The sequence below is a fragment of the Euphorbia lathyris genome, chromosome 7 (assembly GCF_963576675.1).
Source record: "Euphorbia lathyris chromosome 7, ddEupLath1.1, whole genome shotgun sequence".
Lineage (NCBI taxonomy): Eukaryota > Viridiplantae > Streptophyta > Magnoliopsida > Malpighiales > Euphorbiaceae > Euphorbia > Euphorbia lathyris.
In genome coordinates, this window is record NC_088916.1 from 33,507,992 (window position 1) to 33,580,080 (window position 72,089).

Sequence of the window (72,089 nt, forward strand, 5' to 3'; positions counted from 1 at the left end):
GAGTTAAAACGACTCCTACCGTTTCATCGGCGATGGTGAAGTACAAGTGAATGTCCCGCCCTGGCGCTGGCACCGACAGCAGTGGGGGTGTGGCGAGGAAGATTTTGATGGCGTTGAACGCGGCCTGGCAGTCCGTAAACCACTTAAAGGGATGCTCCTTCTTGATTGCTTTGTAAAAGGGCAAGCACCGCTGTGCCGAGCAAGAGATGAAACGTCCCAAGGCGATGATCCTTCCGTTGAGTCTTTGAACCCCCTGCAAGTCGCGTGGTGGCTCCATTGCCAAGATTGCCTCGATCTTTGCGGGGTTTGGTTCGATGCCTTTCTTTGACACCACGCAACCCAGGAATTTGCCGCTGCGAATTCCGAAGAAACATTTCTCCGGATTCAGCTTAAGGTTGTAGGCTGTACTGTCTTGCCGATGAGATGGGCGAACATCTTATCTACTAACCGCTGGTAAGTGGCCCCCGCATTCTTTAACCCGAAAGGCATGACATTGTAACAATAAGTGCCTTCATGCGTAATAAAGGAGGTTTTCTCGTCGTCGGCTGGGTACAGAGGGATTTGCTGGAATCCAGTGATGGCATCAAACTGAGACAGGATCTTGCGACCAGCAGTTTGGTCAAGGAGCTGATCTATATTAGGCAGCGGGTAAGAATCCTTGGGGCAAGCTTTATTAACATTTGTAAAATCTACACACATGCGGTACTTTCCGCTGGCTAGCTCCTTTCCGGAGAAAGGCTACTAGGCACCCCGACATCGCCCGGTTATGAACCACCGGCCTCCTACTCAACGTGTTAGGTGATAACGGACTAATCGCATATTTCTTTAAGTTTAAAATTCATTTGAAACCTTTTCTTTCTCGTTTTGAGAACCGTTTTGAGCATATATTATTGAAAGCCACTTTGGTAAAGAATCACCCATTTACATTGATGCTAAGTATAAAAGAGAGAGGGGGAGAAGGAAGAAAGTAGTAATACATATAATACCTTTTTATCCTAATTACAACTATGTAAAAATAAGGGAGACTATAAAAACTAAAAATAACATTTAATTTCCAAAATAGTTTTACCCTATGATAGCTAATATAATTCAAATGCCAAAGAAAACTATATATATACATATATACTACTTTATAACATTAAATCCAAACGAATTAAATTTCAACATGAAATAAATAAATATATAGTACATAATAAATAGTTATAGGATTAAAAAATAATTTTTATAAACATATCACACAATAATATACATATATATACAAGTAGAAAGGTCAAAAAGTGGGGAAAGGAGGGTAAAAATGGTGATTTTCGGTTTCCAGCAGATTACCGACGGAAAATCCGTCGCCAATCTGCTGTTAGTGACAGAAAAGGTAGAATTACAGAAGCACTCCAAAACTTTCCAGATTCGTTCAAAAGCTTTAAATTAAATCTAATTCGATCGTTTGGGATCTCCGAACTACCAAAAATGGATCATAGTCTATAACGGAGTTTCCTAAAACGACGTTTTTATTTTAAAACGTTATTCGGAAATATCTTTTCCAAACTTATAATTACAACGTTTTTAATACCCGAACTACCTTTTAATCGGATCACGGTTCGTATTGGGATAATAAAACGAGGTTTTTTATTTTAAAACAAAACCGAATTTTTATTTAACACGGGATAAAAATTAATACGAAGAACTAAATAAAACGTGATAAATAAATGAATAACTAAATAAATAAAATTATAACATAAAAATAAATAAAGAAAATAAAATAAATGAAATAAATAAAACGAGTCTAGTCCTCGGATAATACCTCAAGTTCGGTATTGACGGTTGAAGTCGGTTGATACCACGAATCGTGTTTTTCCGGTGTTTTTATGTTTTTGGTAAAATTTTAACTTTTAGGAAATTTGGAATTTTTAGGAAAAAAAATGTTTTTTCCCAAAAAAAAGATTTTCTCTCTCTAAAAATGTTTAGAGTGAGAAGCTCCTCCTCCAAAAGTCCTCCTCTAAATGCATGGGGATCCGTGCCTTATATAGGCAAATGGATCCCCGGAACTTTAGGCGACGCCCCAGTAAAATTGGGCGTCGCCCAAAGGGGGTTGGGCGATCGCCCCCAACTTTTCTTGGGCGAACGCCCAACAATCGTTGGGCGTACGCCCAACTGATGTTGGGCGTTCGCCCAACCATCGTTGGGCGTCCGCCCAACGTCGTTGGGCGCCTGCCCAGAGGCCGTCGGGCGTCCCACGGACGCCGAGCGCATGCCCTGCGCTGCTGGACATGCGTCCGACTGTCGTCGGACACACGTCGGCTGCCACTAGGCGCTCGCTCTACGTCGCGGAGCGTCCACGAGTCGTTCACTCAACGACCGCGATTCTCGTTGACTCACCGTTTTATTATTATACGTTTTTCTCTTTCAAAATTTTCCCGGAACCAACCGCTTCGACCGCTTTGTTAAAGGTTTTCGTCACAGGTCCTCCGACTCGGTGTCTACGGTTGCCCCTACTTTCCTATTTTGACAGTGATGTGTGTGTTTCGAAAACGTTTTTTGCTAACGCAACACATCCAATGTAAAACATATAAAAGTAAGAGACACGTAAAGAGTAGGAGGAAGAATACCTGACCTTTGCGCTGCGCGTTCCGGCATCGTTCTCGATCCTTTCTGTCCTTGCCTTTGAATCGGCCGCCAGCGGATGTTCTTCTTGTTGAAACACCTTTCCACATAATTTTGATTTGACAAAATTGTTTAAGTATAATATATATACATATTCTAAACACACTAAGTTTAAATGCTTTGATTTAATTCTACTAATGTGTTTGTTCAATGTTGAGTTAAAATACTATAAGACATAAGAATCGAAAGGCCCAAGCCCAATACGGAAGCCAAGGCCCAAGTCAAACAACTCAGTACACTCGGCCCGCGTATGTCAAGACGTTGCCGTTTTTGAATAAAAACGCAACTCAGCAAACGGAAGGATCTAGAAGACCTTCGGGAACAACTTCACAATGAAGCTGCTGAGTCGTCTCGACAAAGCGTACAAGACAGCAGCTGGCAAAGGAAAACTTCCAGACAAAGTGTTTCCTCTTTTGGCAAAGTTCAGACGACACAGTATACTGTCCAGTTGACTTTACCATAAAAGGAGAGACCATCTGCTGAGCTGACCGAGGACAGAAGAAACACGATTGTGATTGGCCGATAGCTCTGAGCAAGTCAGGATGACAACGACACATAGCCGTTTCCCTCCAACGGTTATTTCGAAATTCGAAATGACCGACGCCCAGACATCTCTATAAATAGTGCCATCACAAGCTTCACAAAACATAGAACTTGATCAAGCCATTACGCTGACCAAATCTCTACAAGTTCTGCAAGCAAGAAGCAAAGCAAAAATTCTTACACTACATTTCTCATATATGTGTAAAAGTCTAGAGTGATTGTAAATCGTCTAAAGTGTCTTAGCACATCTTTGTATTAGGACAAAACACTTATCATTTCTAGAGATAGAAAGGAGAGGCTGAGTACTCGGTTTTAAGTACTCAGCGGAGAGATTAGGATTGAGTAGAAGTATAGAGGAAGGTACTCTTGTCATACTCAATTGCTGATATTGTAAAAGGTTTGAGGCTCTACCTTTAAAGAGCTCAGTAGAGTATTTGAAATCTCGGAACGTGTTACGGGGACAGGACGTAGGCTTAGAAGAAGCCGAACCTGGATAAATCTGCTGAGTGAAGTATTTCTTACCTTAACTCCTTATTTATATTGCTTGCTTTAAATAATCAAAACTGACCAAGTAAAGAGGTCAAGTTGAGTTGTGCGCGTTGAACGTCTGAGCTCAGGAATAGACTCTAAGTGCTATCTCCTGACTCAAGCTAAGAAACTGACCTAGTCACCTGTTGACTAAGCCAGTACCTTACTGTTTACTCAGCGCCGCTGTTCAAACCTTTTTTCTTTAGAAAAAGAAGTCTGCCTAAATTGCAAAAAAAGTTTAAATAGTTCCTAACCCCCCCCCTGGAACTATACTTGCAACTAAACAAGGGACCAACAAGTGGTATCAGAGCTTTTAAGCTCACTTTAAAAGGTCTAACAACCTTGAGCTGATCCCTACCATGGGCGAAAACAGCACTCGGTTTCTCCCTGGAAACCAAACAACTCAAATACTGCCTGAGGGGCTGTCCATTACTAGGCCTCCCCTATTCTTCGGGTCAAACTATACCTTCTGGAAGAATAGGATGAAGAACTTCATTCAGGCTACAAACATGAGTGCCTGGCTATCTATAGTCCAAGGCCCGTTTGTACCTGTCGAGGTTGTGGCTGGCCAAACAGTTATAAAAGCTGAGGCCAAATGGACAGAGGATGATCTTAAGAAGCTTCAAAACCATGCTTCGGCTATCAATATGCTTCACTGTGCGCTCGATGCTGCAGAATATAACAAAATCTCAGGTTGCGAGTCGGCACAAGAGATCTGGAAAAAGCTGGAAGTCACCTACGAGGGAACAAATAAAGTGAAAGAATCCAAGGTGAATCAGCAGATGAGACTGTACGAGCTGTTCGAGATGAACAATGATGAGGGCATTTCAGACATGAACGCAAGGTTCACCAACATCATAAATGAGCTCAAGAGACTTGGGAAAATCTTCACTGAGGAAGAACAAGTCAAAAAGATACTCAGGAGTCTTCCGAAGGACTAGCAAGCAAAGAAGACAGCAGTTGAGGAAGCTCAGGATTTAACCACCTACAAATATGACAAACTCATCGGTTCATTGCTGACCCATGAGATATCCATGAAAAACTTTGAGGTGAAGGAAAAATCTGAAGACAAGAAGCAGAAGTCACTTGTCATGAAAGCTGACTCCACTGACAGGAGTTCAACTGATGATAAGGAGATGGCTATGTTCACAAGGAAGATGAAAAGGCTATTCAAGAAGAGTGACAAATACTCTAAAAAGCCTTACAGAAAGTTTGATAAGTATAAGGCTGACTCAAGTGACATCAAATACAGAAAGGACAGCTCAAAGCCCATTACATGCTTTGAGTGCCATCAAACTGGCCACATTAAGTCAAACTGCCCCACGCTGAGGAAAGACAAGAAAAGTGGGAAGAAAGCAATGGTGGCTACTTGGAGCGACAGCAATGAGTCTTCATCCACAGAAACTGAGGCCACCGAGTCAGCGAAGATATGCTTCATGGTTGACGAACTTGCTGAGCCATGCGTCTCTGAGCATGCTGACCCATCCATCGCATCAGATGATGAGGAACAATCAAATGAGGTAATTTCTCTTCCCCAGCTCAGAAACGATATGGTTAATGCCCTGAGTGATCTCTATACACTTGTCAAGAAGTGTAATAAGAAAGTTAGAGCACTCAGCAGGCGCTGTGACGAAGTGGAAGAGGTCAAACTGAGTGACCTCAGATACCTTCTTCAGGACAATTCGACTCTGCATGATAACATGAAGATCATGCATGAGTATGTCTCTGAAGTCCAGACAGTTTCAAAGAAACTGAGGAAGGACGTCACAACCATCCAGAACCAACTAAAGGTTCCAAATAAAAATAACATTCCTATGAGAACTCAGTACCAAGGTACTCGGCAGAGATGGAATCCCCAGTGAAAAGTCCAGTGTGACTTTTGTGGGAAGTTAGGACACACCACTAAGGTGTGCTGGCACGCTCAGCACTGGGGTGCTGACAAGTCAGTAAAAAATCCTAAACAGAAGGTCAGTTGTGACTTCTGTGGAAAGAATGGCCATACTGTCCATGTATGCCGCCATAAAATAAAGTATGATGCTATACCTGTTGCACCTAACAAGTCAGGACCCAAAAAGAATTGGGTACCTAAAAGTAACTAGTTACAATGCAGGTAAGCCTGAGATGTGCCGAGAAGTCAAAGATGTGGTATATTGACAGCGCATGCTCAAGGCATATGACGGGTGATGAAACTCAGTTCATCACGTTTGAACGTAAACGAGGAGGGAGCGTAAGTTTTGGAGACAACAAGAAGGGTAAGATAGTAGGCTCAGGAACCATCGGAGGTAATCCTACTACTGAATCTGTCTCCCTAGTCAGCGGACTCAAATATAACTTACTCAGCGTAGCTCAGCTATGTGACAATGGGAGAAAAGTTATATTTGATGCTACTGGATGTAAAATATACGAGGGTAAAACAAATGAGTTAATTTTAACTGCCCCTCGGATAGATAATGTCTTTATGCTAGACTTAGAGAAAAAGTTTTCAAAAACTGTGTGCTTAGTAACAAAGGAAGAAAATTCCTGGCTATGGCACAGGAGACTTGGTCATGTAAGCATGGACCTCATGGCCAAACTAGCAAGAAAGCAATTGGTTGAGGGACTGCCCGAACTTAAATTTCAAAAAGATCAATTATGCCACGCTTGCCAAGCTGGAAAACAAACCAAACAATCTTTTCACAGTAAAAACATTGTCTCAACTAAACGTCCGTTAGAGTTACTACACTTGGATCTCTTTGGTCCAGTCCAACCGCTGAGTCTGGGTGGAAGAAGATTTTCTTTGGTCATTGTAGATGACTTCTCTCGGTATACGTGGGTCATCTTGCTGACCAGCAAGGATGAGACTTTTGAGACATTTTCAAATTTGGTTAGAAAATTTGAAAATGAAAAAGACCTAAAATTAACTCATATCCGTAGTGATAACGGTGGAGAGTTCAAAAACCAAAAGTTTGTTGAATTCTGTGAAGCCAGCGGCATTGACCACAATTTTTCTGCTCCTAGAACACCTCAGCAAAATGGGGTTGTAGAAAGGAAGAACAGAACTCTGGTTGAAATAGCCAGGACAATGCTGGATGAGTATAGGCTTCCAAAGTATTTTTGGGGAGAGGCTGTTAACACAGCATGCTACATTCTTAATAGGGCTCTAGTTAGACCTATACTCAAGAAAACCCCATATGAACTTTGGAAAGGACGAAAGCCCAATATTGGATACTTTCGTGCCTTTGGCTGTAGATGTTTTATTTTAAATACCAAAGATAGCTTAGCAAAGTTTGATTCAAAAGCTGATGAGGCTATCTTTTTGGGCTACTCAACAAACATCAAAGCATACAGAGTTTTTAATAAGCGAACTCAAGTTTTAGAAGAGTCAATACATGTAGAGTTCGATGAAACTGACCCTGCAGGTAGATACCAGCCGCTGACCGAAGATGATCCAAACTCAGTAACCATCGCTGACCCAGAACCAGCTACTGAGTCATTCACGAAAAGGCTGACCAAGAGTAAGAGTGAACCTAAGATTACTTTTACTGACCCATCTACTTCCGCAGAGATTGTTGAAACAGGAACAGCACAAGACATAAATCTACCCAAAGAAATAAGGATTCCAAGAGGGCACTCTGAAAGTGCAATCCTTGATTCTGCTGGGAATACCTTGATGACGAGGAATCAACTCAGGAAGTACCTCAGCAATGTTGCTTTCGTCTCAGTACAAGAACCGAAGAATTTTGCTGAAGCTGAGTACGATGAATTCTGGATGAACGCAATGCAAGAGGAGCTCGATCAATTTTGAAGAAATGATGTATGGGAGTTAGTGCCTCATCCAAAGAGTCAAAAGACCATCGGAACAAGATGGGTCTTCAGGAACAAGATGGACGAACAAGGAAACGTAGTCAGGAACAAAGCAAGGCTTGTAGCTCAGGGCTACAGTCAGCAAGAAGGTATAGACTACGGTGAGACCTTTGCCCCAGTGGCAAGGCTAGAGGCAATTAGAATATTATGTGCATATGCATCTTACATGAATTTTAAATTATTCCAAATGGATGTCAAAAGTGCATTTCTTAATGGAGTTATAAACGAGGAGGTTTATGTAAATCAACCTCCAGGTTTTGAGGACCCTAAGTTCCCAAACCATGTTTACAAACTCAAAAAGGCTCTGTACGGCCTCAAGCAAGCACCACGTGCTTGGTATGAGAGGCTGACCAGTTTCCTGCTGACTAGAAATTACGTCAGGGGTAAAGCTGATACAACCTTATTCATTAAGAAAAAGGGTAAATATACCCTGCTGACCCAAATTTATGTTGATGATATAATATTTGGTGCAACTAACGAATCAATGTGCAAGGAGTTTAGCAAACAAATGCAGACTGAGTTTGAAATGTCTATGATGGGAAAACTCAACTTCTTCCTTGGTCTTCAAATTAAACAAGGAAAGAATGGCATCTTCATCAGTCAAGCCAAATATGCCAAGGAGATCTTAAAGAAATATGACTTGGAAAATTGCAAGCCAATATCCACTCCTATGGGCACTGACACTGTCCTCTGCGCTGATGAGAATGGTAAGTCAGTAGACAGCAAGTTATATCGAGGTATGATAGGCTCTCTACTTTACTTAACAGCCAGCAGACCGGACATTCAGTTTTCAGTATGCTACTGTGCTAGATATCAATCTAACCCTAAGGAATCTCATTACATTGCTGTAAAAAGAATCCTTAGATATTTGCAAAGCTCAGTGAACGCAGGTTTGTGGTATCCAAATACTCATGATTTTACACTCATCGGATACACTGACGCTGACTATGGACGAGATAAGCTGGAACGAAAAAGCACCTCTGGAGGATGCCACTTCTTAGGAAGCTGTCTTGTATCCTGGTTCAGCAAAAAGCAGGCGTCAGTAGCCTTGTCCACCACTGAAGCTGAGTACATTGCTGCTGGTCATTGTGTTGCTCAAGTCCTATGGATCAAGCAACAACTTGAAGATTATGGTGTTCAAACGAAGACAATTGAAGTCAAATGTGACAACAAAAGTGCAATTGATCTTTCCAATAACCCAATTCAACACAGCAGAATGAAGCATGTCAGCATCAGACATCACTTCATTAGAGACCATGTACTCAAGGGTGAGATCAAGCTGACCTTTGTCCCAACGGACGAACAGCTTGCGGATATCTTCATGAAGCCACTGGCCCTTGAGCAGTTCAGCATACTGAGAGAAGCAATTGGTATGTTTAATCCTCTTCAGTAAATTCCTGTGCTAAATGAATATGAATGCTGAGTGAATTACATGCTGAATGATTTATTGTTTGCTGAGTAACTCATCGAAACTGACTGAATATACAATACTGAGTAAACTTGCACGCTGAGAAACTTAGTTTAGAACTTGAACTTAAAATCATCCTTAAATACTGCACTGACCACTCAGAATATCAAACGCTTGACATTCTAAATACTGAGTGATTAATCCGTTAGCATAAATGCAAAGCACGCGTATAGCCTAGGATGACGTATTCGCCGTAATGTGTCATAAATTCCAGGATCGTTGTCGGTACATGATCCCAAGGCAAAACTGACACATGGATTCGATTAAGATCCACACCGTTCATTTCGTCTATAAATTATGGGTATTTTCCCATCTTTTACTCTTTACGCTTAATCAATTCTTAAGGCAAAGAAATCACTTAGAACTTCTTTTCTCTCAAATTCCTCTAATTCCTCCATCTTCGAAGAATGACTAAGTTATCTTTCAACGTCTCCGGTGCCGGTCACCAAAAGTCCAGCTCCGATGAACCTTCACAAAACCCCTCTACACCGAGCAAGGGTAAAACTGGCCAAACTTCTGGAAAAGGGAAAGCTGTTAAGATCAGAACCTACTCCAAGGTCTTCGAAAATGTCCGCGAATGGAAGGTTGAGCCCTCCAGATGGGTCTCTGAGCATTTCGTACAACATGAACAACCATTTGCCGAATGGATCTCTAAGAACGAATGGACTGGGATGTTCTCGGTCAGAGATGAGACATATCCTGACCTGGTAAGGGAGTTTTACCACAACCTCAAGGTTGCCAGTGACTCCGCCGACTACCTAAGCACTGAAGTAAGAGGAAAAACCATCTTCATCAACCCTCTGTACATAGGAAATATCCTCCAGCTCAAAACTGAGGGAGTAAGGCTGAGGAAGTCAGGAGATCAGGACAAAACCAATTACGTCCATACCTTCTGCAAACCTGGGGGTCACTCAGGAGAGATCTCAGCATCTTCAATGGGACAGCACCAGAAGATGGCTCACTACCTGCTGAGCTATTTTATTTACCCAAAGATCAACTGCACTACATCAGCAACAAACTTTGAACAGTGCTTCATATGGCACATGCTGACGTACACCCCCATCAACATGCCGGTCTTCTTAGTTGCTGGGTTCCTACGCAGCACGGGTACGCTGAGGCTTGGGTCACTCATAACTCGAATTCTTCTTGACCACAAGATTGATCTCGAAGGCGAGGAATCCTTCAAAGGAACTGAGATCACAGCTGCCTCGCTGAGGGCACTGAAATTTGGGCAACCCTTGAAGAAAGGAAAAGTTGCTGCTGCTGCTGCTGGTGGCCAAGCTGGCCAAACTGAGGAAACTGTTGCTGAGCCTAAGAAAGGGAGAAGAACCAAGGCTCCAGCTTCTCGCAAGAGAAAATCTACTGAGTCACCAAATGTTGAGTCTCCTGCAAAGAGGCAGAGGTCAGCTGGAAAGTCAGCTGAAAAGAGAACCAGGCAAGATGAGCCTGCAACTGAGGAAGCTGCTGAACTACCTCAGAAGAAGCAAAAGACTTCAACACTGGTACCTCTGGACGTTATACCAACTGACTTCATTGTACCGGGTGATTCTCATTTCACTCAATGCCAAGGTACTGATGCTACGGAAACTGAGGTCCAGTTAGATGACCACTTCATCTCCCAAGTTGAGGAAGAACTTGATGGAGATAGTTCTGAGGAGGAAGAGGAAGAAGAAGAAACCAACGGTCAGGATGATGCTGAGGATTCAGAAGAAACTGCCAGCGAAATTGAAGCTGAGGATGCTAACACTGGGTTAGCTGATGGAAATGTGCAAACTGACACTGAGTTAGCTGCTGGAGTTGAGCAAGTTGATCAAGCTGACCAGACCCATACTGAGGAAAAGGAACCTACTCCTACTCACTCAGAAGAACCTGCTCATCATACCACTCCACCACGTAGAAGGCGAAAGCTGGTTAAGGCCAGTGAAGTGATGGTCAGTGAACTTCCTGTGCAATCACCATCTATTCCTGAACTTGTCCTCTCTAAGACAACAAAGGACCCTTCTACTGTTCAACTAAAATTTTTCAAACGGCCATCAACTTCCTCTACTACAACGCCATTGGAAAAACAAGCCTCTGTTTCTTCTCAACAGGAACATGCCGACCATACCACTTCAACCACTTCAATAAGTCACGTTGAACCAACCACTGTCCATGCTGTCTCCTCAAGCATGGTGCTGACTCCCCATCTTTCTGCTATCAGCACAGACAGTGTTCGGGTTATGTCTTCCATCAACAACCTCTCTGCTGATCAATCAACAATTCCTTCAACTCAAGTGCAGATTGAGCCAACTCATCCAGTCACTGACCAGGGTACTCCTTTCACTCCACTTTCTTCTGGTCATACTAATATACATCGGGATGCCACTGAGTCCGGTAAAAAGCTCATTAACTCAGTGCAAGCACTCATCCACGATCTTCAACATTCCGCTTCACCTGCTGCTGGATCTTCAATTCCTGAGACAACTCAGCTCTCCCAGGTCACTCTACTTCTCAACGAAGTCAAAGGACTCAAGGATCTGATGAATGTTGTCTTGTCATTCCAAGCCCAGCAAGCTAAGCAGGATTCACTTGCCAAGTTGGCAGAGATATAGCTGTCAACAATTCAACATCTGAACTCTCTCCATCAGCAAGTTCAGAAGTTGTCTGCTGTGAACACTGACTACGCCACTTCCTCAGAACTCAAGATGCTTTTTGCTCAGCTTCATACTGAGCAACTTAAGACAAATGAGCAAATGGTGTCCTATAGTCAGTGCTCAGTCGAGCAAATCGGTGAGGCCATCAGGCTACTTAACCTCAATAAGCAAGAGATGGATACTGACGCTTTGAAGCAGAATGAGTTGCTGTCTCTCGCACAGCAATCCTTCAATCACATTCGTCATAATAATATCCAGCGTCATCATTATGACTCAGCTCTCTTGAAAACTTTCCACCAAGTCTTTGCTGGCCTCTCTAAAGCTCTCATCTGGCAAGCAAAAGCTCAAGCTTTTAGTGTAAATATGCTCAGTGTTGCTGATCTTCGCGTACCAGTCGAAGTATCAGCTGATGGAGTTGCCATCTTTGATGGCGTAAATGAAAGTGCTGACAAACTAAAAGAGCTTTCATAAGAACTTTCTCGTGCTGTCTTAACCGATGCGTTCAAGCTCCTTGAAGTTGACAAAACGGGGGAGAAAGCGCAAGCTGCCAGAGCTCAGCATGAGCGACGTCAGTACGAGCGAAGTCAGTCACAGGGCAAGAAGAAGAAATAGATAGGCTAGCATAACTTAGGCCATATCAGTGTAATCTATTTGTCTAGTTTATTTCTTTTACTATGTACTTGCTGACTTCTTTCAATATATATCATACTTATTTTTCTTATTCCAATACTGAGTTATGATATATGCTATTAAGTACTGAGTTATTATGTATCTTCATTTGTATAATATTTATTGACTAAATGATATGCTGATAGCATGTTTGACATTAACCTATGTACTTATGAAACATTCTGATAAGAACTCATTGAACAACAAATTACTCAGCGCGCTCTATATGTCTAAAACTTCCGCTTAACACTGAGTAAATAGAATATGTGATATAGCTGACCTATACCTAAAAACTGACCTTAGACTTACTCATTTAAATCCTTAAATGTTTTAAGTAAAACTAAGTCAGTAGCTCAACCCTTATGGGGGAGTTTGCTAAAGTATATTAGGTCAACTATCATGGGGGAGCTCAAATTGAGTTCCTTGCTGAATAGTTTTGCCAACATCAAAATGGGGGAGTTTGTTGAAACACCTTTCCACATAATTTTGATTTGAGAAAATTGTTTAAGTATAATATATATACATATTCTAAACACACTAAGTTTAAATGCTTTGATTTAATTCTACTAATGTGTTTGTTCAATGTTGAGTTAAAATACTATAAGAAATAAGAATCGAAAGGCCCAAGCCCAATACGGAAGCCAAGGCCCAAGTCAAACAACTCAGTACACTCGGCCCGCGTATGTCAAGACGTTGCCGTTTTTGAACAAAAACGCAACTCAGCAAACGGAAGGATCTAGAAGACCTTCGGGAACAACTTCACAATGAAGCTGCTGAGTCGTCTCGACAAAGCGTACAAGACAGCAGCTGGCAAAGGAAAACTTCTACATAAAGTGTTTCCTCTTTTGGCAAAGTTCAGACGACATAGTATACTGTCCAGTTGACTTTACCATAAAAGGAGAGACCATCTGCTGAGCTGACCGAGGACAGAAGAAACACGATTATGATTGGCCGATAGCTCTGAGCAAGTCAGGATGACAACGACACATAGCCGTTTCCCTCCAACGGTTATTTCGAAATTCGAAATGACCGACGCCCAGACATCTCTATAAATAGTGCCATCACAAGCTTCACAAAACATAGAACTTGATCAAGCCATTACGCTGACCAAATCTCTACAAGTTCTGCAAGCAAGAAGCAAAGCAAAAATTCTTACACTACATTTCTCATATATGTGTAAAAGTCTAGAGTGATTGTAAATCGTCTAAAGTGTCTTAGCACATCTTTGTATTAGGACAAAACACTTATCATTTCTAGAGATAGAAAGGAGAGGCTGAGTACTCGGTTTTAAGTACTCAGCGGAGAGATTAGGATTGAGTAGAAGTATAGAGGAAGGTACTCTTGTCATACTCAATTGCTGATATTGTAAAAGGTTTGAGGCTCTACCTTTAAAGAGCTCAGTAGAGTATTTGAAATCTCGGAACGTGTTCCGGGGACAGGACGTAGGCTTAGAAGAAGCCGAACCTGGATAAATCTGCTGAGTGAAGTATTTCTTACCTTAACTCCTTATTTATATTGCTTGCTTTAAATAATCAAAACTGACCAAGTAAAGAGGTCAAGTTGAGTTGTGCGCGTTGAACGTCTGAGCTTAGGAATAGACTCTAAGTGCTATCTCCTGACTCAAGCTAAGAAACTGACCTAGTCACCTGTTGACTAAGCCAGTACCCTACTGTTTACTCAGCGCCGCTGTTCAAACCTTTTTTCTTTAGAAAAAGAAGTCTGCCTAAATTGCAAAAAAAGTTTAAATAGTTCCTAATCCCCCCCCCCCCTTGGAACTATACTTGCAACTAAACAAGGGACCAACAAGTGGTATCAGAGCTTTTAAGCTCACTTTAAAAGGTCTAACAACCTTGAGCTGATCCCTACCATGGGCGAAAACAGCACTCGGTTTCTCCCTGGAAACCAAACAACTCAAATACTGCCTGAGGGGCTGTCCATTACTAGGCCTCCCCTATTCTTCGGGTCAAACTATACCTTCTGGAAGAATAGGATGAAGAACTTCATTCAGGCTACAAACATGAGTGCCTGGCCATCTATAGTCCAAGGCCCGTTTGTACATGTCGAGGTTGTGGCTGGCCAAACAGTTATAAAAGCTGAGGCCAAATAGACAGAGGATGATCTTAAGAAGCTTCAAAACCATGCTTCGGCTATCAATATGCTTCACTGTGCGCTCGATGCTGCAGAATATAACAAAATCTCAGGTTGCGAGTCGGCACAAGAGATCTGGAAAAAGCTGGAAGTCACCTACGAGGGAACAAATAAAGTGAAAGAATCCAAGGTGAATCAGCAGATGAGGCTGTACGAGCTGCAAATCGAGGAGCGCAGGCTGAAACGGACTGCAAATCGGAGGTCTGTACACCTGGTAAATGATTATTTACTTTTTACCTTTATGTCACATCGTACCTTTTTCACTATCTACGGAAATGCCATTCCCATTTCCTATATAAGGTGGTGGGGTTTCATTTCAACCCCACACCTTCTCTCTCTTCTCTCTCTCTAACTTTTGATTTGGATTGTTCTCGGGATGGATTTGGACCAATATGATGGCACGAAGGGCATGGAAGCGGGTTTCGTGAACCTTACTACAGTGGACCCTTTTCAGGACCCCGCAACGCATCTGAGCCGGACCCGCTGTAACTAGGTAAGTACTTTCTTACTTCCTCGTCTTTTGACTAAAATTCTAGGCTTTAGTATCCCTATTTAAACATGATTTGCATGCTAACTTCTAGATTGCCTTAGAATACTTTTAGTTAGAAAACATAAATTTCTTCGCTTGCAAGTAACCTTTATTTATCTCTTGTAAGCATGCGAACTATATGCATGTGAATAGTAAAACTACAACCGATGCATGCCAACAGTAAGAACAAACGTGAATAGTGCACGTGAATAGTGAAAACGTGAACAGTACATGTGAATAGTAAAAACGTGAATAGTAAAAACTTGACTAATGTACGTGAATAGTAAAAACTTGACTAATGCACGTGAATAGTGAAACTTAACTAATGCACGTGAATAGTGAACTTGACTAATGCTCGTGAATAGTAAAAACTTGACTAATGCACGTGAATAGTAAAAACTTGACTAATATACGTGAATAGTAAAAACTTGACTAATGTACGCGAATAGGCCAATGAATAAAGAATTAATCAAATCCTATGCAGACAACCCCAAGGTAGAGATTTCACACAATGACGGTCTAAATTGACAAGATGTCTCTAGGTTAGATTTGACCGAAAGAATAGCTAGATTAATGTGCTTTCATCAGATGCAAGCCTAGGAACAACCTTTAAACTTACTTGTTCCGTTCTTTCCAGTTTATCGGTATTTCCGGGACTACAGCGGATATTCACACGTGGTACTCTATGTTAGGCGCCGCGGCGAGAGCCCGTGTGCGAGAGCTGGGCTTTGAGCACTTTATTTTGGCGCTGCCCCGCGCCAACAGGGTGTGCGACCGCTTTGGCCTATGAGCCTTATGCGAGAGATGGGTAGACTCGACCCACACCTTCCACCTTTCCTTCGGGGAGATGACCATCTCGCCCAGAGATTTCTCTTTATTGACTGGGCTGCGGGGGAGTAGCACTCCGGTTCCCCTTTCCTTTGATGCGATGCGCCCGCGAGTTGACCGTGCTAGATTGGCTGCTTTGATTGGGCCGGGAGTTTATCCAGGCGCCAAATCCACCCCGGCGAAGTTCATCACTACATCGGGGCTTTTGAGTCGTAGGGACTTTTGCGGGACCGACGACACCGATTTGGCCGTCCGCAGCTTCCTGATATATGCTTTGAGCGAGACGATCTTCCGCACCAAAAGTGGAACGATTCATGCAGGTCTCATTCAGGCTTTCAGCGATATGGATGCGGTGGCGTCCTATGATTGGGCGGGAGCGGGTCTAGCTTTCCTGTACAAGTTTTTGGATTTGACTTGCCGGAAGCGCAAGGATTTCGGCGGCTACACCTTTGCTCTTCTCGTACGTGGTGCATCCTTGACTTGCCCTTTTTATCTTCTTCGCGCTTTCTGTTCGTAACCTTTTTTTTCACGAGCAGGTTTGGGCCTACGAGAGGCGGATTCTTCCTAGCGAGCATCGGTGCAGGCCACGGGTGCCGAAGCCCCCACTCATGGCTCGATGGAGAGAGTTCGATTTAGGTACCGAGGAGAGGCCGACGGTGGCGCAGCTCCTGGATTGGATTGATTCGCGGACTTTGGGACAGGTAAATATCTTCTAGTCGTGCTAGATTCTTGTTTGATCAGACCTGACTTTTCTTTGTGTTTTTAGTTTAAATTCAGGTGGGACGACCTTGACTTCGGTCCCGATTACGCGTATGTTACCCTGATCCAGGAGCAGCAGAGTGTGCTTACCGGCCCTTGCGTGCGGGCTTGGTATTTGGGTGACCGGGGCATCACCGGGGTGAGGGCCTCGCACTGGTCACCAGGCGAGATCCCTGTCTCTATGTTTGCGGTGCGGACCATGCCCTTGTCGGTCATTCGTCAGGATTTGACCCACCGCTTTGTTGGTAGAGATGTGTGTGTTCATGCCGGGGGCCGTGCTCCTTACCTATCGACCTTGTTGAGTGCGAGGGATGCCCCAGCGGCGGCGATGGAGGTGGACCCTGTGGCAGACGTGTTTTCGTGGGAGGCTGTCACTGCAGTCTTTGGTCGGGAGGAGGTCCCGGTGAGTGGTTCGGCCTATTTATCTTTATTTACGAGATAGTTAGTGGTATTTATTGTGTCTCTATTTACAGGAGGGTTCCTGGAGGAGTGCTCATCTGTCAGACTTCTTCGACGGTGCCCGAGCTCAGATGTCTGCGAGTGAGCCGCCATATTACATGGGCGAGTCCTCCAGCACCGCCCGACCGGAGAGGTCCCCTTTGGGCGTACCCGTCCGGGATTTTGGGAGGGATTTCGCGACTATTTGTTATGACGAGTCCGGGGTGGCCTATGCCGGTGTCGAGATGGCTCCTCCGGTCTTTACATCGAGGGTACTGTTTGACCCCTCAGATGCTTCCCAGACCTCGAGAGAGACTTGCACCGATTATGTGGGGCTGTCTGGTTACCTCCGAGATCGACTCAGCTTGCGCTGCGCTGACCATCTGGTATGTATTATTACTTTATTTTAGTGTAGTGGGATGTATGCATATATGTATGTATGATTTTTATTCTTGCCAGTATTTCTTTTTTTTCATATTTGTTTTTTTTTCTTTTCAGAGTGATATTCACACACATGAGCGGAGACGGAGCGAGTCGGTGCAGGAGTCCGATGCCAGGGTTGGCCAAGTTTATCGGGAGAGGAATGACCACTGGTCAGAGGTGATGCGGAGAGAGACTGCGGGACGCCTTGCTATTGAGGAGAGGGTGCGGGAGGAGACTACCGGATGCCTTGCTGCTGAGGAGAGGGCACGCATTGCCGAGGAGAGACTTCGAGCCGCCGAGGAGGCCCTATCTGCGGAGCGGGCGTCATATCTGAGGGATTTTGAGGCCTACTGGGATGTCCCTCCTTATTAGGCTCATCATGTATAGCTTTGTAGTTTTTATTAGGATTACCCCGATGTATAGCTGATGTATAGGGAGTGGGGTGGATAGTATGTAGGCTTTTTATTGTGAAAAGTAAAGTAGGAAATGTATAACTCATGATTCGTATTGCCATGCATTCAGTAGATTATGATGATTCCAATCATTTTCTTCAAATATATTCATGCCTTTATTTATTTACAAACAACAGAAATACTTAGCCTCTTATACATTATTTTTGTAATTGCTCAAGATATAACTACCGTTACCAGGACCTGCCTTTTTTCGGTTTTCAGATCCCGGCGATTTTTCATCTCTCCTTTTACTATCCCGGAATTTTCAAATGAGTGCCCTTTCGGGTTTTCACCCATTGGGATGTCCCTTATTGTTGCATAGGCCGCCCTTTGCGGGTTTTCGACCTATCGGGAATTTTTCTTGCTTTTTTTTTTACGAAAAGTATTTCTTAAGCCTATCCAGATTGGTAGGTTCGGAGAACTCTATGCCGTCCATAGTAGTTAACTTCACCGCTCCTTTGCTTAGTATCCTCTTCACGAAGAACGGCCCTTCCCAGTTTGGCCTAAACTTGCCCCTCGGGTCGGTGTGTGTCACGCAGATCTGTTTTAGCACCATGTCCCCTTCTTTGATAGGACTGGCCTTGACCTTTTTGTTGAAGGCTCGGGCCATCCTTCACTGATATAACTGCACATGGTAAAGGGCCTCCATCCTTTTCTCGTCCACCAATGCTAACTGTTCATACCGCTTCTTTACTCATTCCGTCTCGGGAATCTCTGCTTCTACTGCGATTCTCAACGATCGTTTTTCAATCTCAATTGGCAGGACTGCTTCTGCCCCATACACTAAGGAGAACGGCGTTGCCCCAGTTGATGTTCTAACCGTCGTGCGATAAGCCCACAAAGCGAGCGGAAGCTGCTCGTGCCAATTCCGATGCGATTCTGCTGTCTTAACGAGAATCCTTTTAAGGTTCTTATTAGCGGCTTCTACTGTGCCATTAGCCTGTGGGCGATACGGAGAAGACCTGTGATGTTCAATACCATATTCTCGGAAGAGACTTCTCACTTCTCCTTGAAACTGGACCCCATTATCTGTGATTATATGATGAGGCACTCCGAATCTGGTGATCAAATGCTTTTCAATGAACTTCCTCATCTGTTTAGACCCCAACTTGCTAAATGATTCTGCCCCTACCCACTTGGTGAAATAATCAATAGCGACTGTAATGAATTTGTGCCCGTTCGAAGCATTAGGCCTCACCTCTCCGATGATATCAATGCCCCAAGCCGCAAACAGCCAAATGGGTGCCAATACGTGCAGTTCCATAGCTGGTAAATGATTATAATCTCCGTGGATTTGACAATCATGGCATTTCTTCGCATATTCGTTACAATCTCTTTCCATGGTGAGCCAATAGAAGCCTTGCCTTATGATTTTCTTTGCCAATACCGCCCCTCCCATATGGGCCCCGCAAATTCCTGAGTGTACTGACTCCATTGCCTCGCGGGCTTCTCCCGCATCCAAGCACCTCAGTTGTAAACCATTGGTGTGCCTTTTGTAAAGCAAGTCGTTGTGGATGACGAACTGCTGAGCTAACCTTCTAATCACAGCTTGATCCCTAAGTTCCGATTCTGCCGGGTATGTTCCGCTCTTCATGAAGTTTACGATATCGAAATACCATGGCTTTTCATCTGCCCCTAATAACATTACATCTTTGTAGCATGGTTTGTGAGACCTCCTCAATACCAAAGGCTTCGAGGCGAGGTTCCGAGGGTTGTCCCAAACTGACACCAAAGTGGCCAAAGCATCCGCTGCCTGGTTCTGTGCTCGAAGAATGTGATAAAAACGACATTCATTGAATCTTTGTGCCAACCCTTCTAGCTGGTCTAGGTATGGACGTAATCTTTCTTCCCTCACTTCCCAGTTTCCTTGTGCCTGCTCGATGATCAGCTTTGAGTCGCCCCAGATTTCCACATACGATGCTCCCAATGTCGTTAACGACTCTAAACCGTAGATGCACGCTTCATATTCGGCCATATTATTGGTGAGAGGGAAGGATAGCTTCTTTGCCATTGGGATCCTTTCTCCTTCTGGTGAGATAAGTAGCACCCCTACTCCGGCTCCATTCGAATTAACTGCTCCATCGAAGAACATTTTCCATGGTATGACTTCTATTGCGTTCAAGTGCTCATCGGGGAAATCATAGTTTATCTCTTCCTCTTCTGCGTTCAGAGGTTGGTTGGCCAGAAATTCTACTACGGCCCTCCCCTTGATAACCTTCTTCGTTACATATTCCATATCAAACTCGGACAAAAGCAATAACCATCGGGCTAACTTCCCCATTAGAGACGGAGTTCGGTACAGATACTTCACGGGATCCATCCGGGAAATAATGATCACTTTATACGATTGAAAATAGTGCCGTAGTTTCTTTGTTAGCCATACTACTGCCACACACGTCTTTTCGATCATGTTATACTTAAGTTCGTACTCCAGGAACTTCTTACTCAGATAATATACCGTGTGCTCCACACCGGTGTCTCCTTCTTGGGCCAACATTGCCCCAATAGATCGCTCCTCGATCGCCACATAGAGGAGAAGCGGTTTTCCCAGTTTAGGCGGTCTCAGAACTGGCGGATTAGACAAATAGTTCCGAACACTCTCTAATGCTTGCTGGCACTTATCATTCCAAACCGTGGGTTGATCTTTCCGTAGCAGCTTAAAGATCGGCTCGCAGATCGCAGTGAGTCATGCTCTGAACCGACTGATATACTAAACCTGTCCCAGAAATCCTCTCACTTCTTTCTCATTCTTTGGTGCCAGCATTTCCCGTATGGCCTTCACTTTGTCGGGATCTACCTCGATTCCCTTGTTACTGATCACATAGCCTAAGATTTTCCCCGATGAAACGCCAAAGAAGCACTTCTTCGGGTTCAGCCTCAGCTTGAATTCGGCAATTCGGGCCAAAAACTTCTCGAGTGCAGCGAAATGCCCCTCTCTTGTCTCCGACTTGACCATCATGTCATCTATATAAACTTCTACTTCCTTGTGTATCATATCATGGAACAGTGCTGTAGCCATTCGCTGGTAAGTTGCCCCGGCATTTTTCAAACCAAACGGCATCACCCTATAGCAGTATGTTCCCCACTCAGTTGTGAACGAGGTTTTCGCTTTGTGTTTCTCAGCCATCTGAACTTGCATGTAGCCCATGAAACCATCCACATTTGTGTGTAAGACGCTTGATGCTGCACTGTCGATCAACACGTCAATATGAGGCAACGCGAATTCATCTTTGGGGCACGCCTTGTTAAGATCTCTATAATCGACGCACATTCTCACTTTGCCGTCCTTCTTTGCGATGGGCACTACATTTGCAACCCAAGGGGGATAGTCGATTACTTTGATGAACCCTGCTTCTAACTGCTTCTTCACTTCCTCTCTGATCTTATCTGCCCATTCCGGTCTCATGCGTCGGAGTTTCTGCTTCACGGGCTTCGCGTCGGGATGTTGGAATACGGTGAGTTACGATTGATTGATCAATTCCTGGCATGTCTTCGTATGTCCAAGCAAACACTATTTCGTATTTTTTTAATTATTCTCTCAAATTCTTTCCTCTCTTCAATAGTTAATTCTTGAGCAATTTGTGTAAGTTTAGGATTTCCATCCGTGCCAAGATTGAAAGTTGACATTTCTATTGCATTGATTTCAAATGTAGGCATGTTATATGAATGAGAATGCATGGAATGATCACGATCAATATCAAACAAGTAAGCAAAATCAGAATTCATTTCATTGACAGTGTTGGCGAGTACATCGTCAGATTCAAATAAAGCAATAATACAATTTTCATCATCGGGGTTCTCGGGTTTCTCATAAGCTTTGGAGGTACTGGGCTCGTCCACCGCTCCCGCAGTTGCTTCAATAGTAACGACCTGCTCCTCGGCATTCAAATCTAACATCATAATCTCCTCGACGAAGCAGCTTGCCTTTCCTTTGCCCCAGTCGGCAACATCATTGAAGATCCCAAAACCCGGTAGAATCTTTCTTTCGGCGCTAACAGCCACTTTCGACTCATCATCAGACTCATCCCAGATGTTGATCGGAACCCTCTGATTGATACTTTCCTCGTCGGAGGAACTTCCCCAAATGTCCACTACCATCAAATCCATTATGTGAGGGACATTCGGATTTATGTAGGAAGGGTCCGACGATCCATACCGAGCCCAGCCTATCAGTTCTTCATAGTCCTTGAGGAACACTCCATTCATTCTTCTAGCCACGAGTGGAATAGCACCCTTCCGGATGCACATGAGTTGCTCCTGATCACTCAAGGTGACCCGACACGAGGCATACTTGAACCTCCATCTTCTAGCATAATCCACGAATGCTTCCTCGGGAAATTGCTTGATCCTTTCTAAATCTTCCAACGACCCAGTCCACGGGATGTACATCTCATATCTCTGCATGAAAGCCTCCATGAGGGACCCACAGTCCCCTTTTGCCTTTGCCGAGAGCATTCGGTGCCACATCAAAGCTTCTCCTACGAGTGTCTTTGGAAAGTGCTGAACCAACTCACTTCGATAGAGTCATGCGTCAAACATGTAGGCACGGAAACAGTTTATGTGGTCGATGGGGTTCTCACCTCCTTTGTACTTAGCCATGGTTAACACCGCCTCAGGTGTCTCCTCATCGGGTGACTCAGGCATTTCCTCTGGATGTCCCCATGCGGTGTATTTCTTGATGAACCTCTTAGTCATTTCTGCCCAATTCACTTTTACATACATCGGAAGAGACATGTACCATACCAGTGACTCTCCTGCCAATGAGTTACAAAACAAGCTCGTAATCTCCTCCTCTTTGAAACCTAGAGGACCCATAGCCGACAGATAAAAATGCAAGTGCTCCATGGGGTCCTTCCCTTCATTATACTTGCTGACAGTCGGAAACGGGCGTTTGATAGGCCCAATTTGCATCGCGCTGTATTCCCCTGCCTGTGTTTTGTCTCTTCGATACTTCATCAAAAACAAGCTTGACATCAGTGACCAATCATGCTTAGTCGAGTCAGGTAGCGATTGAAACCACTTCAAAGGTTCGCCCACCAGCGAAAGATAGAACCATGGAGCGACTTTTTCCACTTTGCATGGCTCCCCAAACATAGCACACACGTATCCATACAAATGAGCTTCGGGGTCTTCTACCCCACTAAACAATTTCAACACAGGCATGATCCTCCGAGATGATACCTCCTCGGTTTCCTCAGTTTTAGTCCTATCGTCCAACACTTCTTCCGTTGGCTCTTCCTCCAAAACAGACACGTATAAACCATTTCCCACATTCCTTTTCTCATCGGAGTCCAACAACTCCTCTTCGCTTGCCCTGAAGGATCCCATCACTAAACTCTCTTCGAGCCCCGGCCCGATCATGCTCACCTTATGATTAAGCAATGGATTACGCCTAGTGGAGGGGTTCGCCGACGAAGGATCAGCTATCTTCTTCTCCTCAATCAAATCTTGGATCTCGTGCTTCAACCTCTCACAGTTCTCAATTGTATGCCCATAACTGCTGTGGAATTCACAGTATCCCCTAGCTTGTATCTGTTGAGAAGGTGGAGCTTTGTTATAAGGAGTAAGAGCTTTCAGCAACCCCTTTTTTTGCAATCGTTCGAAGACTTTTGCGTAGGTCTGATCAAATTTGGCGAACTGCCTCTTTTCGATAGCATTAAGATCAAGCACTTTCACTGCTGTAGATTCTGCACTCGCACTTGGCCCTCCGGCACTATATCCCGACTTCGTCCACTTGGTATACGCCTTTTTCGGTTCTCCATCCCCCTCAACTATCAAGGCGCAGCTATACATCTGATTGAAATCGGTAAAGGGCATATACCGCAGCTCATTCTTAATATATGGCAATGTGTTGCCTACTACCATTCGGATCTGGTCCTATTCAAGCGGCTTCTATTTCATGACCACGGCCTTGGCCCTCCATCTCCTTACAAAATCGGAAAAGGATTCCCCAGTCTGCTGCTTAGTGCTCTCTAGCTCCTTCAAAGTGACCTCAAGCATGGTATTGAAGCTATACTGAGCGATGAATGACTTCGCTAACTCTTTCCAATCCCTCTTCGTCACCATTGGCAATGCATGAAACCATGTGAGGGCAGCCCCCTCCAGATAAGTGTTAAACAGCCCCAGGACTTGGTCCTCAGTCAGGATCGTGTGCTTCATTACAGCAACATACTGATTCATGTGGGCAGTGGGATCTCCAGTTCCATCGAACTTTTTCATGTCAGGGAGCCGGAATTTCAAAGGCAAAGCCGTTGCCGATAAACAATTCTTCAAGTTATAAAAGTCCTGACTCCCCGAACTTCCCCCACGTAGATCCTGTACCTCCTGAGTGATGTGTTGCTTCCACTTCTCCTCCTTAGTTTTCTCTTTCTCCAGCTGCTTTCGGATATAATCCTGATAGTCATCCTCATTCCCAAAGTGAGGACCATCGTTCACCTCATTCTCAGCGTGCTTACTGCCACTTTTGTCATCTTTCATGGCCAACTTAGCTATCTGGGCCACTATCGCGGCTAACTGCTCATTAATGTTGTTCACGGAGTTTTCCAATCCAGCCACCTTTTCGTCGGTCGCAGACATGCTGACGGAAGAATGAGTATACCCGGATGAAGACGAATCAGAAGCCACAATTGCCGATTCAGAACTGTCAATCTGTAGCTGATTAAACTGCCTGACTAGCCGACTGCTCTCTCGGTACCACAACCGCTTAAAGATGACGTCTGCGTGAACGGTATCCATTAGTATGTATGCATGATTTTATATGTATGATTCGTGGTGTGTGCGTTTATTATTTACGGATATATAAGATAAAAAGAACAAACGTTAGTCTAATTACACGTATCACAGCATCTCTCTTCCACCCTTATTCCTCCACCCACTCGATGGTCCAAGTCTCTTCCCTAGGATTTTGGTTTGGGGCTCACATTGCGGTCCAGGGGACGCGTGATGCCGTCGATTATTGCGGAAAAGTAAATCATTCATCAGACAATACAGTTCATTTTAACGTATCAGCATTTGGTGACTAAGATATCGACCAAATGGATTGTCCTGTCGGAATAACCCGTCTTTTGTCATTTTGCGAGACGCATTAGCTCGGGTTTTGACTCCCTTTGAGCGCATCTCGGTTTTTAGACGTGGTACGAGTTATTCTTTTAGTCCAATCGTTCGTTATTGATAATGATTCGTTCCCTTTTATTCGCGTGGGTTCGTGTCTCGATTTTTGGATTACGACGGGATCTTTTGGATCTATCGAGAGACGTAACCGCATGCTTATTCAGTGATGAAAGCACTTTTTATTTTAAGGAACGGACTCATCGCGTAACGTGTTTGTTTCTAGCGTTAAGAACCCGTTTGCTCTTTTTGGCTACGTGAAAAGACGGCGAGTCTTATTTGAGCGCACGGTACTCTTTCGGCTAACAACTCTTTATTCCAATCTACGGGATATATCACCTTAGCGTGGTTATAGAAAATCAACGTTTCGTTGAATCGCATGTCTATTCGGAGCAGGGATATTACCGTCCTTTTCACTTTGGCATGAACTGAACAAACACGCAGGTCGGGCCATATTTCTTGTAGTTTTGGTAATGGTCGAAATGATTGAGACATTAGACAAATCCACAGTCTCGTCCACATGGCGCAATTATGCGGTTTGGTTTAATTCGGCTTTGTGATTTTTAAGCGGCGTATATACCATTTCAAGACATGTATTTAACGACATTGGTTCATTTTCTTTAACTACCCTCGGGATGGATATATATCGTAGATACAGAATGACTTTGGTCGTTTGTCTATCTTTGCTTTTCTTTTATTTTCTTAATCACTTTTGCGGACACGTCCATTTCTCTTAAGAACGACACAAGGTATAACGTAAGAGCTCGTCTTTTATTCAGAAGGGACGGGCCACGTTTGCGAAACTCTTTACGTTACAACGGGGTCATTCGAAACAGAAACGTTCTTTGTTTTCGTTTTGTCATAATCTCGCTTTATCCCAACCTATTTAAAGAATGTGAATAACGGCTACTGTTAATATAATCTTTTGAATCGAGATATAACTATCCTTAATACCAAACCGATTCATACTAATACGTGCTTACGTCATAACGCATTTCCTGAACATGTGCCTTCTTCGGGACACGAAAAGGGACCAGGCGGGTCGCACAAGTTCATTCATACGAGATGACTAAGTCGTCTTTAGTTCAAATCGTTTCGATGTTTTGGGGTAGTTTGTATATCGGTTTAAGAGTATATATTAACGCATCGTTTCTTTTTCTTTGCATATTTTAGGATTAGACACGTATCATGGCAATTTGAAAACACGAACTGATTCATTTATCACCTCAAAAATGGTAACGGGTAATCCTATGGCAACTTCTAAGGCTACTATATGCTGACACGGCTGATCGCGGGACCTCACAGGACCGCACAAATTCGCCCCTAACGAATGGATGGGGACCCTTTGGTGCCTTACTGTAAGGGGGAAGTTACACTAGCCTCTTTCGAGCGACGAATGGACTCTCGCTAGAGGTTTCGCGGAAATTACCCAAAAGGTTTGCAATAATGCACATGAATGCATACGAAAAGAAATAATACGACCCGTCCCCGTTAAGGGCTTAATACACGCCTTCCGGAATCAAATTTCTCGCTTCCCCAGCAGAGTCGCCACTTGTTAGACGAGGTGCCGCGGCCTAATCTCCCGGGCGGACCGGGGGGTGGACACCTCATGGCGACGTATGCGGTGATTGGCGCCGAAAGCAACCAATCGTGGAATCAAGCTGCTCGGCAGGACCGGAGCTCGGAGTATGGAAGAGTCGCCACCCACGAATGGGAAAATGAACACCGATCCCTTGCGGGAGACCGGTGAGGGTTCGGGAAACTTAGGTACGAGCCGAGAAGGCTAGCTCCTTTCCGGAGAAAGGCTACTAGGCACCCCGACATCGCCCGGTTATGAACCACCGGCCTCCTACTCAGCGTGTTAGGTGATAACGGACTAATCGCATATTTCTTTAAGTTTAAAATTCATTTAAAACCTTTTCTTTCTCGTTTTGAGAACCGTTTTGAGCATATATTATTGAAAGCCACTTTGGTAAAGAATCACCCATTTACATTGATGCTAAGTATAAAAGAGAAAGGGGGAGAAGGAAGAAAGTAGTAATACATATAATACCTTTTTATCCTAATTACAACTATGTAAAAATAAGGGAGACTATAAAAACTAAAAATAACATTTAATTTCCAAAATAGTTTTACCCTATGATAGCTAATATAATTCAAATGCCAAAGAAAACTATATATATACATATATACTACTTTATAACATTAAATCCAAACGAATTAAATTTCAACATGAAATAAATAAATATATAGTACATAATAAATAGTTATAGGATTAAAAAATAATTTTTATAAACATATCACACAATAATATACATATATATACAAGTAGAAAGGTCAAAAAGTGGGGAAAGGAGGGTAAAAATGGTGATTTTCGGTTTCCAGCAGATTACCGACGGAAAATCCGTCGCCAATCTGCTGTTAGTGACAGAAAAGGTAGAATTACAGAAGCACTCCAAAACTTTCCAGATTCGTTCAAAAGCTTTAAATTAAATCTAATTCGATCGTTTGGGATCTCCGAACTACCAAAAATGGATCATAGTCTATAACGGAGTTTCCTAAAACGACGTTTTTATTTTAAAACGTTATTCGGAAATATCTTTTCCAAACTTATAATTACAACGTTTTTAATACCCGAACTACCTTTTAATCGGATCACGGTTCGTATTGGGATATTAAAACGAGGTTTTTTATTTTAAAACAAAACCGAATTTTTATTTAACACGGGATAAAAATAAATACGAAGAACTAAATAAAATGTGATAAATAAATGAATAACTAAATAAATAAAATTATAACATAAAAATAAATAAATAAAATGAAATAAATGAAATAAATAAAACGAGTCTAGTCCTCGGATAATACCTCAAGTTCGGTATTGACGGTTGAAGTCGGTTGATTCCACGAATCGTACTTTTCCGGTGTTTTTGCGTTTTTGGTAAAATTTTAACTTTTAGGAAATTTGGAATTTTTAGGAAAAAAAATGTTTTTTCCCAAAAAAAAGATTTTCTCTCTCTAAAATGTTTAGAGTGAGAAGCTCCTCCTCCAAAAGTCCTCCTCTAAATGCATGGGGATCCGTGCCTTATATAGGCAAACGGATCCCCGGAACTTTGGGCGACGCCCGAGTAAAATTGGGCGTCGCCCAAAGGGGGTTAGGCGATCGCCCACCCTGGTTGGGCGAACGCCCAACTTTTATTGGGCGAACGCCCAACAGAGTTGGGCGAACGCCCAACAATCGTTGGGCGTACGCCCAGCGGCCGTCGGGCGCTCGCCCAACGGCTGTCGGGGGTGCATGCCCGACGGCCATCGGGCGTCCCACGGACGTCGAGCGCACGCCCTGCGCTGCCGGACGTGCGTCCGACTGTCGTCGGACACACGTCAGCTGCCGCTAGGCGCTCGCTCTACGTCGCGAAGCTTCCACGAGCCGTTCACTCAACGACCGCGATTCTCGTTGACTCACCGTTTTATTATTATACATTTTTCTCTTTCAAAATTTTCCCAGAACCAACCGCTTCGACCGCTTTGTTAAAGGTTTTCATCACAGGTCCTCCGACTCGGTGTCTACAACCGTCCAGGTGAGCAAGTTCATCGAACTTCCTGTGTCTACTAGCACTCGGTGCGTTTTAAAGCCGATGATGTTGATGGTGACAACAAGAGCCTCCGAATGGCTGGTCCGGAGTGGTGGTTGCACCGTCAGGGTCTGTCCGATTGCTTTCCTTTTACGGGAGCTCTTCGGAGGCGCACAGAGTGCTGGTGCCCCCTCCCTTATGACGTGGATGTCCCCGTGGTACCTCGGACGTTTTGGCTCATCTGCTCGGCCTGCTTGCCGCTCCTTCGGGCTCTGCTCCCTCTGTCTGATCGCCTTTGGTGGCGCGCCCTGCTCCGTGATCCGCTCAATTTCCTTCTGCATCTGATAGCAATTCTCTGTGGAGTGTCCGGAGGATTTATGATATTTTCAGTACTCTTTCTCGGCACGGGTCTTGCTCTTGTCAGCGGATGGGATCTGCTGCGTGAATCGGCGGGGCTGGCTCTGAGAAGCGTAATGCACTTCCTTCTCGCGGGATCGATCTCCCCTACGCTCCAGGTTTGCTCGCTCGGTCCGAGCCGGAAAAGGCATTGGGGCCTCATTGCGGGCTCGGCCCTCCTCACGTGCTTCTGCGATCGGTCTGCCTTTTTCCTGCTTGTGCGTGTCTCCTCTGGCTTTGTCCCTGTCTGACTCCTCGTATCCTGCGGGCTGGTCACGGTCATCGTATCTGACGAAGGTTTGTGCCATGGTCATGAGCTCTTCGAAAGATCTTGGCATCTTCCGAAAACATTTCTGCTTTAGAGGCTCGCATGAGGTCCCTTTTGCCAGAGCGTCATGAGCCACCTCTAGGTTGAGGCCTTTAACCTGCGAGGCCAAATGGTGAAACCTAGAGAGAAAGTTACGCAGCGGTTCAGTTGCTCGCTGCTTGAGCCCGTTGAGGTCCGAGCTAATCTTCCTTACTTTTGCTGCTGCGGCAAACCGGGAGAGGAAAAGATCCTTTAAGAGATCAAATGAGTCGATTGACTCTGGGGCAAGTCCTCGATACCACTCTTGCGCACTAGACGATAGTGTGGTTGGAAAGACCTTACACATGATATCCTCGTCTTTCGAGTATAGGTTGATGGTGCTCATGAACGATGCCACATGGTCGTCCGGGTCCTCGGTCCCTGAATACTGGGACAGTCGAGGAGCTTTCCAGTCTCGCGGGAACCTCGTTTCGATGATCCTTTGTACCAGTGGCATTTTGCTGGAGGTGATGCTTCCTCCCATGACGCCCCCGAGGGCCCTCTTGTCAAGAAAACGCTGGATCTTCAGTTCCAACAAGTCTTCGCTATTTGCGGCCGCTGCCTCCTCGCGCCGTGCACCGCCCTCACCGACCGAGGCGGCCCCGGCCCCTCTTCCTGCGAGGACCCCGGGTCCCGCGGGCTCTCCTGGCAATCCCCTTCTCTTTGTATTTCTGCTGCTTCTTTAAGGTATTGCCAGATTTTGGCGTTCTCCTCCTGCAGGCTCCTTTGTTGATCTATGATCTTCATCTGAGCCGCCGTATGGATAGCCTGGGTTGTTTGAAAACTTTGGATTGCACTAAGGAGTTGTGTAGTATTGTAAGTTTCTTCTTCTTCTGGGCTCACCTCCTCCATCAGTGGCCCCAGGTTTCTGGGGGAAATTGGAATGTTCGGAGTGGAACGCTCAACGTTCGTCATGGAGCTAGTTGCTCCTATTTTCGGTACTACCGTTGGGACAGGGTCAATCGGGGTCTGCATTTTGCTTGAAGCTCCGAGGTCACTTGTATTCCACGTTCACCGCACCAAATTGTCTGGGAATGCGGAATAGTGATCTGGATCTCCATCGGGCAGGTCTGGCTTCTTCGGGGGTCGGCTCTGCGCGAGGATCGGTCCCTGCGGACATTCCGAAGATCAAGACAGTTAGTGGTTCTTGAGAGCTTAGTAATCAAATGTAAATGAGGTAGGAAATTAGTTACCCGATCCCTTCTTCTTCCTTCATTGGCCTATTTATAGCGGATTGACTTGGGCCTGCGGACCTCCTGCTGTCCTGGCCCATTCGTTGGTCGGACATTGTTGGGCCTCTTGGGCCTAAGTGATATTCCGAATCAAGATCTATTATTATAATAATTAATAATAATATTATTATTATGTATTATAATCCTATTTTGAACATTATCGCATGATTATTCATGAATTATGTTTATTATTTTCGGATATTTTGGTTTAATTGTATTGTCTACTTTGATGATATGATTTAAGACTTTCAGGACATTGTTTCATAAGTTTTGGTGAATTATATTACTCTCGAACATGATATTTTATTTGTTTTAGTTGTTTCAAATGCTAATGTTTACACACTTTTAAAGACATATGTTACAAACGTACATGTTTTTTTATATTAAATCATTTTATATTATTATTTTTAGATAATATAATACATATTTTAATTGAATTTATGTAATAATTTGTTTATTAACAAATAAAAATGCAAAAATACGAATCTAATTAATCCTCGATTAAAACCCTCGATTAATCCTTGAGTGTCATGTCTGTCCAACTAGCTTAGCATTTTCTACAACCTTTGGTTTGACATAATAAAGTCGAGATTGAGCATGTTTGGTGTGATATGTTTTTGCAATTTCTTAATTTTGGTGATTTGGCTTTTTAGAAATAGTTGATACACTGTTTTATGATTAGAAAGGTTTATCAAGAGGAGTATTCATGTATGTGTATGAATGTAGGTGGGTGTATGAGTGAAGTTAGGCATTGAGATGTTCGAAAAATAGAAAATTATCAAAGGGTAGGGGAAAATTATTGATTGGCAAAGAAGGAAGTGAACGTTGATTATGCAATTAATGCTTGATGTAAAGATAAGATTAATTGGGAATCTAACCAGCTCATGATTATTTGTACATTTTCATCATTTTGATTGTGTAGATTTTGGATTGTAAATATTCACGGACCCGAGAAATTTTTGACAATTCAGAATCTGAAGAAGAACTCTACAAATTGGAATTGTCCTAGTATGAACAAGCTTTATAGATGCCTAATATTTTTTCAGTTGTCGGTTATGAGATTTGTGGTCTCCGTTAAGGATTGTTTGCTAATAGGATATCTTCAACTCTACCTAGAATACTAATTGAGTTTGTATTGATAAAAATTAAGGTACAAATTATGTTGAAAGCATGTTGTTTTCAAAGTTTGTCGAATTTAAACAATTTTAAGGCATTTGAAACTAAGTAAAAGTGGTCGAAAGTGATTGTAATTGGTTAAAAGTGGATGAAACTGATTGGCTTCAAGTAATATAAAACTCATTCGAAGTATTAATATAAATATTTATCTTTTATTTTATTTATCTTTATATAAGAAATTCTGTATCATTTTACATGATTTGGTTAGGGGTGCAACTGCAGATATAAAAGTTAATGATTTTGATAAGCATGTAGGTGATTATTTTTTAATGTTGATGAGAGGGTAAATTACACCAATGGTACCTAAACTTTATCCTATTCACACTTTGGTACTTAGATTACATTTTGTCTCAAAAATATACCTGAAGTAACGGTGATTGGACAATTTAATGTATTTTACCGGTTAATGACCGGTCAACGTGAGTTTCATATGTTAATTGCATCAATGGTACCTGAACTTTACCTTAATTCACATTTTGGTACTTGAATTTTATTTTATCCTAAAAACATAACTCAAGTAAAGGTGGCTGAAAATTTTAGTTCATTTGATCGGTTAGTGACCGGATAACATGAGTTTGACCATTTTAAACTAAACATTGAGACTCACCATACACTCAATGAACATACAATTATAATATTGTTTTTTAATATATACATATATATAGATAGAGAGAGAGAAAGTTAAATAGTAGTATTGTAATTTTATGTTAATTGAGTGTGTGATGGGTCTCAATTTTTAATTTAAATAGTCAAACTCCCATTGACCGATCACTAATCGGTCAAATGTACTAAAATATTGGGTCATCTTCACTTGATGTGTATTTTTGGAGAAAATAAAATATAGGTACCAAAGTGTGAATTAGGGTAAAGTTCAGGTACCATCAGTGTAATTTACTCATCAAGCTCATATTGACTGGCCATTGACCGGTAAAATATACTAAATTGTCCGGTCATCGTTACTTCAGGTATATTTTTTAGACAAAATGTAACCTAGGTATCAAAGTGTGAGCTATGGTAAAGTTTAGGTATCATTAATGTAATTTACTCGTTGATGAGATGTTACATGAGTGGTGAGAATAATGATAAAGTTAATAATGTTAAGAAATTTCTAATGTAGTTTGAGGAGAAGGATAAAGTTAATGATGTTTCTCATTAGGAGTCTAAATTGGATTTTGGTAAGGGTGCTGATGTGAATGATGAGAATAGTGTCATAATGCCTTGAATTAGTATATCTTGTTTCCTATTCAGAGTAGTATTGGGTTTCGAATTCCTAGGTTCCTAGTTGGATTGGGATCATGGGTTCCTAGTGAGATTAGGTTAAATTGAGTATTATAAATACCCCATTATGTAAACCTAATCATGTAATCTGTTTTTCTGCCTCCTAATAAATACTATTCTCCTTCTGCACGTGGACTAGCCAACACAACGTTGGTGAACCACGTAAATCTGTGTTTTTCAATTATTTACTTATTTATCTTTCATTAATTCTGCACAACAAACTGGTATCAGAGCTTTCAGTTTCCGATCGGGGTTTTGTTTTCTGGAGAGAAAGATGTCTGCGATGAACGTGAAGATCGAAAAGTTTAATAGGAGAAATAGTTTCAATCTATGGCAGATCAAGATGTGGGCTTTGTTAAAACAACAAGTCTGTGGACGCCGCTGAAGAAGGTAACAGGAGATGTCACTGGTGAGATGGAGATTCTGGAAGAAAAGGCATATTCGACAATTATGTTGTGCCTCGCAGATGATGTCATCACTGAGGTCTCAGACGAAGAGACTGCTGCTGGTCTGTGGATGAAGTTAGAGAGCTTCTACACGATGAAATCTCTAACAAACAAACTTCTTCTGAAACAACGTCTGTTTGGCCTGCGAATGCAGGAAGGTACGCAACTCAGGGATCATTTAGATCAATTGAACACATTATTACTAGAATTACGTAATATTGATGTGAAAATTGAAGATGAAGATGTTGCTTTGATTCTGTTGGTGTCTTTACCGCTTTCATATGAGAATTTTTTTCAATCATTTATCGTTGGTAAAGATTCTGTGACTCTAGAAGAAGTTAGGTCGTCTCTTCATAGCAGGGAGTTGTTCCATAAGGTGAACAATACAAGTGCAGATAATCAGGCCTCTGGACTGTTTACCAGCGGCAGTAGGGGAAAGGGTAACGATGGAAAGAAGAAGTCTAAAAAGACGTTCTCAAAGGGTCCCAAGCCAGACGACACATGTAATTACAGTAAGGAGAAAGGACATTGGAACACTGATTGTCCAAAGAAGAAGAAGAAATAAGAAAATCAACCAAGTTGTGCTGCTGTAGTAGATGGTGACACCAGCTCTGAAAATGATATTGCTCTAGTTGCTGATGGACACACTCATCACTCTGATGTGCGGGTTCTTGATTCAGGAGCATCTTACCATATTTGTCCAATGAGAGATTGGTTTTCAACTTATAAGCATGTAGATGGAGGTAGCATTTCAATGGATAATAGTCATGTCTGCAAGGCAGTTGGAATAGGCTCGATCAAGTTGAGGACACATGATGGTAAGTTCTGCATGTTGAACGAAGTCAGGCATGTTCCGTTGATGATGAAGAATTTGATATCTCTGAGTCTACTAGACATCAGGGGTCTCAGTTGGTCAGGAAAAGATGGAGTTCTGCATGTTTGTAAAGGTTCTGATGTGATTCTGAAAGGTGTGAAGTATGGTACTTTGTATTTCCTGCAAGGTTCCACTGTTACAGGTTCAACTAATGCTGCATCGTCAGAGATTGACTAGGAAGATATGATAAAGCTATGGCATATGAGACTTGGTCATATGGGCGAAAGAGGGATGCAGATTCTATCAAAGGATGATCTTCTTGGTGGTCATAAGGTCAAGAGTCTGGAGTTTTATGAACACTGTGTCTTTGGGAAACTACATCGCAGAAAGTTCCCAAGGCTATTCACATAACAAAAGGCACATTTGACTACACCCACTCTGATTATTGGGGTCCATCTCGAGTTGAGTCTTTGGGAGGTCACATATATTTTGTGTCTCTGATTGATGATTATTCAAGGATGACTTGGGTCATCATGATAAAGCATAAAGGGTGAAGCTTTCAAGAGTTTCAAGTAGTGGAAAGCATTGGTGGAAAACCAAACAGTAAAGAAGATAAAGAGGCTCCGAACTGATAATGGTCTAGAATTATGCTCGTCTAAGTTTGATAAGTTCTATAAGGATGAAGGGATTGCTCGGCATCACACAGTCAGGAATACACCGTAACAGAATGGTGTAGCTGAACAAATGAACCAGATATTACTGGAGAGGGTGAGGTGCATGCTCTCTAACGCTGGGTTAGATAGAAGATTCTGGGCTGAAGCGGTGAACACAGCATGTTATTTGATTAACCGCGGACCACACACCGGCATACAGCTCAATACGCCTACAGAAATATGGTCAGGACAGGTTGCTGATTACTCAAATCTGAAAGCTTTTGGGTGCACAGTTTACTATCATGTTAATGAGGGTAAGATAAAGCCAAGAGCCAAGAAGGGAGTGTTCGTAGGCTATGGAGATGGAGTTAAAGGCTTTAGGATCTGGTCTCCATCAGAGAAAGGGGTCATTCTGAGCAGAAATGTAGTCTTTGATGAAAAGTCTGTGCTTAGACCCATGGTGAAACCTACAACTACAATAGAAACTTATAGCATTGCTAAACTGGTGGAGCTTCAGGTCATGCAGAGTGAGAGTGGTTTGAAGGAACAAGAGTCAAAAGCAGAAATTGAGCTACCAGAATCTACACCATCAGTTTCTCAACCATCTGAAGCTACACATCGTAGCTTAGCTCAAGATCGAGCAAGGAGGGTTGGAGTTGGGCCACCTAAGAGGTATGGTTTTGAGGACATGGTGGGCTGTGCACTACAAGTTGCTGAAGATGTGGACACTCATAAACCATCAACTTACAAAGAAGCTGTTCCAGGCACCGATTCTGAGAAATGGATTGCTGCTATGGGAGATGAGATGGAGTCCCTTCATAAGAATCAAACATGGGATTTAGTCATACCACCTCCAGGAAGAAAGATTATTACTTGCAAGTGGGTTCTCAAGATGAAAGAAGGGATATCACCTACAGAGGGAGTCAAGTATAAAGCTAGAGTTGTTGCTAGAGGTTTCAATCAGAGAGAGGGAGTGGATTATAATGAGATATTCTCACCAGTAGTCAGACACACCTCTATTAGAGTGTTGCTAGCTATAGTTACACATCAGGATTTGGAGCTTGAGCAACTTGATGTAAAGACAGCCTTTCTACATTGAGATTTGGAGGAAGAGATATACATGACCCAACCAGATGGTCTCCAGATTCCTGAAAAGGAGAATTATGTTTGCAAGTTGAAGAAATCCTGGTATGGACTTAAGCAGACTCATAGGCAGTGGTATAAGAGGTTTGATAGCTACATGATGCATCTGAGCTACACCAGGAGCCCATATGATTGTTGTATCTATTACAATAAACTAGAAGATGAGTCTTTTATCTATCTGGTGTTGTATATAGATGACATGTTGATAGCTGTAAGGAAGAAGCACGCCATTCAGAAGTTGAAAGGTCTTCTCAGCGCAGAGTTCGAGATGAAGGATTTAGGTGCAGCTCGAAAAATTCTGGGAATAGAGATTTACAGGGACAGAAGCAAAAGGAAGCTTTTTCTATCACAGAAGGGCTATATTCAGAAGATTTTGTCAAGATTTGGCATGTCTACCACAAATCCCATAGATACTCCTAGTGCTGCAAGTGCACGTCTGTCTATTGCTTTTGCACCTAAGTCTGCTGAAGAGAAGGAGTACATGTCTCGAGATCCCTATGCTAGTGCAGTAGGAAGCTTGATGTATGCAATGGTCTGCACTAGACCTGATCTTGCACAGTCTGTTAGTGTTGTTAGCAGGTTTATGGGTGAAGCAGGCAAGGAGCATTGGCAAGCTGTGAAGAGGATTTTTAGGTACCTAAAAAGTACATCTGACATTAGTCTCATTTATGGAGGTGATACAGAGTGTTTGGTGACAAGTTTTTCAGACTCTGATTATGTTGGAGATGTTGACAGTAGAAGATCTATGACTGGTTGTTTTTTCACTCTTGGTAGTTCAGTTGTCAGTTGGAAAGCTACTCTGCAGCCTACAGTGACTTTGTCTACTATGGAAGCAGATATATGGCACTAACTAAAGCTGCTAAGGAGGGGATTTGGCTTAAAGGATTGGTTAGTGATCTTGGTCTATATCATGATCAGGCTACAGTGTATTTGTAATTGTTTGAGTGCAATCTGTTTAGCCAAGGATCAGGTTCATCATGAGAGGACAAAGCATATAGATGTGAGGTATCATTTTCTGAGAAGTGAGAAGAGGATAAAGGTGAAGAAGGTTGGCACTGCCGACAATCCTGCTGATATGTTTACCAAGCCCGTTCCACAGAGCAAGTTTCAACACTATTTGGACTTGCTAAACATCAAAGATTACTAGTTGCCTGTGGGCAACTCTGAGACAAAGGGAGAAGTCTGTTCATCTGGTACTGTCATGGGTGCATCTGTTATGTTTTCAGGAGGATTCAAGTCAATATGGAGATTTGTCGTAATGTCTTAAATTAGTATATCTTGTTTCCTATTTGTTGTGATGCCTTGAATTAGTATATCTGTTTTTCTGTCTCCTAATAAATACTATGTCTCCTTCTGCCCGTGGACTAACCAACATAACGTTGGTGAACCACGTAAATCTGTGTGATAAAGATGATGAAGATGTTGTGGAGGAGAATGAGGATAATGTTTTTGGTAAGGATTATATGGAGAAAAATTATGATAATGAGGGTGACGAGGATCGTGATGATAATGATGTTGCTGTTATAAAGGGTGATAAGGATGATTGTGATGATTTGGAGAATTCTTCAAATAAAGGTCATAATGTTGATAATTTCATGATTTCATTTAGGAAAGTTTATTTTTGTGTTTAGAATGAGGTTTCTGCTTTGATTTTGTATTTCCCGTCTCTTTATCGAATCATGTGGAGATATTTTCTTTGATTTCTTTCACCTCTAAGGGAAATGATGATATTCCTGAAGATGCTAATGAAGTTATAAGAAGTGTAGATGGATATATGAAGAGTGATATTGATGAGAAAGATGATGATGAATCAAAATTAAGCCATCAAAGCGTTTGGTAGTTTGCATGTAAGCTTATATTCTTTTATTCAATTTCACGAAATAGAAATTATGTAAAATTAATGTGAATTTTATTGTAACTTTTTGTAAACTTACATGAAGGTTCATAAAACATTTTTTACAATGTTGTTTGGTTGCATTATTGAATTATTATTCTTTAATTTTGGTCGAGAAAGAGATAATGTTGATATTAAAGAGGTTATTGTTGTTTCAGCCATGTTTACATGCACCTTAATGACCAAATGAATTTGGTCATTCACCGTTAATAAACCCAGATCTAACGGTAAATGACCAAATACTACATGGTCATTAAGATGTATGTGATCAGGACCGATTGTTGTTTAAAGAAAGATTTTAGTAAAATCAAAATAAAAAGGAAATTAAAAGTTGTATTAGATGGTTTGGAGAACTTCCAACTCAGTTTGATTCAATTGCAGTTGTTCTTTTAGGGATAAATAATTATTCGAGGATTTTATGCACTTGATGTCCAATTGGGGCAATGGTGGATGGTAAAATCTATTATTGATTGCGTTTCGAAAGATTGTTTAAAGAAGAAATGCTTTGATTAAACATTTATATAATGTTTAAGAACGTTTTCCAATGGTACTTTTAAGGTGTCCGCTATAGTTACTTTGTTTTTTTATAAAGTACTGTTACTTTATGCTCATATTTACCATTGGATTAATTTTATGCTCCATCATCCAATGGTGAAAACAGACCATAGCGGGCACCATACTTTTAAAACTGATGTTTTGATTTTATGTTATTAAGGAAATGCATTCTTGGAATGAGGAAATTACAATGAAATACATGTTTGAATTTTTTTTACATTTAATTATCATCTGTTTTTGTATTTTATCATCATATCATATGCTATTTTTATTTTAAAATATAAAAAAAATCATGTTTTTAATTATTATTTTATTAAACAGTTATTTTTGAAAGGACATATCTATTTATATAAAAATTGTTTATTTGATATTATCAAATTTTTTTTTTTTTTACATGAATAAGACACTTATAAAATAAATATTGAGCTTTTTATGATTTTCATGTGACGGACCCGACTTGGAATAGGTATTTAGGTTGAAATGTGCTTTAAACAATTATCTGGGCCAGTTGGGACCCAATGTTGAGAAAAGGCCCAAAAACGGAAGCCCAGCGACAGCTATCTGATAACTTGAAAAAGAGATTAATTCATATCATATGATAAGCGGAACTTGGTGACAGTTAAAATACAGTTCTGCTCCCGCGAAAAAGTGAATCTCCCATTTGTTTATTCCTATCAAGAACTGGAAAGCCACTGTTTTCATCAAACAAATTATTCATTTTCTTTTCTCTCACTTCTTTTCCTATATTCTCTCTTTTCTTTTAATCATCGCTTTCACATTATTCCAATTTCAGATTTCTGACTCCTTTCTAACAATGGTGAAGGAGACTGAGTATTATGATGTTCTTGGCGTTACTCCTTCTGCTTCTGACGACGAGATTCGCAAAGCTTATTATCTTAAGGTTTCACTCTTTCTCATTATCAACTATTTTTTTTCCTTTACTGTTCCATTAGGATTTATGGATCCAGTCTAGTTCACAAATTTAGTGTATCTTCCTAATTAATCAACTGGAATCTGATTGCCTTAATTTAACTGAAACAATTATACTTCTACCAGAGAAGATCAATTCTAAGTTGTTTAGAATTTTACAGGCCAGGCAAGTTCATCCAGATAAGAATCTCAATGATCCTCAAGCTGCAGAAAGATTTCAGGTATTCTTTCTGTTTCTCCTAATTTATTCATTTTTGTTCTTTTCATGAACTGAAAAAATGGTAAATGCATAATCATATGTCGACAGGTATTAGGCGAAGCTTATCAAGTCTTGAGTAATCATGCACAGCGAGATGCTTATGATCAAAAGGGAAAGTATTCCATATCAAGGTATTTAACTTGATGCTTTATCAGCAACTGATTAAAATTAATATCCTCTTTTTCTTTCAGATTTCATTGCTTTAACTTGTGACTGTATACTTTTATTGGATTCAAATTCCATTTGATTTTTTTTTTAATCAGAAAACTCCATTGGATTTGATACATTGATTTGTGAATATCTAATATCCCAGGGAAACAATGCTTGATCCTACTGCTGTGTTTGCTCTTCTGTTTGGAAGCGAATTGTTCGAGGATTACATAGGACATTTATCTGTGGCATCAATGGCATCTTCAGAATTAGCTATTGAAAGTGAGAATCCTGAGAAAATACACGACAAGTTGAAGGGCGTTCAAAGAGAAAGAGAAGAAAAGCTAGCAAGATTCCTCAAAGGTTTCCTTAATCAGTATGTTCACGGTGACAAGATTGGATTCTTAAAGCATGCACAATCTGAAGCAAAAAGACTCTCTGATGCAGGTCAGCTCATATATTTATTTGTTGCTTCTTTTATAGCATAGCATAGCTTTAAGATTATGAGGATTTATGACTCAAATATGCAGCTTTTGGAGCTGATATATTGGGAACTATTGGGTACATATATTCAAGACAAGCAGCACAGGAGCTTGGAAAGAAGGCGATCTATCTCGGGGTACCATTTTTGACTGAGTGGGTTCGAAATAAGGGTCATTTCTTCAAGTCACAGATTACAGCAGCAAAAGGTACAAATGAATGAATGAACGAATCTAGTCTCTTGTTTCTTAGCAAGTGTACATCCTAACCTAACTACAAAGGAAAACACAAAAACTCAGGTGCTTTTCAGCTATTGCAACTTCAAGAGGATATCCGGAAGCAGTTTAAAATGGACGGAAGTGGTTCTGAAAATGATGTTGAGTCGCATCTGCTCTCAAATAAGGAGATATTGATGAGTTCATTGTGGAAACTGAATGTGGTGGATATTGAAGTTACACTTGTTCATGTTTGTCAAATGGTGACTACTCTTCCTATTTATATATTTCAATTATGGACAGATTGTCCATCTATTTCATGATTTGATTTACCAACTTGTATATATGCAGGTCCTCAAGGAAAATCATATTACAAAGGAACAACTTAAAGCTCGTGCTGTGGCTCTCAAAATTCTTGGAAAGATCTTTCAGGTTAGTTTACCAGTATGTTGCTTACAAGATTACATAAATGATATAGGCCAGATATATTCCCAGTCTCCAAGTTGAGACAACTCTTTTGAACTTCAAAATATTACAACTAACACTCTCAACTTCCTTATTTAGAACAACCCTTCAACTTGCTTATAACCCCTAAATCAAAAAAAAAATATTCTAACATTAATATTGCATCAGAAATAAAAAGATATCCAAAATATCAGTCGCTACATCTTACTAATCTACTAATATATTAAAGCATGTTGGAGAGGTTAGTTGCAACATTTTGAAGTTCAAGGTCGGATACAATTTTTGGCAACTTAGGGTGCTTGGATATATGAGGGAAACAATTTTCTGAGATGATTTAGAAGCAATTGGAGATTTAATATGAGATTACTGCATATATTGAATTGATTGAAACATTGTTTGAAGCCTTTTTAAAAATGGATTTCACTCTTTCAAAAAAAAAAAAAAAAAAAAAATCATGTTTTTAAAAAATGAAAATTCTTTAAAATCAAAGAGAAGGTTTCTCTGTAACACATTATGTTAACTAGGAGATAGGCTGCTCTACCAAAAAGAAAGCAGCTTTCGAAAAGTATGGTGATGCTAGAAGAATTGCTGGTCCATTTTGCTGTGGAGAGGGGACCTCTTGGTGGTTTTTATTTTTTCTTATTGTATTAGAACTTGGATATGAAGTTGGGTCCTAATGGAATTTTTCTTACAAGTTTCTAGGATAAAAGGGTCAATTCGGTCCAAAAGTGAATATTACATATTTATTTCATAATGTCATTTTTAAGTTAGTTCAAAATCAATGTTTTAGACTTGTGCAATAAAGCAGATAGGTTACTCTAAAATAAAAAGAAAGTAGGTATTGAAAGATGTGATAATGCTAGAAGAATAATTAGTGTTGGAGTTGGGGGACCTAAATCTAATGGTGATTTTCCTTTTTCTTATTTTTACTTAGAGAGGAAGACAATTTGGAAACGGTGCAACAACATTGAAAGGAAAAGGTGCAGCCGGAATTAATGAGGATGACGATGATGAGGGAAGTAGCTCTGATAGTAGCAGCAATGACGAGTCACCAAGAGCATCAAGAGTAGTATCATATCGAACGCCTCTATTTACTCAGGCATGTCTTACTACTTAATGTTTGCAGCTTAGTTTAAACAGTATCACAACATGAGATGTTTGATGTTGGTGCAGGGAATTGGTAGACTGTTCAGATGCCTCTGTAATCCTGCATTTGATGTGGATGACGAAGAGATTGTGTACAAAGGCAAATGAATTTTACACTATGACATCACCGAACTATCTTCCATGTTCTCTTCCAAAATAATCAGTACAGATACGATTCCACCTTCTTGGATCAACTGAGCGCAACCTATATATATTTCACAGTTTTCTTTGGTATATGCTGTATTAAACTGGTTATTATGCACCTACAAATACAAAATCAATTATGCTCAACTTGAGAGCTGCTGCTTGAATTTGGTTATCACCAAATATGGAACTTTATGAATTTCATTCGATGAAATACTTGTTATTCCTTGTGCATCTTTTTTATTTCACATATTGCAATAAGCAGTACTTGTCCTTTTGTTAGAACCAATATGTGTGAAACTGGTTTTGCCAGAAACTAAATAGAAGCCCTGATTTGATGATATTTTCATTAAAATATTTCCAGTGGGAGAAGGCTGAAAGATAGTTCTGTTTTTTCCCCTGCTATCAAGCATTATAACTATCCCACACATAGCATTCCATAACCAACTTGGCTTCCAGATACACCAAATTCTCATAATTCAGAAACCAAGACCTGGCAGCAAAACTAACAACTATACAATAGATACTTGCTACAACAGGACCACTATTTTGCAGCAAAACGGTCCAGTTCATAGACACAACCATGCATGTACAGGGAGGGGGTAAACATAATTGAAAAGTTGAACTTGATCTATTTCAATGAGCTGAACCAGAAATGGAGCTCATTGCACGGTGTGCTTGGACTGCACAAGCACAGTGCACAGATGTTAAGTTCAAACACCCACTCATGACAAGCGAATGCCTTCCTGAGCAGGTATGAAGTCCAGGAAAACAGTCACATAGTGCCTGCACAGCAGGAGGAGTGAGTGCTGTGCACTGACTGATGTTGAGACTTTTTAACCCTTCTTCATCTCGCTTGCCCTTCATGGATTCCCACAGTGCAGGTTTGTTCTTCACTCGGCTATGGACCAGTGAATAAATTGCTCTATCTGTGATGTTTCGGCAGTAGTATAGTCCAAGGGATCTCAAATGGAGACACCTGTATGCCAAAGCAATCACACTATCGTCTACAAAGTAAGTATAATCAGAGTTAGTCCATATAGGTGAAAGTGCCAAAATAACTTCCAATAAAGGATTCTCACAATTCTCAACATACACTATACATAAATATTTGATGATGTCTCACAACATAACATAGCCATAATCAATCTTACTTCTAAATGAGAAGGCTAACCATCTTGCCTAATGCTAACACATAGTCCACCGAAAACTCACATCAATAAAATTGTAATTGGCAAAATGCCATCCCAAACAGTATTACCTGTTATCAGAACACAGCCACACAAGTCAAGAGTTCTGAGATCAGGGCAGCCATATGCTAGACTCATTACTCCAGCATCACTCACGTTCTCACACCATCCCAGATTCAAAGATTGCAACTGATTGCAGTTCCTTCCAATGCCCTGCAGATGATACATGAAAGCTTGTACGTCATTAAATTTCTTAATTAAGAGCCATCCAATAAACAAGTCAATAACTCGTAACCTGCAAAGCACGGTCAGTTGCAGCCTTTACACAACCACAAAGGTTGAAAATTTTTAGTTTTCGGCAAAAGCCAGTCAGGTATTCAAGAGCACCATCACTAAATGATGTACATCCACTGATATTGAGTTTGATAAGGTTTGGACAACCATGAGCTATTGCATACAGGGATCTATCACTAAGCTTAAAGCTTTTGCTGAGGTCCAGATCCTGCAGATCATGGCAGTAACTTGCTATTGCCTCGACAGCATTATCCATAAGTTGCGGCTTATCTTGGCGGAGTATCAGAGTTTCCAGTTTTGTGAACTTAGGAGCTAGTGAAAGAACTAAGTTGTTCATGTTGTTTTTGCACCTGAAAAAGGAGTATCCAACGTACTATTAAGCTGATACTCAAGTCAATTCTCATCAGAGAAGAGCATAAATTCAAACACTCATGAACCCAAGATGAGCTAGCAATAAATACAAAAGGATATGGACTAATTAGTAAGGCCAAGATATGCTTTTTCTTTTCACTTGTCTTCTGTTAAGGTAAGATTAATACCTCTTAAGGCATATTGTGCAGGTAGATACCCATTGACTGGGGTATACAAGTAAATAAATATGTATTTTCAAGAAACAACTAGATCCCAAGAGTTTGATTCACAAGTATCTCAAAATGGGTCACCTTCATATTTGGAAAGTCTAAAGACATAACCAATTAGATACTTCCAGAGACTTATTTCATTCAATCAAACATATAAGTTTCATGCATATGATAGAAAGTTAAGCCAAATCACATGATTCATAAGGCATACAATCTTGTAATTATAAGAAGCCCCAACAGCCATTAAAAGCACAAGAGAGAGAGAGAGAGATACCAAGAGAGAGAAAGATGGGTGAGGCCCAAGCAAATAGCATCTCTCCAACCACTAGAAACACCAGAAGCCATAATTACAGTCCGATCATCAACAAGAGACATAATCCGCAGCAATAGCTCCATTGGGATATCTTTCCAGTCAGTTATAACCAGTCCTTCCATTTTCATTCCTCCACCACCCATCATCAGCTTCTCAAAGCTCTGATTCAATTCCTCACTCTTGGGTTTTGCTCCACCCACCATTTTCCTTTGATCGCCTTATAAAAATCTGTCACAAAAACTGACTCACTGCATAAGAAAAATCCCTAACCAGTGTCCTGTCACTAAGAGACAAGAAACCCAAAACCAGTTCATTACTTTCTTGAAAGTTAGTACAACAAAAAGAGACGATCACAATCAATACACGCGACCAGTTATATCGGTAACAAGTATTCATCAATTTCAGAAACGAAGAACCACCAGACATAAATAATAAAAACGAAAGCAGACAAAAATTAACACTCTTGAAAGAGAGACCATTTCAACAAAGTGAAGCATAGAATAGAAACAAATAAACTAATAAAATAAAATGATCAATAGATAGAAACAGAATTCCACGATGAAATTGAAGATTTCGTTCAGCCAATAGTGATATGAACTTACTCTTGTGGAGCTTGAAAGAGGCAAGGGGCGGAGATGCTAGAAGGAAGAAGGAAAAGCGGTTATATGATATCAAAAGACGAAGCAGAGCATCGGGAACAGAGGGAGAAACGTACGGGAAAGAGCACCATAAACACGAGTGGTGACACGTTTCAGATGTTAGCGGTGATGTGATAGAAATGGCCAAAGCCTCTTTTGATTGCTTCTTCCTTTTTTTTTTTTTTATTATAAATAGCTTAATCCTACTACTATTACAAAGGAAAGAATTGAAGACGCATCCATAAAGTTAGACTAGACAGCTAATAAAAAAGTTACTTAATTTAATTTATTTATTAGTATTAATATTTGTGTGTAGAAAACTCTATTGTTGAAATTCGAAGCCGCACATGAAAACCATATAAAGAAGAAATGACCTTTTAAATGACCCTTTATATACTCTTATCTTATGTTACTTCTTCTTATCTTTTTCTGGATTTTGCCCCCACTTTAGGAATTATAATGAAATTTTTATCCAATTAAAAGCTCAGTTAAACATTTTGCCCACTGTAGGACTGGTTTAACTGGGCTCGAAACCGGAAGGTTGGCTTCCGGTTTCATTTTGTAAAGAAACCGGAAGCCAACCTTCCGGTTTCCCCATTTTTATTTTTTTTAAATATAAAAAGTTAGAAACCGGAAGCCGTCCGGTTCCTATTATATATATATATTTTTTTTAAAAGCTTCCTGTCCATTTCCGCTCTTCCAAAATTCTTAATGTTAAATTTCAAAAAAGTCCATTTCTCTTTTTTAAATTTTTAATTTAACTTCAATCTTTAGCTATCTACTTATAAATTTATTAATTAAATATTTTATTATCAAATTAGTTAGTAGTAAATATCTAATTCGGTTAAAAATATTTATTCTTTTAAATTTGAGTTTGAAATTAGATTTTTGACAGTTTAAATTACGGTTTTTACAGTTTCTTTATAATTTCAAATGTCATCGAAAAATTATTGTTCAAAGTGACAGTTAAACCATTTCAAATTGTAATTTACACTGTTCGAAGTGACAGGTAAATTTGGCCAACATTTAACTGTCACTTCAAACAGTTTAAATTACAGTTTGAAATGGTTTAACTGTCACTCCGAACCGTACCTTTTCGGTAACATTTGAAATTATAAACTTAATCGTAACATTACAGTTCAAAGTGGCAGTTTAAATTACAGTTTCTTTATAATTACAGTCTGAAATATGATTTTTGCACTTTGAACATTTAGCTGTCACTTCGAACATTTAACTGTCACTTCGAATAGTTTAAATTATAGTTTGAAATGGTTTAACTGTTATTTAACTGTCACTTTGAACCGTAACTTTTTGGTGACGTTTGAAATTATAAAGAAACTGTAAAAATCGTAATTTAAACTGTCAAAAATATAATTTCAAACTCACATTTAAAAGAATAAACATTTTTAACCGAATTAGATATTTACTACTAACTAATTTGGCAAGAAAATATTTAATTAATGAATTTAAAAATAAATAGTTAAAGATTGAAGTTAAATTAAAAGTTTAAAAAAGAGAAAGGGACTTTTTTAAAATTTTTCATTAATTTTTTTTTAGAAAGCGGAAGTGGACTGTTCAAAAGGTTTTAAAATATATATATTAACAGAGAAACCGGAACATAACCTTCCGGTTTCTGTTTTTATTATTAAAAAAAATATATATATATAATTAGAAACCGGAAGATAAACTTCCGGTTTCTTTACAATTTGAAACCGGAAGTTTGTCTTCCGGTTTCGAACCCGGTTAAACAAGCCTCACAGTGGGTAAAATGTTTAACCGGGTTCCAAAGGTGGATAAATTCTCATTTAGAGCCCTATTTTGGGGCAAAATTCTCTTTTTCTTCCATTTTATTTATTTCCTTCGCTTCAAATAACGGTCACATTTTAACAATTTTTCTTATTTCATACATTATTTATTGGAGTATTTATTAAATATAGTTTTTAAGATAATTTTTTGTATTTTACTCTTATTCATAAATTTAATATTTTTTTAAACTAATATTGAATATTATTAATCAATTAGAAAGAAAATCCTTGACAATTACATTTTAAAGACAATAAGGTAAGTAAGATGCGTGAAAATTGTTAGCGGTGAATCGAACCCACCAAGCAACTAAGTGGGTGTTTCGTTCACTAAACGAGAAATATAAAAGACTAAATAGTCTGGATAATCTTTCAAGATTTCTTTGTAGTATTGAATAATAGCTCGGATTTCAACTGCTTCCGAATTAACGTCATTTTCCACTAGTATTGCATCCGTGTCAAACTGAATTTGTTGCTCCCCCTTCAATCCCATTCATAGGAGATTATCCGGAAGTGTCAGGGCCTCTACGATCTTTGCCTCCAAACTGCCTGCCAAAGTTTTGCTGCTATAGAGACGAAACCTACCCCTGTCATTTCTGTCATGGGTCCAGCTTATTTTTAGGTCCATTTATTTGTGTGGTTTAACCCTAGGTATTTAAGGGTTATTTTTAGAGTCTTTGAGCAAGAAAGAAATGGAGAGTAGCCACCACAAAAAGGAAATCCGAAATCTACATCTCTTCTTCTTGAGCAGTCCCATGAATTCGACGATATCTTGAGATCCGACCGTCACAATTGCGTGATTTTTGGACACAATCTTCTTAACATCTTTATCCTCACTTTGACTATTGAAGATTCGATTTGGAGGTCTGTAAGGGATGTTCGTGTAGGGGTATGTTTTCTAGTAGATTCTTTGTTCTTTTGTGGTATTTTCTACTTCTTGAAATCTCTTATTGTTTCATGGTTGTTGGTGGATTATAAACCTTTTGTAAGAACTTTGTTGGGTTTGTTTTGCCCTCAATTTTATCATAGTAAGAGAAGTATGGTGGACTCCTCAAAAGTCCCGTGGTTTTTACTCTTCACACCAAAGAGGTTTTCCACGTATAAATCTCGTGTTGTTGATTGCGGTTTAGATTTTCATTCTTGTGCTTATATTTGTTGTTTTGATTTGTCAATTGGGTTGTGCTTTGGTTGATTGTTTGTGAGATAGATCCTTGTGGTGTTATTATTGGTATTCCGCGTGTTATTGGTAACCCGTCTTTTGGGTCCTTCAATTGGTATCAAAGCAAGGTTAATTTTAAAGTTAGCTATGGAGTCTAATAGCAGTAATAGTTCCATGGTTAAATTGACATCAACCAACTATTCTATATGGAGACCTATGATGAAAAATTTGTTATTTTGCAAAGACTTGTATGATTGATACAAAAATTAAAGAGGATGGTAGTGTGTCTAAACCGATTAAACCTGAAAAGATGGAAGATAGAGAATGGAAAAAGTTGAAAAGAAAGACTTTAGGGACTATTAGACAATGGGTTGATATTAGCATTTTCAACCATGTTTCTCAAGAGTCCGACCCATATGATTTGTGGAAGAAATTAGAAGGTCTTTATGAAAGAAAGACTGCTAATAATAAGGCTTCATTGATTAAGAGGCTTGTTAATTTGAAGTTGAAAAGTGGGAAGTCAGTTTCTGAACATCTTAGTGATTTTCAAGATATTATCAATAAACTTACCAATATGAAAACTATTCTTGATAGATAGGCTTTATTTCTGTTGAGTTCATTGCTAGATAGTTGGGAAACTCTTGTTGTGACTATTAGTAACTCTGCTCTGGATGGTGTACTTTCTTTGGATGTGATCAAAGAGAGTATGTTTGATGAAGAGATAAGAAGAAAGGAGATGAGAGTTGATAATTCACAAGCTCTTGTTGTTGAGAACAGAGATAGAGGCAAGAGTAGAGGTCCAAAGAGGCGTGGTAACTCGAGAGGTAGGTCTAAGTCCAGAGATGGGAAAGAACCTATGCTATGTCACCACTGCAACAAACCGAGTCAAATAAAGAAATATTGCTACCGTTGGAAAAGAGAACAAGGCAAGAAGCAAGATTCTGAAAAGGAGGGAGATGAAAAAAATACTGCAACTGTCACTTCTAAAAGTGATGATGGTGTTGCTTTGATTTGTGCAACTAGTGAGTGTCATCATATTGATGGTTCAGACACAGAGTGGCTTGTTGATACAAGAGCTTCTTATTATTGTGTTCCTAGAAAGGAATACTTCTTGAACTACAAAGCAAAATATTTTGGTAGTGTCAATATGGGAAATCAGAGCCCGGCAAGCATTGTTGGCATGAGTGATATTCGGGTGAAGACAAGTGTTGGGTGCATGCTTATATTGAAGAATGTGTGCCATATTCCCGATTTTCACCTTAACTTATTGTCTGCAAATGTTCTTGATCAAGAAGGATTCAGACATACCTTTGAGATGGCAAATGGAGATTGTCCAAGGGTTCATTGACAGTTGCTCTATGCGGCTTATGTTGTTCTTTGTATAAAACATACTTGAATGTATGTTATGGTAAGGTAAATGCAGTTGAAGAAAAGAACTCTCCAAATTTGTGGCATAGAAGATTGGGACACTTGACAGATAAATGGTTAAAGCTTTTGGCAGGTAAATCTCTTATTCCTGTTGATAAATTTGTTTCTTTTGACCCTTGTGATTATTGTTTAACAGGAAAGCAATATAGAGCTTATTTTTCTAAGAAGTCTACAATGAAGGAAGGAAAGTTGGAGTTGATACACTCTGATGTCTATGGTCCTTTAGAGGTGGAGTCTCTTGGTGGCAGTAAATATTTTGTCACTTTTATTGATGATGCTACTCGGAGAACTTGGGTTTACATGTTGAAGACAAAGAGTTAAGTGTTTGAAACTTTCAAGAAGTTTCATGTCATGGTAGAAAGGGAGACAAAAAGAAAATTGAAGTGTCTTCGTTCTGACAATAGTGGTGAGTACACTTCTAAAAAATTTGAGAACTATTGCTCACACCATGGAATTAGACATGTAAAAATTGTGCCCGACACCCTCAACACAATAGTGTAGCAGAGAGAATGAACAGAACAATTGTGGAGAAAGTGAGATGTATACTTAGAATGTCTAATCTTCCAAAGACATTTTGGGCTGAAGCTGTTAATATTTCAGTGTACTTGATCAATCGTTCACCATCGATTTCTCTTGGCCTTGAGATACCCGAGAGAGCATGGAAGGGTAGAGACCCTTCTTATTCACATTTGAGAGCCTTTGGATGTAAGACATACATGCATGTGCCAAAAGAACAGAGATCAAAGCTTTATTCCAAGACTAATCCTTGTGTATTTGTTGGCTATGGTGATGAGGAGTATGGTTTCAGACTCTATGATCCAGATAAGAAGAAAGTAGTGAGAAGCAGAGATGTAGTATTCTTTGAGCACGAGATGGGCTCAGAACTTCTAAGTACAAGGTACACTTCTACTCCAAATTTGTCTTTTGATACTACTGATGTTTCTTCTATTTCTATTCCTATCCCTGTTGAGCAGCCAACAAATGAGAATGCTAAAGCAATACTTGATGGTGCTAATGAGGTACAACCAAATGAAGATGGTGATGATGGTGTACCAGAATTTGATGATGTTCCACATAATAATCAGAATGATGTAGAGGATGTTCATGAGCAGGGGGGAGCAGCCAGCTCCTTTGGTGGAAGAAGCACTGGTTCGAAGGTCAACTAGAGAAAGAAAACCTTCTACAAAATATCCAATCTCAGAGTTTATTCTTGTCACTAATGAGGGTGAGCCAGAGAACTTTGAAGAAGTGTTGTCTAGTAAAGACAAAAATCTTTGGTTTGATGCTATAAAGGAAGAGATGGATTCCTTGAAAAAAGAATGAAACATGTGCTTGTGAAGCCTCCTAAAGGCAATAAGGTCTTGAAAAATAGATGGGTTTTCAAGAACAAGAAAGATGGTGACAAGATAGTCAGTTTCAGAACTGGAGTCTCAGAATTATCAGGAGGGATTGTCAACTAGTGATTCAGACAAAAGTTTAGTACCTCCAGTTGAGTCACCTGCAATGGCAATAATAGAGGATTTAAGACAGATGATGGAGGATATGCTCTAGGGGGATGCCCTTAAGAAAGTGATTTTTGATGATGTAAAAGCCTCTAATTCCATATCCAACTCTAGTGAGATCTCTGATCATAGAAGGCATGAAACCTCGGGTCCTAAGAGAAAGGGAAAGAAGCAACAAAGGTTTGATGATAATGTCAGTGAGATAATTTCTTCTCATAAAAAAGAATCAGAGAGAGACCACAAGTTCAATCAACAGATGCCTGAAATGAAGAGAATTCAGATAAGGCTTGAGGAGAAGGAAAAGAATCATACCAAGCTGGTTTGTATTAACGTGGATTCCCAATATGCCAAAGGGATCGACACCTTTCTTACAGGCTTCCCAATGCCAAAGTTTCCAGTTTATAGAGGGAAGGAAGAGCCTTCCTCTCACATTAATTACTATTCTCGAGTTATATTGGGATCTAGAGCAGCTAAAAGTCAGTTGATCAACTTATTCTCAACAACTCTGGAAGAAGGTGTTTTATTATAGTACAATAATCTTCTTGAAGAGACTCAGAATAATTGTAAGCTACTTGCAGACGCTTTCCTTGACCATTATGGATATCGTGCTTAGATGAAGGTCAAAATGAGCGATCTAGAGATGATCAAACAAAAGCACAATGAGCCTTTTCAGGATTACTTTAGCAGGTGGATGGATAAGGAACTACTTGTTAAGAACAAGCCATATAAAGAAGACATGATAATCAAGTTTGTGGAAAGCGCATTACCTGCTTATTAAGATGCGATGAGGTATCGTGATTTCGAATCATATGATGAGGCTTACCACATGGCTCTTCGTGTGGAGAAGTATGAAGGATCTTATGCAGCAGGATCAAGCGGTTATTGGGGAAGGACTTATAATTAGACCAATCCACCCCTCTAATTTCACTAATCCGAGTTCGGTTATTGTTCCTCAAAACAAAACCACAACTCATGTGAAAGTGCTTGATGTAGCAATTGTTATTGACAAGAAAAAGGAGACAACGAATAATTCGGGTATCGATCATTGGGGTGTTACTCTCAGTTCTTTATTCTCTAAATTGAAGAAAGTGAGTCTTCTCGAGCCTTTGAAGCCTTATACGAATCTCCCTTAGGGTATTGGTTTGGGAAACTTATGTTTTTATCATCAATTCATGGGTCATCATACCAACAATTGTAAAACTCTCGAGCATGATATTCAGTGTTTGATTGATGATGAGAAAATTGTTGACCCGTCTAAGCCAAGCACTATAGGGAATCCTCTTCATGACTTTGGTAAGACAGTTAGCATGATGTCCTCAGGATTAGATAAAGGCTTTATCTTCGAGCAGATAAGAAAAACAAATCTCAGTATTCAAGTTGTATTGGTCGAGAACATTCAGTCTATTTGTCCAATTGATCTAAGTTGTATTTCCTTCAAAGAAGAGAGAGAATGTAACTCACACAGAGTGAACCACGTCATTAGAAGTGGTCGTGCTAACAATGTGGTACCACCTCCTAGAGGAAGGCCTATTGATCTGAATGCTCCAAATACTCTGATCACTGTGCCAGTAGTCCCAGAAAATGAGAAGGATAAAGAGGATCTACTCATCACTAGGTTAATAAGACACCTTCACAAACTATTGTTTGGCATATTATTATGAAATCCCCTGAGCATAGAGGTGCTTTGGTTAAGGCTTTATCCAAGATGGAAGCCCCCCAGTTGTCTCAACTAATGTCATAGGCTATATGTTGACCCAAATGTGCTCTAAATCGGTTGAGATTTCATTTTGTGATATGGATTTACCCGCCGAAGAGAGAGATCACAACAAGCCTTTGTATGTCAGGGTGGAGATCTTAGATAGAGTAATCCCATGTGTCATGGTTGATGGCGTTTCAACGCTTAATGTCTGTCCTTATAAAATGCTAAATTCTATGGGTCTACCAGAAGAAACCCTGAAGGAATCACATACAGTGATATGAGCCTACGATGATTCCAAACGTCGTGTTATTGGTACTTTCGAAGCAGATGTAAAAACTGGTTCCATCAAAACTAGAGTGGAATTCATTGTGCTAGATATTCGAGTAAAATTTTCATTATTATTGGGACATCCATGGTTCCACAAGCTCGGTTGTGTCCCATCTACACTTCATCATAATGTCAAATTTCCTTTGGCTAATGGAATCGAGATTATTGAGGCAGATGATATGCCTATTGTTGCTATGTTTGAAGGACGATTCCCATCCTATGGAAGTTTCCAAGTAGCCGATATTTATGATGAGCACATGCCGAAAGGGGTGGCAAATGCAATGCTGAATATGAATTTCGTTCCTGGTTTAGGCTTTGGTAAACAAGGGGGTTATTTACTTTAACATTGAGGTTGGTCAGCGCCATCGTCATGGTTTGGGATTCAAGCCCAATAGTGTAAATAAGCCTTAGAAAGACAAGAATATCAAGAAGAAATTCATCCCATTTGTAAAATGAGAAGATTGTGCCTATATAGGGGAACCTGAGCCTATGGTAGTTAATGGAAGAAAGCTCCCAGGTTTTGAGATTTTCAATGACAATGTGGATTTCTCAAAGAGCAAGGATTTTCCCTTTCTACTCAAAGCTGATAAGCCTGATCCTATAGATGAAGAGGAGCTAGATCCCAAAATTGAGGAGAAAGTTTCCTGTGTAAATCTCCATGTTTGACTCACACAAAGGTGTATCTCTGCATCAATAAAATCGCGGCTGAAATCCCTAATATCCATCATCCCCTCTTCAAGCCAAATAAGGGCCAGAACCACACTTCTACCAACACAGCCCACACACAATCTACCAGCATAGCCCAACTTCTTTTTAATTGCATCTAAACGACATGTAGTTTAAAGAGTCTCTTAGAGAAAATTATACTTGGTTTTTTGATCCTGACAAGATCCAAAAGAACCCGAACTGAACAGGGGTTGCCCAGCCTATGACAGTTCCAAGCCATGATACTCATGATGATGGACGGGCATGTCCAACAGAACCCGTCTGTGACCCGTTTTTTGAGCCCACTGTATGTTCCATTGAAACTTCCAAAACTACCCCTTCCTCATTATTGTCCTCCATTCTTCTACGTTTAGAGTCAACAATAACCACCCCATCAGTGAAAACAGAATCAGATGACTTTCCTTTTTCACCTTCCTTAACATTTTCAAAATTCCCTCCACTTTCAACGTCAACTACTATATTAGTAATCTCACTAATTACTCATTGATTACCAGAATTCACTCCCACATCATTGCTATTTCCTAATTTTGGAATCATCAATTGGCTGATCGGAGAATCCATTGTCATTGGCCAGATTCTGTCGCCGCTTCTTCCATCAGCATCATTAACCAACCAGGGAGCATCCTTAGCTAATTGTTTCCTATCGGTCTTAGCAATCATTTCGATTCTATAGGGTCTCACCACTTCCCCATTTATAGCCTCATAGATCTTAGCAAAATCGTGATCAAGCATCCCGCAGACAAAGCAAAAATGCTTTATGTACTCGTATTTAAAATCAACCCAGAACCAAACCTCATTGGGTCTTTTAAACTTCATTCTGTTCATCAATGGTCGTCTGACATGCATAGAAACTCGAATACGCATGTATTCTTTTCTCTCCATATTCCCTGATAATAATGGGGATAAGAGTCGATGAACTTCCCCATATGGTTGCCAATAGCTTGAGCCACCTTCTCAGATATGAATCCACTGGGCAAATTGAAAGCATGGATCCATATATATTCAAGTAATATAAAACTTATTTCCAATCTTTCTTTCTATATATCCATATGGTGCAAACAAACTTTTAAAATTCTTGAATTGAAACATAATATTTGTATTAGCCAAGTCCATGCGATGACTCAAGGAAAAATGACTCAATAACTTAACTGCATCAAAAGCAACTTCATTAGACATACTCTTTCAAATAAAACAATCAAAACCCTTCCCAAAAGAAATAGAATTTTTTTAAATGGATGGATGCATATTTTATTTTATGTTTAATTAAAGTAAAATAGAAAACAAAAATTGAATCATTGACAGACACCCTTTAGTTTAGGATAAAATAATTGATTGATTGATGGATGGATAAAAGTATGAGCTGATGCAAATTGCACTTATAACAAATTTTACATATAAGAATAAGATGGGTGGGTCCAAATATGCATATTCAATGAATGTGGTGCACATTACTAGACAAATACATTTATCATTTCATTGTTTAACATACAATTAAGGAGCTCATATTCTTTCATATAAATGGATTATATAGTATTACTAATTAACAATTTCTTATTTATTGGTCTACCTTTTCATTCTCTTGTTATATATATATTAAAAAAAACAAAATATGACCTACTAAAATAGAATTGAAAGCAAAATTGTAAAAACGTTAGATGGTAGTCAGACGAACAGAGTCCTTAAAAATTAATTGGAAATTAATCAGCTTTATAAAATCACATGGGAAATTTATTTGGCATTCATGTACGTGTCCATTCCGGTGAATGTTATTGTCAGAATTCGATTAAAAGCAAAAGCAAAATTGGATAGGTTTGATGTTTAAAAATGAAAGTTTATAACTCTCGTTCCATTTCTAATACTTAGAAAACTGTGAGTGCAATTAACTTATGCTGGTGTTTACCATATGTTACAAGATGATGCTCTTGCTGACATACAAGTCATATTCATGTTACATGTTTCGCCTTCGATTCCCACTGGTTTCGTCGACTCCAGGTCCGGTCCATTATTTGCTGGCGGTGGGGGCTTTTTAGCTACTATTCGAGGAAAAGGCGGACACGCTGCAGCTCCACATAATCATATCGATCCTATTCTCGCAGCATCGTTTGCAATCATTGCTCTCCAACAAATCGTATCTCGCGAGCTAAATCCTCTTGAGGTCGGGGTGAGTGAGCTTTTCCTCTCTATTCTGATGTATAATGTTGCACGGAAGCTCTTTTTCATTAGTGATGTCTTCCATTATGAACACACTTTCCGGTCACGCCTTTTGATTACCCGAACCAATAACAAACAGTTAGGGAGGGACGGATTCCAGCGTCTGCAAACTACTTGAGAGTACAAAATAACTTAAAAGCAAACTGATGTAAATAGTGAGTGATTCTTATGACGTACGTGGGGTTTTGATCCCAAGACTATTTATAGGTAATTATGTACCTGAGCGGCTTAAGCTGTTATTGAGCCACTGACCTATTTAAAATTTTGTTATTGGGCCCATGATCTATTATTCGGTCATATTTGACCCATGAACTATTCTAATGGGTGAAATTTCATCCAATTTAGATGGAGACTTGATAAAACCGTTATTCCCCGTCATATGTAATGATATTTTGACATATGAGCTTGACACGTCACACGTCTTGAAGTTTATTTGTCATATAAACTGTATTATCTCAAAATAATTAAATAGATTAAAAAATAAAAACAAATAAAAACAAATCTCTCAACTAAAACTTATCAAATTTAAGTGTTAAAATATCGTAACGTGCTAATAGAATAACAATTATGTGAAGTCTCCATTTAAATTGAGTGAAATTGCACCAATTGGGATATGTCAATGGCCAAATGTGACCAAATAATATGTCAGGGGCCAAATAACAAAATTTTGGATCGATCGAGGGCCAAATAATGGTTTAAGCCATACCTGAGCAGCTCATACGCTTTACACGTGTCAGCTTGTGGTTGGCTATAGACTCTTTCCTTTTATATCATCCCACGTTACATGGCTTGATTTAGGGATTATGAGCATGCCTTTGGAATCCAGAACAGTCATTAGTCCACATGTCCTTTTAGGCAGCTTTTTGGAAAAGATTTTGTACAAATGAGCTTTTGTAATCTCTTTTAACATGGGCCTTTAGATCACGCCAGGGGCAGATGTAGGGTCAAAGGGGGCATTTGCCCCCCCCCCCCCCCCCCCCCCCCCATCCAAAAAAAAAAATAGTCCAAAACGACGTCGTTTTGGTTCCCCTCAAAACAACGACGTTTTGCCTTGTGGGTTTTTGATATAAAAAGAAGGGTTAAGGTGTAAAAATACCCCTAACGTTTTGGGGCAGGAGCAATTTTACCCCCCTAACGTCTAAAATTGTGCAATTTTACACCTAACATTGATAAATTAGGTCAATTTGGTTTTTTTATTTGTAAATCAATAAAATTGTTATATAAATTCAATTAAAATATGTATTATATTATCTAAAAATATATAAACATCAATATTTCAACAACAATATAATTGAAAGAACTCAAATAAATAAAATATAATGTTTACAAATAATATAATTCACCAAAAGTTATTAAATAATGTCCTTAAAATCTTAAAACATATCATAAAAACTTATAGAGAAAGCAATTAAACCAAAATATTAAAAAATAATAAACACAATTCACGTATAAACAAGTTACAATGGTCAAAAGTGAATTATAATAAAAAACGATTTTGTTCATCGCCGTTTAGGGGGCCAAACGGCTAAAAATTGCTCAGGGACAAAAAAATGCAAAGAGGGACTAATCGGAGAAAATCGAGCGTCTAGGCAGTCCAGACAGCATTGGTTTTGAATGGTGATTGAAAATCGACAATTTCACCGCCTTAGCATCCAACTTTCAATTAAAAAACAACAATAGCACACCATAGAATCTCTAAAATTTATTTCACAACTTTTTTCTTAATAATAATAGAAATAAGTTACAAATTTAGCCTTATAGTTATTAGAAGAGAGTGATTTTGGTCTCTACTTACAAAACAGTGCAACCTTAACTCTGACATTTATCAAATTATGCAATTTCAAACTTCATTAATTGAAGATGAGTTTTTTTTTTCATTTTTACGCATCTAAATTTAACAAATATATTAATCATTGACTAGACCAAGAAGAAACAAATAAAGGTTAAACTTTTGCCTTTTGTAGAGAATGAAGTAGTTAACAATTATATTATTGTGAGATAAGCTACAATTTCAACCTTATAGTTATGAGAGACTGAAATTAGCCTTTACATATAAAACGATACAATATTGAGTCTAAAATTTATAAGACTGTGCAACTCCAAATCCCATTAATGGAAGATAATTTTTTTCTTTTAATTAACAGAAGATGCAAAATTTCAAGTTTTATTGGGTGGTCAGAATACCAGAGGTTGGAAGCTAGCCAAGACATGAAATTGCATATAAAAAACTATCTTTCATTAATAAAGTTTAAAATTGTATCATCTAGTAAACATTAGAGTTAAGATTGCATGTACTATTTTTTACATGAAAGCTAAATCTGTTTTGTTTTAATAACAATAGAGCTAAAATTGTACTTTATCTCACAACAATATAGCTACTAGCTACTTTATTTTCTGCAAATGACATTTGAAATTCAATATTTATCTATTTTTTCTTGATCCAGTCAAGAATTAATATATTTATTAAATTTAGATTTGTAAGAAAATAGTGTAAAATGTTCCTTGGGCCGTGCTAGCAAACAATTTATTAAGTTATATAATATACTGATAACAAAAGCGGATATTTCTAGATCTGGAGTTGAGCACATAGATTCGATTTAGGAAGAAGCTAACCAAATCCTCTCACGATTACTAAATGTTTAAATTTGTCTATAAAAGGCACGAGATTCTTCCTAAACATGACCATCTCAATCCTGGTGTATTTTGGAGACTTTTAGCAGGTGCATCATTCTTCTATTCTATGTTTATTACAAAATCATTTTTCCTAAATAATATAAGATCCAGTCTATTCTTATTCAAATTAGAATTTTCACTCTTATATATAAGGGTCTTTCATAAAAAAAAGTACCTTCAACTTTGCTTAGATACAATAGCTACTTCTCTTTAGGATTGCCGGGAATCGCTAATTCCTCGCTTCACAGATGTGCAACAAGAGATACGATACTGTTGAAGTCCAGATTCTATGGGATTTTGTTTTGAAAATAATGCCAATTAGAGGGCATTTGGTTCGCATAGGGGTAACAGAATGGAATCAAGAAAGGGAAACAAGAAGAAAGGAATGAATGACCCTGAATTCTATTTTCTGTTTGTTTCAGTTCCACAAAGGAAATGATATACCTATAATTCTCTTTGTGGTTGTTTGGTTCAAATGAGGTAATAAACTAGACTTGTATTTTTAACAATAATTTCTATACAATAATATGTCTATATTAATAAATTAATCACATGTAAATATAAGAATGAAAATCAATTTATTCAACTATTAAAATCAAAAGACGATGAAACTGAAGAAGCAAAAATAAAATAAATCAAAGAAAATGCATAAATATTTTATTTTAAAAAGAAAATAATTATTTTAAAATAATTAAAAATAAATACCAAAACCGAATAATATGATAAAAGAAAAATATTTGTCAAAATTATTTTTCAGGATAAAAAATTAAAATAAATAAGTATAAGGATCAAAAGTGAGATTAATCTAGGGATAAAAAATAATAAATAAATATAAAGATCAAAATAAAAATAAAAAAATAAAAATTAGTCAAAAAAAATATTTTTTTGACAATAAATAAATAAATAATATGTGAGTATAAGGATCAAAAGTGAAATTAATCCAAGTATTAAAAAAAGTAAGAATAAATAAATATATGGACCAAAATAAAATTAAAAACAAAATAGAGACTAAAATGAAATTTTATAAGGATAGTAGATGTTTAAATTAGTGAGAAAGAGGGGAAAGTGAATGGAAAACCTTAGGGGGTTGGAGGGAATGAGATTAGAGGAGTTAGGGGTAAACCCAAAATGATTGAATTGACAAAACAAACATCAACAAAAGGAATGAAACCTCCTCATTTCCTTACCTTTTTCTGAAACCCCCAAAATAAACGGCTCCTTAATATTTCAGTTTATGCACATAAAAATTACCTCACCGTTAATTAATTCCCTTTTCTATTATAGGCACACAATCTATCTATACTATACTATATATAATAGCGGAAGCAGAGAGAAATTATAAGAAGTGTTTTAGATGCTTTTTGGCTTAGTTGACATCGTAGGAGAAAAGTAAATAAATGAGTTACTGAGTTTTAATTATCTCTGTATAATTAGTCCTATATTAACACATTATTTATTGTCAATTACTAACTTATTAATTAAAGTAATAAAAGAAAGTAAGAGTTACAGGAAGATGAAAAAACACAAAGCGAAGGAAATCCAAAAGTCACAAATAAACCTATATATAAAGCATGATATATGATATTCTATCATATATTAATTGGCTATTGAAAATTTAAGGCCTCCTCAAAATTTAATTTTGATTATGTATTAGTTTTGTTTTTTATCTTATAATTTTGTTCTTACTTCAGATAATATAGTCTTATAAATTTGTTCTTACTTCATTAAGAAATTCAGATTATTTAAGAGCGGTTTCCATTGATAAACTGTATTACTAGCATTTTTTTCCAAGAATTGGGAGATTTAGACTTTGATATCTACAATTGAAGAAATTTGATGGAAATAGAAGAGGCATAGACAATTGAAATCGGGAAAAACAAATATGTCAAAAATTATAGGAAATCGTTATGTTTCAGAAGGTAATTATTCAATTTTTTTCATATGTAGTAGATTTTGTTCTCAGTTTTGTTGTTCCCCACCTATGTTTTCTTTTTTTATTTGTTTTTTTTTTCAAAATGACTAAATAAAAATTTTATATATTTTCATTCTTTTTTTAGTATAAGTTGTTACGTGTAATCGTTTTGATTGTTAACTCTAATTAAAATTTGGATTTTCGGCTTTATATGAACTCAATTGTTTTTTTTTTTGGAAGACATGAACTCAATTGTTAGGTTGAATTAGAGTTAGATTAATTCCAAATTCATAACCCGGTGAAATCCACTGATATTTTTAATTTGAGTTTATCTAACTCATATGGATTGAATTTTTTATTTTTATGCATTTTTTGTACGAATAGATTTAAAGTTTCACATGATAGTTGTTTATTAAAGTAGGAGACATATTGAAGAAAATAATTAAATAGGTATTGAAACATTATACTTGCAATAAAATTTATTTCAATTATAAATCATATTTTGTCATGATTACCATTCTAATTTTCTTTCTCATTTTTAGTGATGGGTTCTATATCTACACTATATATAATAGTAGAAGTAGAGAGAAATTAATGAAGAGAGTTTTAGATGCCTTTTTTATGAGTGTCAAAATAGTAAGAAAGGAAAATTAAAAATATTATATCTAATTTAATTTATATTTAATAGATATAATAAAATAACTTACAAAATATCTCAATGAAAAAAAAATAAATAACGATAAAAAATAGGGATAAATTACACCTATGGCCACTGAACTTTACATATTTTAACATTGTGTCCTCTGAACTTCAATTCTTCATGGTATGACCACTGGACTTTACACTTTTTAACACTGGTGGCCACTCAACGCCTCAAAGCGATCATTGACGGCCTCAAAATAAAAAATTCAAAGAGTTAATGATATTCTAATAAACTTTAATTCTTGAAAATTTTGGGTTTGAGGTCATTTTGGTGTTGTTTGGTTAGGAGAGAGAGTGAATTTTTAGAGAGAGAAAACTCCAAAAAATGTGATTTTAGAAAATAAAAAATGTGGTTTCATGATAAACGTCGTTCTGAATAACTTTAATTCTTGAATATTTGCATTTATAGGTCGTTAACGGCCATTTTAAGGAGTTAATTAAAGTTGAGTAGCCACCGGTGTTAAAAAGTGTAAAGTTCAATGGTCATACTGTTAAGAATTGAAGTTCATTAGCCACAATGTTAAAATGGGTAAAGTAAATTTCATTCATTTAACTTTAACAGATAACATTAAAACTAATATTACTGAAAAAAAAATTATATTTATATTTAATAGATATATAAAATAACTTACAAAATATCCCAACGAAAAAAATTTATATAACGACAAAAAATATGTAAGGATTCATTCAAATTCCCTTTATTTAACTTGAATAAATAACATTAAAACGAATATAACTGAAAAAAATATAACACATTGACAAAAAAAAATATGTAAGGATCCATTCTAATTCCATTCATTTAACTTTAATAAATAGCATTGAAACCAATATAATTGAAAAAAATTATATTTATATTGAATAAATATATTAAAATAACTTGCAAAATATCCAAACGAAAAAAAAATTATATAACGATAAAATATATGTAAGGATTATTCAAAATCCATTTATTTAACTTTAATAAATAACATTAAAACCAATATAACTGAAAAAATTTATAACATATTTAATTTTTTTGTTCTAATAATTAACAAAATATTTAAACCACCAAACTACTATATAAAGAAATAAAATTTAAAATGAAAGACATGCGCATTTCACTTTCATAAATTTATCAAAGATTTTAGAAAGCAAGAGAAAAATAATTTTGCGGAGAGCTAAAATTCGATTGAAAAAACATCGCCACAAAATGTAGTAAATATTTTAAAATTACAAGATTATATAGAAAAAATATTATACAAGAACGAGACGGAAATGAAGGACCTTTGCAAACATGTAAATAGGGACAATAGATTATGACTTCAATAACTTCCAAACATTATTATTAAGCAATTATAAAAGTATGTCTGTTAATTTATTTACAATTTGTAAATTTAAATTATTTTAAAACAAAATATTAATATCACTATATATAAATGATATAAAATTTAAATAATATTAAAATGTTAAATTTTTGTACAAAAATTTATCCACCCGCGCAACGCGCGGGCACAATACTAATTAAAAGTATAAAATCAAAGCAAAATTATATATTTCCAAAATAAACGAAATTAAAGACATTAAAGACATTTAAAATTGCATATATGCATTCCGGTCCTTCAAATTGTGCTCCAAACCTCCAAAATTTACCAATTTGGTAAAGTTACACATATATATACTTAAAACAACAATTTAATTACTGAGTTAAAAAAATACACTTTAATTACAATTAAATATTTAAACTAAAAACTTCGTGTTAACTGCCAACTCGCCGGTGATCGTGGCTCCAGTGTCGCCGGTCATCGCGGTTCGATTGTCCCTCATCGGTGTGGGTTGCTCTCTCTCTCCCGTGTGAGAGGTTTGTTATACGGCTTGGTGTTGAGTTCTTCTCTGCAAATTAATCAATTTGATTCGTGTGTCTCTTGATTGCTTATTTCTGTGTGAGGTTGTCTGCTGGGTGTTATTAATTGCTGAGGTTATAGCATTGAGGTTTGATGGAGGCTGCTATGGCAAATATGGCTATTGTGGAGGAGGAACAAGTGGCTTTGGATTTTACTGAGAATAGTGACAATAGGGAGGAAGAAGATAATGGGCTTGCAGTTGTGTAGAGATTCCTGACTGATAGGAGTATCAATTTTGCTGCTATGCGCACTCGGTTAGCTAATTTATGGAGGCCTGGAAAAGGGATTGCAATCTCTGAATTAGAGGTAAATCTCTTTCTGTTTGAATTCTTCCACATTATTGATAAGGAGAGAGTCTTAGCCGGAGGTCCGTGGTCCTTCGATAATCACCTATTGGTTATGAACGATTGGAAAAAAGGAGAGGTGCTGAGGAGTGTCAATCTGGACTATTCTGCGTTTTAGATTCAGGTGTACGACCTTCCGATTGGTACAATGTCCGAGGCCATTGGTAAGCAGATTGTTAATTTTGTGGGGCGCTTTCTGGAATACGATCCTAATAACAATACATGTATCAGGATGATGTATATGAGGTTGAGGGTGTTGATTGATATTAGTGTTGGGGTTTAGTGTCCTATAGACAATTGTTCTAGGATACAAACTTAATGTAAATGAAGTGTTCTTTATATCATTTGTTTTAATGAGATATATGTTTTATAACTATATAAAGGCAATCCCTTTTAAGCACTAAATAAAGTCTAATAAAAGGAAATCCGTAAGTTTGTTTAAAGTGATCATAAAGTGTTCATACAAACATGAAGTGAGACTAAACTTTATGGTAAACTAATAAACTTAAAACCACCCTAAGTCAAGTGATATGCCCAGGATTGACATATCACTGTTGAGACTTGCATGTAACAATGTCTTCTGTTCGACAGAAAGCTGATCTCACAAGCTTCATATATATAGATATCTGGACAGTTACGTGGATCCAATGAAAGGGAGTTCATTAGGATTGGGGATCCGATTTGAGATAACAGGATGAGTAGATTCATCCTTGTCACCTGTTCATCTCATTGGTATTAATAGGTATAACTAATCCTCAGACTCAAAGGAATGTTAATTGGTCATTCTGAATTACTGAATGTGAGACTTCGATCCTGTTGTAACACGATCCTTAACAGAGATGACTCTGGGGTGTGAACAGCAAAGGTTGGGTGTCACAGGAGGTAATTTCAGGATAGTTATACATTGGATTGAGCATTTATCACTCCCGATAAATGAGAGATACATCCAAGGATCTCTTGTGGAAGACTCGACTCTAAATCCTTGCAAGGTGATAGCTTAAGACTTGAGATACAGATTTCACTTAACCTATCTATTTGAGTTGACTCGGCCTATACAAGTAAAACGAACGTCTCGCTATATGTGACTTGACATTGATAACATCGAGATATTAACCCGAGGACTAAAAGGGATATTCACCTCAAGAACGCCGCGTTGGCAGGCGGATCTCCACGGATCTGCTCTGAGAGATCCGCTGGCGGACCGATGAGGCGAATCTCTTCATTCATCTGATTCGCCACTATAACGGCTGGTCGCCGATTCGGCCATAAAGCTCATTAATGAATTTATCAATTAGCTAACTGCCAGGTTAAAGATAACTCGTAACCGCCATTAATGGAGCATTAATGGAGACTTTCTAGTTACCTGAAGGTTACGACTCCACAGCTATATATAGCCTGATTCCCTAGGCTATCAAGATACACATTCTCACAACCTTTGTCAATTCAGTTTGTTTCCTTGAATCATCTTACTGACTTTGGCATCGGAGCTTCCCCCCGTCGAACCCAACGACGCCCCCACAGGGACGGAAGTTGATCAGAATTTCTCTACTTGTTATCAATTGGTGCGGTGATCGTGGAATCCTTAATCAAACAAAGGGTTTTTCGTTCACACTAAAAAACTATGACCAACGGAGATCAAAATCCCTCCTCAGGGATTGAAACACGTTTAGTTACACCGTCTAGTACTGGCCGCATCGATTCAACTGCTCCTATAACGCACGTCGACAGTAGCATGCCCCCGGATGCTTTCATCAATATGTGTGCTCAAGATATTGGAGAGCGGTTGGATCCGAGGTAGGGAATCGCCTCCGATCATTTATGACCCTTCCTCCGCATTGGAGCATGGCGTCCACATCGGCCGTTTCATCTTGGCCTCTGTTAAACTTCGGCCTCGGACCGGGCGCCCAAAGTTCTTCGTTCCTCCAAGCTCACAACACGGATTCTATGGTAACCACCACGGCACCGATTGGCGAACGACCAATTAATCGAGAGTTATTCCCTGGTGGCGCAGAAGGAAGTCAAAGAAATGATTCCAACCTTCCTGGAGGATCTAAGGGTCCGGGGTTAAATCTTGGTGGGTCCAATGTACCAAGGCGTCCACGGACGAATTCATCCCTTGGCGGATCTAAAGGGCGAACACACAAGAAGCATAGAAGGGAGAAAAATAGGCGGTCAAGGTCACCCTCGCCCCGACGAGCGAGATCCTCCCATCGTGGCAGATCGCCCCCGCCTACCGGTCGTAGACGGAGTAAAAGGCCAGAAAAGACACCCCATTCAAGTGGACCGCCGCCACCACCTCTAGGAACTGTTGGACACACCCCGTCGGGAAGCCAGGGGGGAGGTAACGGGCCGGCTCCCCCAGGTGGAGGGAATGGAGGAGGAGGTGGTAGTGGAGGAGGAAACGGAGGAGGAGGAGGACGCGGTAATAGAGGAGGGCGTTCGCCATCAGATCCATCGTCTGGTTCAAGTTCTTCTTCTTCCTCTCCAAGCAGATCGCCACGAAGAGATCATCCCAGGGCGGATCCGAAAAATTTTGATGATAGAGTTAGGGCCCTGGTGCTCCGTATGAATGAAGAAAATGCTAGGCATAACCCGTTCGCCAATAGGGATTCGCTTTTCGCAGCTTGGATTGAGGCGGAGGAAACGGACAGAGCTTTTAAAATTCCCAATCTTGCAATATACACAGGAAGTGATAATCCAGAAGCTCACGTTAGAAAATATCGAATACTGCTTAGGCTCAACCGTGCCACCGAGCTCGTGCTCTGCAAAATGTTTGTTACCACGCTAGGGGGCCCAGCCTATTTGTGGTTTCAATCTTTGCCTCTAGGTTCGATAAACAGCTTTGATCAATTGAGCAGGGAATTTTGCGCTAAATTCGCCGGCTGTATTCCCGCAGTGGTGAAATCTGGGAAGCTTTTTGAGTTAAAACAGAAGGCGAATGAATCCCTTCGAGAGTATGTGGACAATTTCAACCAGTTGTGCATACAAATCGTTGATGTGGATATCTCCGTAGCTGTGGAATGTTTCGTAAGAAACACCACCTGTAAGAGTTTGCAGGAAGATCTCATTCGAAAGAAACCCACCAGCATGGCAGAGTTGATGGAGCGTTGTAAAGATTTTATAGAGGTGGATGACATTCGCCGAGGTTCACCATCATCGCCGAAAAGGGACAAGGGCGAATCTCATCCCCGAGATAGAGACAGGGACAAGCGTCAGGACTCTTCCTCTAGAAACAGGCGAAGAGATTCTAAGAACAAATCAACGTTTGTCACCTCTTTCACACTTCTCAATGCTTCTAAAAGTGAAGTCCTCATGTGGATCGAGAACAGTCAACACAAGCGGAGCATTTCATACCCCGAACCGAAGGGAGGGGAGTACACCAATAATGGTAAAAATCCAAAAAACTATTGTAAATATCACAGGAAAAATGGCCATGACACTGACGCATGCTGGGAGTTAGCTCGAGAAATCGAGCGTCTCATAGAGAGAGGCAAATTGGATCGGTTCATCCAAACTAAAGGCAAGAGAGGAGATGGTGATAGATCCAAGGAGGACCCAAAGAAGAAAGGAAAGGGTACCATCAATGTCATAGCACGCGGACCTGGATACCAACCAATGCTAAAAAAGGCAAGGATTGCCGCCCTTGACAGGACGTCGTTAAATCGCCCCTTTTCCGATGTAGTTCCTGAAATATCTCCCCATGCGGATGCACTGGTCGTCACTATGATGGTGGAAGGCTGGGAGATGAAAAGAGTAATGATTGATACTGGGAGTTCATGCAATTTCATCACCAGAGGAGCTTTTGCCAAACTCATGATTGATCCTGTTCAAGTAGAGCCAACTGTGGTCGATATCTTGGGAGTGACGGGACATACTATCCAAACAAAAGGCCAAGTCACTCTGGATTGTGAGCTTACAGACGATGATCAGGTCTGGAAGGGTGATCTGGAATTTTCTGTCTTGGATGGTCAGTTAGCTTACAATATCATCCTCGGACGGCCCTTTATCTCCGAAGTTGTAGCCCTTATCTCCATACGCCACTTAACACTTTACATTCCCACGACCAAGGGAGGTGTAATGATCAGAGGTAGCCAAAAGGTGGCCCAGGAGACATATTCGGCATCACTAATGATTCGCCCACAATCTAAGGAGGAAGATGAAGAGGAGCGCGTCACAATGGCCTTGGGCGAGACCGAAATGTACCTTATGGCGGATGAAAAGCAGGTGCGAATGGCTAAAGGGCTCAAAGGCGAAATTAAAAATGCAATCACCAAGGTACTCTGTGAGGCGGAGGATGTCTTCGCATGGAAGGATGAAATTCTCCCCGGAATCAGTCCAGACGTGATCACTCACAAGCTCAACATTGATAAAGATGCAGTTCCCGTGGCTCAGAAGCGGAGGAACCATGGTCCGGAAAGGCAGAAGGTGATAGAAGAAGAAATCACCAAGCTCCAACGGGCGGACGCCATTGAGGAGGTGCTTTACACACAGTGGTTGGCGAACATCGTTTTGGTGAAAAAATCGGGCGGATCTTACCGCATGTGCATTGACTTTACGGATCTCAATAAAGCTTGCCCCAAAGACAACTATCCTTTGCCATGTATTGACATGCTTGTAGACGGAACCGCCGGTCACGCCATGTACTCCTTTACTGATGTGAAGTCAAGTTATCATCAGATCCCTATGGAGCCCTCAGATAGAATCAAGACCTCGTTCGTAACACACCAAGCCACTTATTGTTTCAAAGTTATGCCCTTTGGGCTTAAGAACGCGGGTGCAACTTATCAGAGGATGATGAACAAGATATTCGCAGATAGTAAAGGGGACAACTATTCTGTCTATGTAGATGACATGATCATCAAAAGTACGACTATAGAAAAGCATACGGATGATATAAAGGAGGTACTGGACGTACTCCGACGCCACAACATTAAACTGAACCCAGAGAAGTGCACTTTTGGTGCGACGTATGGGAAATTCTTAGGGTTCATGATCAGCGAAAAATGAGTTAGCCCAAATCCTGACAAGGTTAAGGCTGTCCTAAAAATGCAAGCACCACGAAATATCAGATAAGTACAACACCTTAATGGGCGTATCATAGCCTTGGGCAGGTTTATCTCTTGTTCAGCTCGCAGATGTCAGCCCTTTTACGAGGTCATTAAGAAGCAAAAGGCATTCGAGTGGAATGAGGATTGTGAAAGGGCCTTCGAAGGAATCAAGCGGTTCCTCACGGAGCCACCAATGATGAGTCGACCTTTGAAGGGAGAGGACCTCTACATGTATGTATCGGTTACGGATAAAGCCGTATGCACGGTCATGATACGAGAGGAGGATGGCCAGCAATTTCCGATTTATTATGTGAGCAAGATTCTGAAAGACGCCGAAACTAGATATTCTAAACTTGATAAAATGGCGCTGGCTGTTGTAACCACGGCAATCCGCCTTAGGCCATATTTTCAGGCGCATACTGTAGTGGTTCGAACAAATATACCAATGAGAAAGGTGTTGCAGAAACCAGACACTTCGGGAAGGCTGATGGAATGGGCAATTCGCCTGGGCGAATTCGATGTAAGATATGAAAGCAGGTCAGCTTTAAAGAGTCAGGTCCTGGCAGACTTTGTGAATGAATTCACTGATGAAGGGATGGATCATCCCAAGCCTCCAGTAGAGGAATGGACAATGTACATCGACGGCGCTTCCTCGGCGGATGGAGCTAGTGTAGGTGTTGTGATCAAGGGTCCCCAATACATAAAATTACGGTACGCAGCAAAATTAAATTTCCATGCAACTAATAATGCTGCTGAATATGAAGCTCTGGTATTGGGATTACGCCTACTCAAAGAAATCACTCCTGAGCGGATTGTGATCTATAGTGATTCTAAGCTAATGGTCAACCAAGTAATCAAGAATTACGAGGTGAAAGACGATGTTCTGGCCAAATACGTAGCAGAAGTCAAAAAATTGCTGGATCACCTTGAGACTAAGGAAACTAAATGGGAACTGATTCACGTCCCAAGGGAGTCCAACACAGAGGCGGATCATTTGGCCAAAATGGCCTCTTGTGAGGAGAACTGGACAGATCCAGATTGTCCCTTCGAAGTTAAAATAGCTCCAGCCTTCGCCCCAGAGGAAGTATCCCTACTCACAACGGTAGAAGATGATTGGAGATCGGTCATCCGCCAATATCTGCTAAATGGAACCTTACCTGAGGATAAAGAAGAGGCAAGGCGGATAGTTAGGAGAGCGGCTTATTTCTCCATGATCAATGACGGCCTTTACAGAAAATCCTTTAGCCATCCCTGGTTGAAGTGCATTTTACCGGAAGAGGGACAACAAATCCTCAAAGAGCTACATGAGGGATCATGTGGGGCTCATGAAGCATCCGCCGCCATCTTGAAAAAATCCAGGTTAGCGGGTTTCTACTGGCCTACGGCAGAATTGGATGCCCAAAAATTAGTAGAATCTTATCACAGTTGCCAGATTCATGCGAATGAATCACATACTGCCAAACATATACAGAGGCCCATTATAGAAGGACGGCCATTCGCCCTCTGGGGAATAGACATTGTTGGCCCATTTCCTCCGACTCGCCGACAGAGGAGGTACGTGGTAGTGGCAGTGGACCATTTCACCAAGTGGGTAGAAGCCGAAGCTGTTTCCTCCATCACTACAGAACGAATGGTGGAATTCATCAAAGACAACATCGTGGGAAGATACGGTGTTCCACATACCATCATCACCGATAATGGAACACAGTTCAACTGTGGCGAATTCAAAGCTTTCTGTGAAGGGTTGGGCATCCTGAACAGATTTGCCTCTGTTTATTATCCCTAGTCCAACGGGATGACTGAAGTTACAAATCGGACGATCGTAAAGGGGATAAAGAAGAGATTAGGAGAGTATGATAAGAAGTGGGCGGACCAGCTGACAAGCGTTCTATGGGCTTATCGCACCACCCCAAGGACGGCCACAGGGGAAACACCATTCTCCCTATCTCATGGTGTCGAAGCCGTGATCCCAGTCGAAATACAGGTTCCCAGTGATAGAGTGGCCTTTTATTGTGAAGAGGACAACAGTAAACGGCTAAGGGAGCATCTAGATCAGATAGAAGATCGCAGGGACCAATCCTATGTGCGCATGGCGGCATATAAACAGCGGATCGCAGCTTACCATGATAAAAACGCCAAGCTTGTGGATCTAAATGTGGGTGATCTTGTGCTCCGAAAGGCTGACAAAGTCCAGTTTCGAGAAGGCAAGGGCAAGTTAGGGCTCAATTGGACGGGTCCATATCAGATAGTGGACAAGATTGGATTCGTCACATTTAAAATCCAAGACATGGAGGGCAACACACTGCCACGCACATGGAACCTCCAAAATCTCCGCAAATATTTTGTCAGAAAATGAAGTATACACGGTCTTGAGTACTCTTTTTCCTTTAATAAGCTTTTTCCCATGTGGTTTTTCTTATTAAAGGTTTTAACGAGGCTCGCCTATAAGACCTACTTGCTGTAATAAAGTATTTCTCCCATTAATAAACATCATTTGTTCTATTATCTATGTTCTTTTTAAAAGTTTATTGCAGAAATATCAATATTCCAGTCTTAAAAAGAAGGGGGGGCATCCAACGCTCTCCACATTTACAATGTATCGCTATCCCATAGATACTTTCTTTTCGCCTCTAAGCGAATCCCAATCTTCAATAGAGTTAAAACGATCCTTGGACGCAAGGTCTTTACACTCTCTTATCCTTCCCAGAGAAGGATTCACAAGTCCTACGGGCGGATCACTTCACCTCAAAGATAGGTAGTAAATTGATCCCCTGGGCAGCTTTACTTCCTCTAGAAGGAATAGAACAGCTTCTAACCTTCACAAAGGTTCATACAATGGAGTATGGCTGGCCACCTACTCCAACACAAATCCTAGATGCCTCTATATTTCCTTACGCAAATGTAAAGGTAAAATAACATAGCTTCCATGAAGGATTAAAACAAATTGTACTTAAAGGCGTTTTTACAATGTCACAAATAAAAACAAACTAAGTAACAATGGGAGCATCCTCCTTTGCGCTTTCCTTGCTCACGACGCTTGCTTGGGGATCTTCCTTCTCCACATCCACGGATACGCCAGCCGGAGATACCTCCTTATCCACAGAGGATGTGGGACCAAGGGGAAGAGTCTGGTCAAGAATCGGACCTTCATCCGCCTTAGGGGGCACCTCCTCAAGCTCACCTAACGTGACAGTAGTGGACGGCTTGGTATCCTCCATAGGCCCCTTCATCCATCTCCGAACATAATCACGGAGGTACTCCTTAGCATCTGACATTTTGTTGAAATTCGCCACATCCTCTGGTTCGGGGACAGCGAATTGCGGATCTGTGAAATTAGTCTCAG

At 39.8% G+C, this 72,089-nt stretch overlaps 2 protein-coding genes across 4 annotated transcripts; one reads left to right on the plus strand and one right to left on the minus strand.

Annotated features, from left to right (window-relative positions):
- The first annotated feature begins 39,137 nt into the window (after nt 1-39,137).
- LOC136235501 (chaperone protein dnaJ 10) lies at nt 39,138-42,545 on the plus strand. Its single transcript, XM_066025212.1, has 9 exons — nt 39,138-39,429; nt 39,620-39,679; nt 39,766-39,848; nt 40,031-40,314; nt 40,398-40,556; nt 40,647-40,825; nt 40,914-40,994; nt 41,962-42,126; nt 42,201-42,545. The coding sequence occupies exons 1-9, from the start codon at nt 39,343-39,345 to the stop codon at nt 42,279-42,281; spliced, it is 1,179 nt and encodes a 392-aa protein (XP_065881284.1). The 5' UTR covers nt 39,138-39,342; the 3' UTR covers nt 42,282-42,545.
- A 184-nt stretch (nt 42,546-42,729) lies between these two features.
- Nucleotides 42,730-45,491, minus strand: LOC136235502 (F-box protein SKP2A-like). Of its 3 annotated transcripts, none has more exons than XM_066025215.1 (5): nt 45,298-45,491; nt 44,657-44,935; nt 43,803-44,151; nt 43,579-43,720; nt 42,730-43,324 (listed from the first exon to the last, which is right to left on the minus strand). In XM_066025215.1, exons 2-5 carry the CDS (start codon nt 44,896-44,898, stop codon nt 42,954-42,956), a joined length of 1,104 nt encoding a protein of 367 aa, XP_065881287.1. In that variant the 5' UTR covers nt 44,899-44,935; nt 45,298-45,491; the 3' UTR covers nt 42,730-42,953. The 3 variants fall into 3 exon arrangements, with proteins under 3 accessions (XP_065881287.1, XP_065881286.1, XP_065881285.1); XM_066025214.1 differs by having other exon boundaries at nt 44,657-44,978; XM_066025213.1 differs by having other exon boundaries at nt 44,657-44,923; nt 45,298-45,490.
- Nucleotides 45,492-72,089: the final 26,598 nt, after the last annotated feature.

Excerpts from the sequence above, each read along its gene's own strand:
- LOC136235502 (XM_066025215.1), bottom strand. The coding sequence starts at position 44,898 with ATGGTGGGTGGAGCAAAACCCAAGAGTGAGGAATTGAATCAGAGCTTT. Across the intron at positions 44,152-44,656 it reads ACCCATCTTTCTCTCTCTTG|GTGCAAAAACAACATGAACA; the intron begins GTATCTCTCTCT and ends CTCCTTTTTCAG. Across the intron at positions 43,325-43,578 it reads TGGCTGTGTTCTGATAACAG|ACGATAGTGTGATTGCTTTG; the intron begins GTAATACTGTTT and ends CTTACTTTGTAG.
- LOC136235501 (XM_066025212.1), top strand. The coding sequence starts at position 39,343 with ATGGTGAAGGAGACTGAGTATTATGATGTTCTTGGCGTTACTCCTTCT. Across the intron at positions 39,430-39,619 it reads GCAAAGCTTATTATCTTAAG|GCCAGGCAAGTTCATCCAGA; the intron begins GTTTCACTCTTT and ends AGAATTTTACAG. Across the intron at positions 40,826-40,913 it reads TTGTTCATGTTTGTCAAATG|GTCCTCAAGGAAAATCATAT; the intron begins GTGACTACTCTT and ends GTATATATGCAG.